Source organism: Falco cherrug (genome assembly GCF_023634085.1).
Source record: "Falco cherrug isolate bFalChe1 chromosome 11 unlocalized genomic scaffold, bFalChe1.pri SUPER_11_unloc_4, whole genome shotgun sequence".
NCBI classification, from domain to species: Eukaryota; Metazoa; Chordata; class Aves; order Falconiformes; family Falconidae; genus Falco; species Falco cherrug.
Genome location: NW_026599273.1, coordinates 242804 through 313615, shown reverse-complemented (window position 1 = coordinate 313615; position 70812 = coordinate 242804). Strand labels below are relative to the sequence as shown.

The 70812-nt window shown below is 50.8% G+C and overlaps 2 long non-coding RNA genes across 2 annotated transcripts; one reads left to right on the top strand and one right to left on the bottom strand.

Annotated features, from left to right (window-relative positions):
- Positions 1-33032: 33032 nt before the first annotated feature.
- Positions 33033-54372, top strand: LOC129734801 (uncharacterized). The gene is made up of 2 exons (XR_008730411.1): positions 33033-33079; positions 54059-54372. It is a non-coding gene; the product is annotated as an uncharacterized LOC129734801 (long non-coding RNA).
- On the bottom strand, positions 33122-54367 carry LOC129734800 (uncharacterized). The gene is made up of 2 exons (XR_008730410.1): positions 54281-54367; positions 33122-33234 (listed from the first exon to the last, which is right to left on the bottom strand). It is a non-coding gene; the product is annotated as an uncharacterized LOC129734800 (long non-coding RNA).
- Positions 54373-70812: the final 16440 nt, after the last annotated feature.

The following is a 70812-nucleotide window of genomic DNA, read 5'->3' as shown; positions in this document are numbered from 1 at the left end:
CCGGGACGTGCTGTTGTAGGCTGTGGTGGGCTGGGACGGGCTGTGGTGGGCTGGGACGGGCTGTGGTGGTCTGGGGTGGGCTGTGGTTGGCTGGGATGGGCTGTGGTGGGCTGGGACGGGCTCTGGTGGGCCGGGACGTGCTGTGGTAGGCTGTGGTGTGCTGGGATGGGTTGTGGAGGGCTGGGACGGGCTGTGGTGGGCTGGGAAGGGCTGTGGTGGGCTGGGACGGGCTGGGAAGGGCTGGGACGGGCTGTGGTGGGCTGGGACGGGCTGTGGTGGGCTGGGACATACTGTGGTGGGCTGTGGTGTGCTGTGGTGGGCTGGGACGGGCTGTGGTGGACTGTGGAGGGCTGGGACGGTCTGTGTTGAGCTGTGGTGGGCTGGGACGGGCTGTGGTGGGCTGAGGTGGGCCGTGGTGGGCCGGGACCACCCGTGGTGGGCCGTGGTGGGCCGTGTTAGGCGGGGACGGGCCCTGGTGGGCGGGGACGGGCTGTGGTGGGTTGTGGTGAGCTGGGAAGGGCTGTGTTGGGTGTGGTAAACTGGGACGGGCTTTGGTGGGCTGGGAAGGTCGGTGGTGGGCTGTGGTGGGCTGGGACGGGCTGTGGTGGTCTGGGACTGGCTGTGGTGGGCTGAGGTGGGCCGTGGTGGGTTGGGACCACCCGTGGTGGGCCGTGTTAGGTGGGGACGGGCCCTGGTGGGTGGGGATGGGCTGTGGTGGGTTGTGGTAAGCTGGGAAGGGCTGTGGTGGGGTGTGGTAAACTGGGACGGGCTTTGGTGGGCTGGGACGGTCGGTGGTGGGCTGTGGTGGGCCGGGACGGGCTGTGGTGGGCTGGGACAAGCTGTGGTGGTCTGGGACTGGCTGTGGTGGGCTGTGGTGGACTTGGACAGGCTGTGGTGGGCTGGGATGGGCTGTGGTGGGCTATGGTCGTGTGGAACGGGCTGGGACAGGCTGGGACATGCTGTGGTGGGCTGAGACGTACTGTGGTGGGCTGTGGTGTGCTGTGGTGGGCTGGGACGGGCTGTGGTGGACTGTGGAGGGCTGGGACGGGCTGTGGTAAGCTGGGACGGGCTCTGGCGGGCTGGGACGGTCTGTGTTGAGCTGTGGTGGGCTGGGACGGGCTGTGGTGGGCTGGGACAAGCTATGGTGGGCTCTGGTGGGATGGGACGGGTTGTGGTGGGCTGTGGTAGGCTGGGACGGGCTGTAGTGGGCCGTACTGGGCTGTGGTGGGCTGGTATTGGCTGGCACGGGCTGTGGTGGGCTGGTATTGGCTGGCACGGGCTGGGGTGGGCTGTGGTGGCCTGGGACGGGCCGTGTTTGGCTGGGACGGGCCGTGGTGGGCTGGGATGGGCCGTGGTGGGCTGGGACGGGCCGTGGTGTGCTGGGACGGGCCGTGGTGCGCTGGGACGAATTGTGGTGGGCTGGGACGGGATGTCGTGGTCCGGGTCGGGCTGTGGTGGGCTGGGACGGGCTGTGGTGGGATGTGGTGAGCTGGGACAGGCTGGGACGGGCTGTGGTGGGCTGGGACAGGCTGGGTCAGGCTGTGGTGGGCTGGGACGTGCTCTGTTGGGTTGGAACGTGCCGTGGTGGGCTGGGACGGGCTGTGGTGGGCTGGGATGGGCTATGGTGGGCCGGGACAAGCTGTGGTAGCTTGGGACGGGCTCTGGTGGACTGGGACGGGCTCTGGTGGGCTGGAACAGGCTGGGATGGGCTGTGGTGGGGTGTGGTGAGCTGAGACGGTCTGGGAGGGGCTGAAACGGGCTGGGTCGGCTCTGGGGGTCTGGGAGGGGCTGGGAAGGCTTGTGGTGGGCTGGGACGAGCTGGGACGGGCAGTGGTGGGCTGGGACGGGCAGTGGTGGGCTGGGACGGGCAGTGGTGGGCTGGGACGGGCTGTGGTGGGCTGGGATGGGCAGTGGTGGGCTGGGACGGGCTGTGGTGGGCTGAGGTGGGCCGCGGTGGGCCTGGATGGACCATGGTGGGCCGGGACGGGTGGTGATGGGCCTGGACGGGCCGTGGTGGACCGTAGTGGGCTGGGACGGGCTTTTGTGGGCCGGGACGTGCTGTTGTAGGCTGTGGTGGGCTGGGACGGGCTGTGGTGGGCTGGGACGGGCTGTGGTGGTCTGGGGTGGGCTGTGGTTGGCTGGGACGCGCTGTGGTGGGCTGGGACGCGCTGTGGTGGGCTGGGACGCGCTGTGGTGGGCTGGGAAGGGCTGTGGTTGGCTGGGATGGGCTGTGGTGGGCTGAAAAGGGCTGTGGAGGGCTGCGGTGGGCTGTGGTGGGCTGGGACGGGCTGTGGTGGGCTGGGACGGGCTGTGGTGGTCTGCGGTAGGCTGTGGTGTGCTGTAGTGGCCTGTGGTGGGCTAGGACAGGCTGTGGTGTGCTGGGACGGGCTGTGGTGGGCCGTGTTTGGCTGTGGTGGGTTGTGGGTTGCTGGGACAGGCTGTGGTGAGTTGAGACGGGCTGTGGTGGGCTGGGACAGGATGTGGTTGGCTGGCCGGGCTGTGGTGGGTTGGGACGGGCTCTGGTGCGCTGTGTTGGGTTGTGATGAGCTGAGACAGTCTGTGGTGGCTTGGGACGGGCTGTGGAGAGCTGTGGAGGGCTGTGGTGGGCTGGGACAGGCCGTGGTGTGCTGGGATGGGCCGTGGTGGGCTGGGATGGGCCGTGGTGGGCCGGGACGGGCCGTGGTGGGCCGGGACGGTCCGTGGTAATCTGGGACGGTCCGTGGTGTGCTGGGACGGGCTGTGGTGGGCTGCTACCGGCTGTGATGGGCTGGGACGGGCCGTGGTGGGCTGGGACGAGCTGGAACGGGCTGTGGTGGGCTGGGACGGGCTGTGGTGGGCTGGGACGGGATGCGGTGGGCTGGGACGGGCTGGGACGGGCCGTGGTGGGCTGTGGTGGGCCGTGGTGGGCTGGGACAGGCTGTGGTGGGCTATGACATGCCGTGGTGGGCCGTGGTGAACTGTGGTGGGCTGTGGTAAGCCGTGGTGGGTTGTGGTGGGCCGTGGTGGGCTGTGGTCGGACGTGGTGGGCTGGGACAAGCTGTGGTGGGCTGGGAGGGGCCGTGGTGGGCCAGGACCGGCCTTGGTTGGCCGTGACGTGCCGTGGTGGGCCGGGCCGGGCTGTAGTGGGCCGGGTCAAGTTGTGGTGGGCGGGGACAGGCTGTGGTGAGCAGGGAAGTGCTGTGGTGGCCTGGGACGGGCTGGGACGGGCTGTGGGGAGCGGGGACGGGCTTTGGTGGGCTCTGGTGGGCTGGGACGGGCTCTGCTGGGCTGGAACGGGCTGTGGTAAGCTGTAATGGGCTGTGGTGGGCTTGGACGGGCTGTGGTGGGTTGTGGTGAGCTGAGATGGGCTGGGACGGGCTGGGACGGGCTGTGGTGGGCTGTATTGGGCTATGGTGGGCTGTGGTGGGCTGGGACGGGCCGTGGCGGGCTGGGACGGGCCGTGGCGGGCTGGGACGGGCCGTGGCGGGCTGGGACGGGCTGTGGTGGGCTGGGACGGGCTGGGATGAGCTGTGGTGTGCTGGGACGGGCTGATGATGGGCCTGGAAGGGCTGTGGTGGGCTGGGACGGGCTGTGGTGGGCCGGTACGTGCTGTGGTAGGCTGTGGTGTGCTGGGATTGGCTGTCGTGGGCTGGGAAGGGCTGTGGTGGGCTGCGACGCGCTGTGGTGGGCTGGGACGGGCTGTGGTGGGCGTGGACGCGCTGTGGTGGGCTGCGACGCGCTGTGGTGGGCTGGGATGGGCTGTGGTGGGCTGGGACAGGCTCTGGTGGGCCGGTACGTGCTGTGGTAGGCTGAGGTGTGCTGGGATTGGCTGTCGTGGGCTGGGACGGGCTGTGGTGGGCTGTGGTGGGCTGTGACTGGCTGCGATGGGCTGTGATGGGCTGGGACGTGCTGTGGTGTGCTGGGACGGGCTGGGACGGGCTGTGGTGGGCTGTGGTGGGCTGGGACAGGCTGGGATAGGCTGAGACAGGCTGTGGTGGCCTGGGACATTCTGTGGTGGGCTGGGACGGGCTCTGGTGGTCTGGAACGGGCTGTGGTGGGCGGGGACGGGCTGTGGTGGGCGGGGATGAACTGCGGTGGGCGGAGACGGGTTGTGGTGGGCGGAGACGGGTTGTGGTGGGCTGTGACGGTCTGTGGTGGGCTGGGACGGGCTGTGGTGTGCTGGGACATTCTGTGGTGGGCTGGGACATTCTGTGACGGGCTGTGTTGGGCCGGGACGGGCTGTGGTGGGCCGGGACGGGCTGTGGTGGGCCGGGGCAGGCTGTGACATTCTGTGGTGGGCTGGGACGGGCTGGGACGGGCTGTGGTGGGGCTGGGACGAGCTGTGACGGGCTGGGACAGGCTGTGGTGGGCTGCGGTAGGCTGTGGTGTGCTGTAGTGGTCTGTGGTGGGCTGGGACGGGCTGTCGTGGGATGGGACGGGCTGTCGTGGGCTGGGACGGGCTGTCGTGGGCTGTGGGGGCCTGGGACATGCTGTGGTGGGCTGGGAAGGGCTGGGACGAGCTGTGACGGGCTGGGGCGAGCTGTGATGGGCTGTGGTCTGTTGTAGTGGCCTGTGGTGGGCTGGGGTAGGCTGTGGTGGGCTGGGACAAGCCGTAGTAGTCCGGGACGGGCCGTGGTGGGCCGGGACGGGCCATGGTGGGTTGTTATGGGCCATGGTGGGCTGGGACAGGCTGTGGTGGGCTGTGGTGGACCGTGGTGGGCTGTGATGGGCTGTGGTAAGCTGGGACGGGCTTTCACGGGCTGGGACGGGCTGGGACGGGCCGTGGTGAGCTGGGACGGGCCGTGGTGGGCTGGGACAGGCTGTGGTGGGCTGGGATGGGCTGTGGTGGGATGGGGACGGGCTGTGGTTGGTTGTGGTGGGCAGGGACGGGCTGTGGTGTGCTGGCACGGGCTGTGGTGGGCTGGCACGGGCTGCGCTGAACTGGGACGGGCTGTGGTGGTCTGGGACAAGCTGGGACTGGCTGTGGTGGGCTGTGACGGGCTGTGACGGGCTGTCGTGGGCTGGGACGGGCTGTGGTGGGCTTTGGTGGGCTGGGACGGGCTGTGGTGGGCTGGGACAGGCTGGGACGGGCTGTGGTGGGCTGGGACGAGCTGGGACGGGCTGTGGTGGGCTGGGACGAGCTGGGACGGGCTGTGGTGGGCTGGGACGAGCTGGGACGGGCTGTGGTGGGCTGGGACGGGCTGTGGTGGGCTGGGACGAGCTGGGACGGGCTGGCACGAGCTGTGGTGGGCTGGTACGGTCTGACACTGGCTGGGACGGGCTGTGGTGGGCTGGGACGGGCTGTGGTGGCCTGGGAAGAGCTGTTTTGAGTTGAGACGGGTTCTGGTGGGCTGGGACAGGCTGTGGTGAACTGTGGTGGGCTGGGACGGGCTGTGGTGGGCTGGGACGGGCAGTGGTGGGATGGGACGGGCAGTGGTGGGCTGGGACAGGCTGTGGTGGGCTGGGACGGGCCGTGGTGGGCTGGGACGGGCCGTGGTGGGCGGGGACGGGCCGTGGTGGGCTGGGACGGGCTGTGGTGGGCTGGGACGGGCCGTGGTGGGCTGGGACGGGCTGTGGTGCTCAGGGACTGGCTGTGGTGGGCTGGGATGGGCTGTGGTGGGCTGTGGTGGGTTGGGACGAGTTGTACTTGGCTGGGACCGACTGTGGTGGGCTGGGAAGGGCTGTGGTGGTTTGGGACGGGCTGTGGTGGTCTGTGGTGGGCTGGGACGGGCTGTGGTGGGCTGGGACGGGCCGTGGTGGGCTGGGACGGCCTGTGGTCAGTCGTCGTGGGCTGGGACGGGCTGTGGTGGCTTGGGACGGACTCTCGTGGGCCGGGACAAGCTCTGGTGGCCTCTGACGGGCTGTGACGGGCTGTGGTGTGCTGTATTGGGCTGTGGTGGGCTGTGGTGGCCTGTGGTGGGCTGGGACGGGCTGGGTGGGCTGTGGTGGCCTGTGGTGGGCTGGGACGAGTTGTAGTGGGCCGGGACGGGCTGTGGTGGGCTGAGACGGGCTGTGGTGGGCTGTGGTAAGCTGAGACGGGCTCTGGTGGGCTGGGATGGTCTGTGGTGTGCTGTGGTGGGCTGAGACGGGCTGTGGTGGGCTGAGACGGGCTGTGGTGGGCTGTGGTGGGCTGTGGTGGGCTATGGTGCGCTGTGGTGGGTTGTGGTGAGCTAGAACGGGTTGTGGTTTGGCTGGGACGGGCTATAGTGGGCTGGGACGGGATTGTGGTGGGCTGGGACGGGCTCTGATGGTCTGCGGCGGCCGTGGTGGAATGGGACGGGCTGGGACTGGCTGTGGTGGGCTGGGACAGGCTGTGGTGGGCTGGGACGGGCTGGGATGGGCTGTGGTGAGCTGGGACGGGCTGTGGTGGGCTGTGGTGTGCTGGGACGGGCTGTGGTGGGCGGGGACGGGCTGTGGTGTGCTGGGACGGGCTGTGCTGGTCTGTGGTGGGCTGGGACGGGCGGGGACGGGCTGTGGTGGGCTGGGACGGGCCGTGGTGGGCTGGGACGGGCTGTGGTGGTGAGCGGAGACGGCCTGTGTTGGGCTGGGACGGGCTGTGATAAGCTGTAACCGGCTGTGGTGGGCTGGGACGGGCCGTGGTGGGCTGGGACGCGCCGTGGCGGGCTGGGACGAACTGTGGTGGTCTGGGATGGGCTGGGACAGGCTGTGGTGGCCTGTGGTGGGCTGGGACGGGCTGTGGTGGTCTGGGATGGGCTGGGACAGGCTGTGGTGAGCCGTGGTAAGCCATGGGGGGCTGTGGTGGGCTGGGACGGGCTGTGGTGGGCTGTGGTGTGCCATGGTGGACTGGGACAGGCTGCGGTGGGCTGGAAAGGGCTGTGGTGGGCTGGGACAGGCTGTGGTGGGATGGGGACGGGCTGTGGTTGGTTGTGGTCGGCTGGGACGGGCTGTGGTGGGCTGGGACGGGCTGTGGTGGGCTGGGACGAGCTGTGATGAGCTGAGACGGGCTGTGATGGGCCGGGGTGGGCCGGGACAGGCTCTGGTGGGCTGTGGAGGGCTGGGCCGGGCTCTGGTGGGCTGGGACGGACTTGGACGCACTGTGGTGGGCTGGGACAGGCTGGGACGAGTTGTGGTGAGTGTGGTGGGCTGGGACGGGCTGGGACGGACTGTGTTTGGCTGGGACGGGCTGTGGTGGGCTGGCACGGGCTGTGGTGTGCTGGGACGGGCTGTGGTGGGCTGTGGTGGGTTCTGAAGGGCTGTGGTGGGCTGTGGTGGGTTGGGACGCGCTGTGGTGGGTAGGGACGGGCTGTGGTGGGCTGTGGTGTGTTGTGACGGGTTGGCACGGGCTGGGACGGGCCGTGGTGGGCTGGGATGGGCTGCGGTGGGCTGTGGTGGGCTGGGACAGGCTGTGGTGAGCTGAGACAGGCTCTGGAGGGCTGTGGTGGGCTGGGACGGGCTGTGGTGAACTGTGGTGGGCTGTGGTGGGCTTTCGTGGGCTGTGGTGGGCTGTGGTGGGTTGTGGAGAGCTGGGACGGGCTGTGACGGGCTGTGGTGGGCGAGGACGGACTGGGACGGGCTGTGGTGGGCTGGGACGGGCTGTGACGGGCTGTGGTGGGTGGTGGGCTGGGACGGGCTAGCGTGGGCTGGGACGGGATTGTGGTGGGCTGGGACGGGCTCTGATGGTCTGCGGCGGCCGTGGTGGGCTGTGACGGGCTGGGACGGGCTATGGTGGGCTGGGACGGGCTGGGAAGGGCTGTGGTGGGTTGTGGTGGGCTGGGACGGGCTGTGGTGGGCGGGGACGGGCGTTGGTGGGTTAGTGGTGGGCTGGGACGACCTCTGGTGGTCTGGGACGGGCTGTGGTGGGCTGTGGTGGGCTGGGACGGGCTGTGGTGGGCTGGGACGGGCTCTGGTGGTCTGGGACATACTGTGGTGGGCTGGGACGGGCTGTGGTGGTCTGTGGTGGGCTGGGACGTGCCGTGGTGGGCTGTGGTCGGCCGTGGTGGGCCGTGGTGGGCTGGGACGGGCCGTGGTGGGCTGGGCCGGGTTGTGGTGGGCTGGGACGGGCTGTGGTGGGCTGTGGTGTGATGGGACGGGCTGTGGTGGGCTGGGATCGGCTGGGATAGGCTGTGGTTGGTTATGGTGGGCTGGGAAGAGCTGTGGTGGTCTGGGACAAGCTGTGGTGGGCTGTGGTGGGCTGGGACGGGCTGTGGTGGGCTGGGACGGGCTGTAGTGGGCTGAGGCGGGCTGTGGTGGGCTGGCACGGGCCGGGTGGGCTGGGACGGGCTGTGGTGGGCTGTGGTGGGTTCTGAAGGGCTGTGGTGGGCTGTGGTGGGTTGGGACGCGCTGTGGTGGGTAGGGACGGGCTGTGGTGGGCTGTGGTTTGTTGTGACGGGTTGGCACGGGCTGGGACGGGCCGTGGTGGGCTGGGAATGGCTGCGGTGGGCTGTGGTGGGCTGGGACAGACTGTGGTGAGCTGAGACGGGCTCTGGAGGGCTGTGGTGGGCTGGGACGGGCTGTGGTGAGCTGGGACGACCTCTGGTGGGCTGGGACGGGCTGTGACGGGCTGTGGTGGGCTGTGGTAAGCTGGGACGGGCTCTGGTGGGTTGGGACGGGCTGTGGTGCGCTGTGGTTGGCTGGGACGGGCTGTGGTGGGCGGGGACGGGCGTTGGTGGGTTAGTGGTGGGCTGGGACGATTTCTGGTGGTCTGGGACGGGCTGTGGTGGGCTGTGGTGTGCTGGGACGGGCTGTGGTGGGCTGGGACGGGCTCTGGTGGTCTGGGACATACTGTGGTGGGCTGGGACGGGCTGTGGTGGGCTGTGGTGGACTGGGACGTGCCGTGGTGGGCTGTGGTCGGCCGTGGTGGGCTGTGGTGGGCCGTGGTGGGCCGTGGTGGCCTGGGACGGGTTGTGGTGGGCTGGGACGGGCTGTGGTGGGCAGTGGTGTGATGGGACGGGCTGTGGTCGGCTGGGATCGGCTGGGATAGGCTGTGGTTGGTTATGGTGGGCTGGGAAGAGCTGTGGTGGTCTGGGACAAGCTGTGGTGGGCTGTGGTGGGCTGGGACGGGCTGTGGTGGGCTGGGAAGGGCTGTAGTGGGCTGAGGCGGGCTGTGGTGGGCTGGCACGGGCTGTGGTGTGCTGGGACGGGCTGTGGTGGGCTGTGGTGGGTTCTGAAGGGCTGTGGTGGGCTGTGGTGGGTTGGGACGCGCTGTGGTGGGTAGGGACGGGCTGTGGTGGGCTGTGGTGTGTTGTGACGGGTTGGCACGGGCTGGGACGGGCCGTGGTGGGCTGGGATGGGCTGCGGTGGGCTGTGGTGGGCTGGGACAGGCTGTGGTGAGCTGAGACAGGCTCTGGAGGGCTGTGGTGGGCTGGGACGGGCTGTGGTGAACTGTGGTGGGCTGTGGTGGGCTTTCGTGGGCTGTGGTGGGCTGGGACGGGCTGGGACGGGCTGTGGTGGGCGAGGACGGACTGGGATGGGCTGTGGTGGGCGAGGACGGGCTGGGACGGGCTGTGGTGGGTTGTGGAGAGCTGGGACGGGCTGTGACGGGCTGTGGTGGGCTGCGACGGGCTCTGGTGGTCTGGGACGGGCTGGGACAGGCTGGGACGGGCTGTGGTGGGCTGAGGCGGGCTGGGACGGGCTGTGGTGGTCTGGGACGGGCTGTGTTGGGCGGGGACGGGCTGTGGTGGGCGGGAACGGGCTGTGGTGGTCCGGGACGGGCTCTGGTGGGCTGTGGTGGGCTGGGACGGGCTGTGGTGAGCTGGGACGGGCTGTGGGTGGCTGGGACGGGCTGTGGTGGGCTGGGACTTGCTGTGGTGGGTTGTGGTTTGTCCATCAAACAGCTTCTCTGTTTTTCTGTCTCTCAGGCCAACAGTTTTACCGTCTCCTCGGTCTCTGCCCCCTCTTGGCTTCGTCGTTTCATTATTGGAAAGAAAGGACAGAACCTGGCCAAAATAACTCAGCAGATGCCAAAGGTATGGGTGAGCTGGTTAGCTTAGCACCCCCGGCGTAGAAAAAGGTTTAGTCCAGATCACTTGTCACGAAAGAGAGAGGTGTATTCTAGCGTGGGTAAAACCAGGGGGAAATGACACAGATCTTTGCCGTTCAAGGGAACCCTCTCTTTTACTGCTGCAAACACTGCTCCTCCTATGTTATTGTCATGGGTTGAGCCCTTCCAAGGAAGCTTTATGTGGTGCTGTTTTGAGAACTGATATAGTAGGATACCTGGAAATGGCGAGTGCAGCAAGGCTTCTCCCTGGGGAGTTAGACGGTATCTAGATAAAGGCTAAATGAGTAAACTTCTCCAAAGCCCTTGCAGAAACCGGGACGGCACCAGAGCCTTGGGCTCTAGGCACTGCCATATGGCCGAAATTGTTAAGTTTCTGACTTGTAAAATTGTGGGGATTTGGTCTGGGCTTTTTGGGAAGGAGCACATCTCTCAGTGGCAGGGATCGATGGTGTAGGCCTGACCAAAAGCATTGGCCTGGCTTGGATCTTGGCAAATTCTGAAGAGATTCATTGTCCTTCACCTCAAGGTTCACATCAAATTCACTGGAGGAGAGGATAACATCACTTTGGAAGGACCTACAGAAGATGTGCATGTGGCTCAGGAACAGATTGAAGCCATGCTCAAGGAACTGGTGAGCTGGAGTTACTAGTTCCAGTAAGAAACTGGGGGAAGAAGGGGCAACAGAGCAGAGGTGATGAGGTGTTTGTCACATCCATAGGATGTCTTGGCATGCTTAATCGAACTTGCAGGAGACAAATTGTGTGGCAGGTGGATGACACCCCTTGGTCATCCATAGCATCCTTGAAAAGTCATCATTAATTTTTTTGGTGCGGAGAAGGAAAGATTCTCTTGGTTATAGCTGGAGAGGCATAGAAGTAAGTCTTTTCAATGTTTCATGAGCACAATGCTCTCTTCTCAAAGCAGAGGAATGCTTGTGCTCTGCTGAAGAGCAGAAGTGCTTGTAGCTGACCGCTGGTGAGTCAGTGCCAATAGTGGCAGTAGGCAGTTACTTAGGGCACGAGACAGAAGCGGTGGCCTGTCCTACCTGGCCCTATATATTATAATATAAAATAATGTACATACATATATATATAGATATAGATATAAAAATATAATTCTTTTTAGATCCACGGGACGGATTACGCAATAATCAAGGCTGACCACCAATTCCACCGACACCTCATTGGCAAGAAAGCAGCTAAACGGTAAGTGGAGTGCCTTTCTAGTCCTTCCCATGCTCACACTCTTCGTGTTTAGTAGATGGTATCAGGGGCTCTGTAGCTCACCCAGTGTGCTGTCTCCATCACGTTTCCTCTGCTTTCCTGGAGTGGTGGTGGTACAAGGAGAGAAATGGGCCGTGAGGCCTTGCGATGGCTTTAACGTGTGAAAGTACCTTGGGAGCCTGAACAGTAGTGGAATTACTTCTCTGTGCGAATGACATTTTAGCAGCCAATTGTGGGTGGTGGAAATGTGCTTGGTGAGCTTCTCCCTGTAGAGGAATGAAGGCGGTGGGTTGATTAGCATTGATAACACGCAGCTGTGGCCTTGCCTCAGAGGCAGTGGGTTGATTGACATGGGCGATGTGCAGGTGTAGCTGGTTCCCGCTAAGGGGTTAAATAGCCCTGTGGCTTGTGGGAGAGGGTGTCAGCTGGAGGAGGAGCAGTGTGGTCTGGCCTCTGGAGGAAGGTGCTACAGCACCGGCAGTAGAATATGGCCAACGCTAAAGCCTTGTTGCGGTCTGCTAGTTTGATAGCACTGCAACGTGTCCCCAGCCAAGAGTTTGGGGTAGAAAGGAACGATTATCCTCTGCTCTAAATGTGATACTGTTTGGGGAAGAAACACGCCTGGCTCTGACAAGGGAACAATGGGCTCTGTAGATGCCACGGTATTTACTTGGACAGGCTCTCGTGTGGCACAGGTCTGCTCTCGCTGAACTCCAGGGGGAAGAGGCAATTTCCCCTGGCTCAACCCTACCCCACCGAGCCCTTCCCAGAGGCGGCTTTACTTCTTCATCAGCCTCTGAGCAGTGATAATCCAGGTGCCTTGCTTCCAGGTCTTTGCCTAGCAGACGGCGTCACCACAGTCCTTGCCTCGAAGTGAACAGGATAAAGGATCTGTACAAGGTGTCTGTGCGCATTCCCCCGGACAACGAGAAGAGCAACCCGATCAGAATGGAAGGAGACCCACAGGGGGTCCCACAGGCCAAGAGCGAGCTGCTGGAACTCGCTTCCCGTATGGTGAGTGGGTAGGATGTGATGTTTGGGAGACTGCAGGGTTTGGGCTCTCGTGTTCCCTTGTAACCTTCTGGTGCGAGTGTGTGCCCCTTGCCCATGGAGCACTTGGATCTCATGACAAGTGCAAGTTCCTCTTCACAAATGTCTTCCCCTGTTCCCTCGGGTAGCCCTTCTCTGTCAACGCAGAGTGAATTTGGTCTGGAGAAAAGAGGGACAGTGCTGGCAAGTAAACCGTCGGGCAGCAAACCGCTAAGTCAAAGTAGATGGCTCTCCGGCTGAACACTCAGTGTGCCCTCTGTTCCCGTCAGGAAAATGAACACGCTGCGGACCTAATCGTTGAGCAGAAATTCCACCGGACCATCACTGGGCAGAAGGCTGAGCGGGTCTGGGAAATCCGGGAGCAATTCCCAGAGGTAAGGCTTTGTAGGAGAGGAGGAATCCAGAGGGGTTCTTTCCTACATGGGTAGTAGGCCTGTCGTCACAGAAGTCGTAACTTTAGTGGCTCTGTAGCGCAAGTGTCTGAGAAGATAGTTCTTTTAGCCAGAGGCCGCTAACACGGTTCCCCTTTTCTGAATGGGAAAAGGGCATGGGTAGGATCCCCCCAACCTTTGCATGTGTCTGACACAAGGGTTCTTGCTTTTGCTTGAGCTAACTCTAAATGACCGCTCCTGCAGGTTATCATCAACTTCCCAGACCCTGCACACAAGAGTGACATCGTCCAACTCCGAGGTCCCAAAAACGAGGTGGAGAAGTGCACCGAGTACATGCAAAAGACGGTGGCAGACCTGGTAAGGAGGTCTTCTGCCTGCACTTCCCTCCTCCGTGCCTGGATAACCCTGGGGCAAAGCAGAGCTCTACTGGCTTGGGTAGAGCTAAAACACCTCAAGAGGAGGGAGCTGTCGACGCTGTTTTGGCTGAATGGAGGCAGGGGGTAGTACCTGTTTTGGGAAGGCTATAGGGGAACGTCCTTGCCTTTGTTTAGTCTTACAAGTCCCTCGTATAGAGAACTTTCTTGGGTCTAAGCCTCTTTTCAAAAGCTCGTTTATCAGAGTTCCTGAAGTCGGGCCTCCCTTGCCACGACAGTGTAATCTTCAGTTCTCCCTTCCTTTCTCCCTTAGGTTGAAAACAGCTTTTCTATTTCTGTCCCCATCTGCAAACAGTTCCACAAGAACATCGTAGGGAAAGGAGGTGCCAACATCAAGAAGGTGAGATATTGCTCCTAACTCAAGTGCTCGTGATGATCACTGCCTGCAGCAAAATCCCACTGGATGCTCTCTCCTGCCCATTGGTGGTGTCCAATATAGCCTGCGAGGGTTTTTCTTCTGACGTGGGACACTTCTGAGATGATTTTTTTTTTTTTTTCTTTATGGCAGATCCGTAAAGAAAGCAACACCATAATTGATCTCCCAGCAAAGAACAGCAACTCGGAGACAATTGTTAGCACAGGCAAGAGGGCAAACTGTGAGGCTGCTCGCCACAGGATAACATCACTTTGGAAGGACCTACAGAAGATGTGCATGTGGCTCAGGAACCGATTGAAGCCATGCTCAAGGAACTGGTGAGCTGGAGTTACTAGTTCCAGTAAGAAACTGGGGGAAGAAGGGGCAACAGAGCAGAGGTGATGAGGTGTTTGTCACATCCATAGGATGTCTTGGCATGCTTAATCGAACTTGCAGGAGACAAATTGTGTGGCCAGGTGGATGACACCCCTTGGTTATGAACCTCATCCACAGCATCCTTGAAAAGTCAGCATTAATTTTTTTGGTGCGGAGAAGGAAGGATTCTCTTGGTTATAGCTGGAGAGGCATAGAAGTAAGTCTTTTCAATGTTTCATGAGCACAATGCTCTCTTCTCAAAGCAGAGGAATGCTTGTGCTCTGCTGAAGAGCAGAAGTGCTTGTAGCTGACCGCTGGCGAGTCAGTGCCAATAGTGGCAGTAGGCAGTTACTTAGGGCACGAGACAGAAGCGGTGGCCTGTCCTACCTGGCCCTATATAATATATATATATGTATGTGCGTACAATATTATATATATATAAAATTCTTTTTAGATCCACGGGACGGATTACGCAGTAATCAAGGCTGACCACCAATTCCACCGACACCTCATTGGCAAGTGTGAAGAGGAAGATGAAGCCCAAGGCTCACAGTATCGGTGGATCTCATTTGATGGTGCCTCCGTGTGGTGTGGCTAGTCAGCTGAATACCTGAATGCCGGTTGGGATGGCGATGATTATAGTGGCGGAGATGAAGTATGCTCGGCTGTCTACGTCTATTCCGACAGTGAATATGTGGTGGGCTCATACGACAAAGCCCAGGAATCCAATCGATAGTATAGCTCAGACTATTCCTATGTAGCCGAATGGTTCTTTTTTGCCTGCGTAATACGTTACAACATGTGAGATGATTCCAAAGCCGTGAAGGATTAAGATGTAAACTTCCTGGTGGCCAAAGAATCAGAACAGGTGCTGGTAGAGAATGGGGTCTCCCCCTCCAGCGGGGTCAAAGAATGTAGTGTTTAGGTTTCGGTCGGTCAGTAGTATGGTGATGCCGGCGGCCAGGACTGGAAGTGAGGGCAATAGGAGTACGGATCATACGAATAGGGGAGTTGGATATTGCGATAAGGCAGGGGGGGTTATGTTAATGGCTGTTGTGTTAAAGTTGATGGCCCCTAAGATGGAAGACACACCTGCGAGGTGTAGGGAGAAGATGGCTAGGTCTACTGAGGCGCCAGCATGGGCTAGGTTGCCTGCTAGGGGCGGGTATATGGTTCATCCTGTTCCGACTCCAGCTTCTACTGTGGAGGACGCTAGGAGCAGTAGGAAGGACGGAGGAAGTAGTTCAGAAACCGATGTTGTTTATGCGGGGGAATGCTATGTCTGGGGCTCCAGTTATAAGGGGGACTAGTCAGTTTCCAAACCCTTCGATTATAATGGCTATAACTGTGAAGAAGATTCTTACGAAGGCATGGGCGGTGATGATGACATTGTAGATTTGGTCGTCTCCTAGGAGAGTTCCTGGTTGGCCAAGTTCTGCTCGAATAAGGAGGCTGAGGGCGGTACTCGGCTATGCCTGCCCATGCTCCGAAGAGTAGGTATAGGGTGCCGATGTCATTGTGGTTTGTTGAAACTAGTCATCGGTTGATGAAGGTCACGGGTCAGGTGGCTGAGTGTTTAGGCGTTAGGCTGTAGTCCTTTTTACAGAGGTTGAATTCCTCTTCTTATCGACTCTGTGGTGAAGTTCATGTTGAGTTGCAAACTCATTGATGTACGCTGAGAGTGTGCCGGAGTCTGGTAGACAGAAGCTCGTTGGTTTGAGCGTCTAGCTGTTAATTAGAAGTTTATGGGATCGAGGCCCGTCTGTCTAGGCTTATCGTGGAGGCCCTAGCTGAATTAGAGTATCTGCGTTGCATTTAGATGGTGCAGGTTTAGTGTCCTGCGGGCCTTAGTGGTGTGGGCAGAAACTAAGAGGATTTAACTCTTAGTTAAGGCTTTGAAGGCCTTCGGTTTGGTAGGCAGGGGATCCTAAGTTTCTTAGGTAACGGTCAGGATTGCGGGAGAAGGGGGGAGAAGGAGGACTGACAGAGAAATTAAGGTAGCAATTGGTGTGCCTGTGGATTTGTTATTGTATCATTGTTTTATGAAGCTTGTAGTGTTTGGTGGGAGTGTGGAGCAATATGCAAGGCGTAGGTAGAAAAATAAACCTTGTAGGGAGAGTATTGAAATAATTATGGCTGCGGTTGATATCTCTTGCTTAGTTAGTTCCTGGATAATGAGTCATTTTGGTAAAAAGCCAGGGAGTGGGGGCAGGCCGGCTAGGGATAGTAGTGCTAGCGTCAAGGATGCGTTTAGTGATGGTATTTTTGTTCAGGAGGTTATTATTGTGGATAGTTTTGAGGAGTTGGTTGTGTTGAGGGCTAAGAAAATGGAGGCGGTTCTTAAGGAGTATGGGTAGAAGGTTATTAATGTTAGCTTGGGGTTGTATATGAGGATGATGGTTATTCAGCCTAGGTGGGCGATCGATGAGAAAGCTAGGACTTTTCGGATTTGTGTTTGGTTAAGTCCTGTTCGCCCTCCGATGGCTGCGGATGCAATGGCCACGGTTGTCAGTAGGAGTGGGTTCAGTGAGGGGGCAGTTAAGAAAAGAAGAGTGAGTGGGGGGAGTTTTATTCATGTAGAGACGAGTAGGGCAGTGGTTATAGGTGAGCCTTGTATGACCTCTGGACATCAGAAGTGAAAGGGTACTAGGCCTAGTTTTATTGCGACTGCTGTAGTTAGTAGTAGGGAGGCTGTTGGGTGGCTTAGTCGCGGAATGTCTCATTGTCCGGTGAACTGTGCGTTGATTGTGCTTGAGAAGAGGATTAATGCGGAGGCGGTTGCTTGGACGAGAAAGTATTTGATTGCAGCTTCCATAGCTCGAGGGTGGTGTGATTTTGAAAGGAAGGGGATAATGGCAAGGGTGTTGATTTCTAGTCCAGGCCAGGCTAGCAGTCAGTGGTTGCTTGAAATTGTGATGGTTGTTCCTAGTAGAAGGCTTAAGGAGAACGTTAGTTTTGTGACGGGGCTCATTTAGTAGAGGAAGAGGTTAAACCATCATTTTCGGGGTATGGGCCCGATAGCTTTTGTTTAGCTGACCCTACTGGGAAGTAATATAAGGGGAGTATGGAGCGCTTTGATCTCTTCTGTGCAGGTTCAATTCCTGTCTTCCTAAGGTTTTCAACGGAGACAATGGGATTCGGACATAGAGACGGTCTCCGGTTCACCTCAAACAGGAGAACTGAATGCAGTTGTTCGTGTTTTCCGAGAATGGAATGTACCACTCCACCTTGTTACTGATTCTGCTTATGTTGCAGGTATTGTTCCACGAGCTGAAGCTTCTGTGCTGCGGAGTGTTTCGCATTCACAACCCTTTACCCTGTTACAGGAACTTATTTTCCTTTTGGACTCTCGATCTGCGCCTTATTTTGTTATGCATATTAGGTCTCATACCTCGCTACCTGGTTTTCTTGCAGAAGGCAATCGACGAGCTGACCTATTGCCGTGACCAGTTCAAGTACTGCCAGACCGTATTGCACAAGCTAAGCGAAGGCACTCTTTTTTTCCATCGAAACGCTGGAGCTCTTAAGCGACAGTTTGGCCTTGCTGCTCAACAAGCATCAAGTATTATTGCTGTCTGTCCCGATTGTCAAAAACATTCTTTCCCATCAGTTGCTGCAGGAGTTAATCCTAGAGGATTACAAAGCCTACCGTTATGGCAAACAGATGTCACGCATGATTCTGAATTTGGTAGCCTTAAATATATCCACTCTTCCATTGATACATTTTCAGGTGCCTTGGTTGCCTCGTGTCACACAGGAGAAAAGGCACGAGCTGTTCGTAGACATTTAATGCGTGCTTTTGCTGCTTTAGGTATTCCCTTAAGCTGGACCGTTGTCGGTCTTTATCTTTACGTTTCAACAACTGTAAAAACCTCTTTTGCCCTATGGGGTAGAACTCATATTACCGGCATTGCTCATTCCCCCACCGGTCGATCTCTCCTTGAAGGGTCTCATCGGTCTCTGAAACGTTTATGACAACAACAAAAAGGGGGAATGGGCATGGCTATTCCCGAGGAACGGTTACAGAAAGCGTTGTATGTTTTTAATTTTTTGAATTGTTCTTGAATAGATAACGGCCCACCGATAGGTCGACGTTTCACTGCAGCTACCTCCGTCGAGGCACGGGTTAAAGGCCCGGTATCGGTCCGAGATGCAGAAACAGGTAAAATTATGGGACCATATCCTCTTGTTACACGGGGAAAAGGTTATGCTTGTGTCTCTACAGAAAAAGGACCTCGATGGATCCCAGCGAAGAATGTAAGACCTTTCCGTGAACCTTTACCGCAGGCAGCCGATACCGACACCGACGCTACAGAATGAAATAAAAACTGTGTGAGGATTACTGTTTTGCATTAATGTTAGATACCCAAAATCAGGACATAGGATATAGATTTCGCTTTTTACAGCGCCTAGAACGAGCACTATCACCCTGGATCAAGCCACTGAACAGAGGTAATACTCTCGGACCAAGCGGGGGAACGGGACGACTCATTGTCCATGGAACGATGATTCCATTGACACTGATAAGGGGAAGGGAGGATTCATAATGAGAGAACAACTAGGTATTATGAAGGAGAACAGGAACTCGGGGAAGAAGGGGCAACAGAGCAGAGGTGATGAGGTGTTTGTCACATCCATAGGATGTCTTGGCATGCTTAATCGAACTTGCAGGAGACAAATTGTGTGGCCAGGTGGATGACACCCCTTGGTTATGAACCTCATCCATAGCATCCTTGAAAAGTCAGCATTAATTTTTTTGGTGCGGAGAAGGAAGGATTCTCTTGGTTATAGCTGGAGAGGCATAGAAGTCAGTCTTTTCAATGTTTCATGAGCACAATGCTCTCTTCTCAAAGCAGAGGAATGCTTGTGCTCTGCTGAAGAGCAGAAGTGCTTGTAGCTGACCGCTGGCGAGTCAGTGCCAATACTGGCAGTAGGCAGTTACTTAGGGCACGAGACAGAAGCGGTGGCCTGTCCTACCTGGCCCTATATAATATATATATGTATGTATGTGCGTACAATATTATATATATATATAAAATTCTTTTTAGATCCACGGGATGGATTACGCAGTAATCAAGGCTGAGCACCAATTCCACCGACACCTTATTGGCAAGTGTGAAGAGGAAGATGAAGCCCAAGGCTCACAGTATCGGTGGATCTCATTTGATGGTGCCTCCGTGTGGTGTGGCTAGTCAGCTGAATACCTGAATGCCGGTTGGGATGGCGATGATTATAGTGGCGGAGATGAAGTATGCTCGGCTGTCTACGTCTATTCCGACAGTGAATATGTGGTGGGCTCATACGACAAAGCCCAGGAATCCAATCGATAGTATAGCTCAGACTATTCCTATGTAGCCGAATGGTTCTTTTTTGCCTGCGTAATACGTTACAACATGTGAGATGATTCCAAAGCCGTGAAGGATTAAGATGTAAACTTCCTGGTGGCCAAAGAATCAGAACAGGTGCTGGTAGAGAATGGGGTCTCCCCCTCCAGCGGGGTCAAAGAATGTAGTGTTTAGGTTTCGGTCGGTCAGTAGTATGGTGATGCCGGCGGCCAGGACTGGAAGTGAGGGCACTAGGAGTATGGATCATACGAATAGGGGAGTTGGATGTTGCGATAAGGCAGGGGGGGTTATGTTAATGGCTGTTGTGTTAAAGTTGATGGCCCCTAAGATGGAAGACACACCTGCGAGGTGTAGGGAGAAGATGGCTAGGTCTACTGAGGCGCCAGCATGGGCTAGGTTGCCTGCTAGGGGCGGGTATATGGTTCATCCTGTTCCGACTCCAGCTTCTACTGTGGAGGACGCTAGGAGCAGTAGGAAGGACGGAGGAAGTAGTTCAGAAACCGATGTTGTTTATGCGGGGGAATGCTATGTCTGGGGCTCCAATTATAAGGGGGACTAGTCAGTTTCCAAACCCTTCGATTATAATAGCTATAACTGTGAAGAAGATTCTTACGAAGGCATGGGCGGTGATGATGACATTGTAGATTTGGTCGTCTCCTAGGAGAGTTCCTGGTTGGCCAAGTTCTGCTCGAATAAGGAGGCTGAGGGCGGTACTCGGCTATGCCTGCCCATGCTCCGAAGAGTAGGTATAGGGTGCCGATGTCATTGTGGTTTGTTGAAACTAGTCATCGGTTGATGAAGGTCACGGGTCAGGTGGCTGAGTGTTTAGGCGTTAGGCTGTAGTCCTTTTTACAGAGGTTGAATTCCTCTTCTTATCGACTCTGTGGTGAAGTTCATGTTGAGTTGCAAACTCATTGATGTACGCTGAGAGTGTGCCGGAGTCTGGTAGACAGAAGCTCGTTGGTTTGAGCGTCTAGCTGTTAATTAGAAGTTTATGGGATCGAGGCCCGTCTGTCTAGGCTTATCGTGGAGGCCCTAGCTGAATTAGAGTATCTGCGTTGCATTTAGATGGTGCAGGTTTAGTGTCCTGCGGGCCTTAGTGGTGTGGGCAGAAACTAAGAGGATTTAACTCTTAGTTAAGGCTTTGAAGGCCTTCGGTTTGGTAGGCAGGGGATCCTAAGTTTCTTAGGTAACGGTCAGGATTGCGGGAGAAGGGGGGAGAAGGAGGACTGACAGAGAAATTAAGGTAGCAATTGGTGTGCCTGTGGATTTGTTATTGTATCATTGTTTTATGAAGCTTGTAGTGTTTGGTGGGAGTGTGGAGCAATATGCAAGGCGTAGGTAGAAAAATAAACCTTGTAGGGAGAGTATTGAAATAATTATGGCTGCGGTTGATATCTCTTGCTTAGTTAGTTCCTGGATAATGAGTCATTTTGGTAAAAAGCCAGGGAGTGGGGGCAGGCCGGCTAGGGATAGTAGTGCTAGCGTCAAGGATGCGTTTAGTGATGGTATTTTTGTTCAGGAGGTTATTATTGTGGATAGTTTTGAGGAGTTGGTTGTGTTGAGGGCTAAGAAAATGGAGGCGGTTCTTAAGGAGTATAGGTAGAAGGTTATTAATGTTAGCTTGGGGTTGTATATGAGGATGATGGTTATTCAGCCTAGGTGGGCGATCGATGAGAAAGCTAGGACTTTTCGGATTTGTGTTTGGTTAAGTCCTGTTCGCCCTCCGATGGCTGCGGATGCAATGGCCACGGTTGTCAGTAGGAGTGGGTTCAGTGAGGGGGCAGTTAAGAAAAGAAGAGTGAGTGGGGGGAGTTTTATTCATGTAGAGACGAGTAGGGCAGTGGTTATAGGTGAGCCTTGTATGACCTCTGGACATCAGAAGTGAAAGGGTACTAGGCCTAGTTTTATTGCGACTGCTGTAGTTAGTAGTAGGGAGGCTGTTGGGTGGCTTAGTCGCGGAATGTCTCATTGTCCGGTGAACTGTGCGTTGATTGTGCTTGAGAAGAGGATTAATGCGGAGGCGGTTGCTTGGACGAGAAAGTATTTGATTGCAGCTTCCATAGCTCGAGGGTGGTGTGATTTTGAAAGGAAGGGGATAATGGCAAGGGTGTTGATTTCTAGTCCAGGCCAGGCTAGCAGTCAGTGGTTGCTTGAAATTGTGATGGTTGTTCCTAGTAGAAGGCTTAAGGAGAACGTTAGTTTTGTGACGGGGCTCATTTAGTAGAGGAAGAGGTTAAACCATCATTTTCGGGGTATGGGCCCGATAGCTTTTGTTTAGCTGACCCTACTGGGAAGTAATATAAGGGGAGTATGGAGCGCTTTGATCTCTTCTGTGCAGGTTCAATTCCTGTCTTCCTAAGGTTTTCAACGGAGACAATGGGATTCGGACATAGAGACGGTCTCCGGTTCACCTCAAACAGGAGAACTGAATGCAGTTGTTCGTGTTTTCCGAGAATGGAATGTACCACTCCACCTTGTTACTGATTCTGCTTATGTTGCAGGTATTGTTCCACGAGCTGAAGCTTCTGTGCTGCGGAGTGTTTCGCATTCACAACCCTTTACCCTGTTACAGGAACTTATTTTCCTTTTGGACTCTCGATCTGCGCCTTATTTTGTTATGCATATTAGGTCTCATACCTCGCTACCTGGTTTTCTTGCAGAAGGCAATCGACGAGCTGACCTATTGCCGTGACCAGTTCAAGTACTGCCAGACCGTATTGCACAAGCTAAGCGAAGGCACTCTTTTTTTCCATCGAAACGCTGGAGCTCTTAAGCGACAGTTTGGCCTTGCTGCTCAACAAGCATCAAGTATTATTGCTGTCTGTCCCGATTGTCAAAAACATTCTTTCCCATCAGTTGCTGCAGGAGTTAATCCTAGAGGATTACAAAGCCTACCGTTATGGCAAACAGATGTCACGCATGATTCTGAATTTGGTAGCCTTAAATATATCCACTCTTCCATTGATACATTTTCAGGTGCCTTGGTTGCCTCGTGTCACACAGGAGAAAAGGCACGAGCTGTTCGTAGACATTTAATGCGTGCTTTTGCTGCTTTAGGTATTCCCTTAAGCTGGACCGTTGTCGGTCTTTATCTTTACGTTTCAACAACTGTAAAAACCTCTTTTGCCCTATGGGGTAGAGCTCACATTACCGGCATTGCTCATTCCCCCACCGGTCGATCTCTCATTGAAGGGTCTCATCGGTCTCTGAAACGTTTATGACAACAACAAAAAGGGGGAATGGGCATGGCTATTCCCGAGGAACGGTTACAGAAAGCGTTGTATGTTTTTAATTTTTTGAATTGTTCTTGAATAGATAACGGCCCACCGATAGGTCGACGTTTCACTGCAGCTACCTCCGTCGAGGCACGGGTTAAAGGCCCGGTATCGGTCCGAGATGCAGAAACAGGTAAAATTATGGGACCATATCCTCTTGTTACACGGGGAAAAGGTTATGCTTGTGTCTCTACAGAAAAAGGACCTCGATGGATCCCAGCGAAGAATGTAAGACCTTTCCGTGAACCTTTACCGCAGGCAGCCGATACCGACACCGACGCTACAGAATGAAATAAAAACTGTGTGAGGATTACTGTTTTGCATTAATGTTAGATACCCAAAATCAGGACATAGGATATAGATTTCGCTTTTTACAGCGCCTAGAACGAGCACTATCACCCTGGATCAAGCCACTGAACAGAGGTAATACTCTCGGACCAAGCGGGGGAACGGGACGACTCATTGTCCATGGAACGATGATTCCATTGACACTGATAAGGGGAAGGGAGGATTCATAATGAGAGAACAACTAGGTATTATGAAGGAGAACAGGAACTGGGGGAAGAAGGGGCAACAGAGCAGAGGTGATGAGGTGTTTGTCACATCCATAGGATGTCTTGGCATGCTTAATCGAACTTGCAGGAGACAAATTGTGTGGCCAGGTGGATGACACGCCTTGGTTATGAACCTCATCCATAGCATCCTTGAAAAGTCAGCATTAATTTTTTTGGTGCGGAGAAGGAAGGATTCTCTTGGTTATAGCTGGAGAGGCGTAGAAGTAAGTCTTTTCAATGTTTCATGAGCACAATGCTCTCTTCTCAAAGCAGAGGAATGCTTGTGCTCTGCTGAAGAGCAGAAGTGCTTGTAGCTGACCGCTGGTGAGTCAGTGCCAATAGTGGCAGTAGGCAGTTACTTAGGGCACGAGACAGAAGCGGTGGCCTGTCCTACCTGGCCCTATATATTATAATATAAAATAATGTACATCCATACATATATAGATAGATATAAAAGATATAATTCTTGTTAGATCCACGGGACGGATTACGCAATAATCAAGGCTGACCACCAATTCCACCGACACCTCATTGGCAAGAAAGCAGCTAAACGGTAAGTGGAGTGCCTTTCTAGTCCTTCCCATGCTCACACTCTTCGTGTTTAGTAGATGGTATCAGGGGCTCTGTAGCTCACCCAGTGTGCTGTCTCCATCACATTTCCTCTGCTTTTCTGGAGTGGTGGTGGTACAAGGAGAGAAATGGGCCGTCAGGCCTTGCGATGGCTTGAACGGGTGAAAGTACCTTGGGAGCCTGAACAGTAGTGGAATTACTTTGATGTGTCCTGGAGGAATTTTTTTTTTTTTTTTTTCCACACGTTGCTCTGTGCGAATGACATTTTAGCAGCCAGTTGTGGGTGGTGGAAATGTGCTTGGTGAGCTTGTCCCTGTAGAGGAATGAAGGCGGTGGGTTGATTAGCATTGATAACACGCAGCTGTGGCCTTGCCTCAGAGGCAGTGGGTTGATTGACATGGGCGATGTGCAGGTGTAGCTGGTTCCCGCTAAGGGGTTAAATAGCCCTGTGGCTTGTGGGAGAGGGTGTCAGCTGGAGGAGGAGCAGTGTGGTCTGGCCTCTGGAGGAAGGTGCTACAGCACCGGCAGTAGAATATGGCCAACGCTAAAGCCTTGTTGCGGTCTGCTAGTTTGATAGCACTGCAAGGTGTCCCCAGCCAAGAGTTTGGGGTAGAAAGGAACGATTATCCTCTGCTCTAAATGTGATACTGTTTGGGGAATGTGAGAAACTATGGACTAGGGTATTGTTTATTAAGATTTATGTTAAGCCCAATGTAAAGGTCAGACAGTGTGAGAAACTATGGACTAGGGTATTGTTTATAAAGATTTATGTTAGGCCCAATGTAAAGGTCAGACAGCAAAAGATATAAACAGCCACAAGATACCGCTTGTGCAAGATAAGATAACCACCAGATGTCCAGGAACCGACAGAAACAGGACAAACTACCCCATATAAGGACATATGAGTGAGGGGTCAACTATGGGACAAAGGAGGAAGACTTCTTACTTCGGCCTCAACGACCACCAGAAGGCAGAAAACGACCCCCTAACAACAACTGAAGCATGCGCAGAGTACCTCCACTACCTCATGAACACGGGAGTAAAGATGTATAAAAAGGGACTGTTTGAAGTGCTCAGGACGGCAGTGGGCGGAGCGCAGACTCCCCTGTCGTCCAGCGCTGTTTTTGCTCATATTCTACTTGCTATAATTAATAAAATTTTAATTGGATTATGATCCGTTGTGGTCTCAATTTATAACAATTTCTGGTGCCGTGACTCGGATAAGGAACGGTGGGCTTTGGTCCTCCGGGGAGGCGCCCCGCGACATTTCGCGGCCCCGCGACCAACAGCTTACTCCAACCTTACCGACGAACCTAAATTCTAGAATAATGAGCAAAGGAGAAACCGGTAAAATCCCATAAAAATTCTGTGCACGGGAGTCCGGACGAAGACGCAGGACGCGTAAGTATATTGCGAATTTGTTTGCGGGTTTGCCGTTCGGGCGGGATTGGGTTTCCTGGGATATAACGAGTGAGAGGTTCGATATACTGAACCAAGCGAGTGCGGACTCTTAAGTACTGCGTTTCCCATCTCCCGCGAGGGACTGGGCCAGGAACAAGGGGAGCGAGTGAGTGTATGTTTGTGGATATTCCAGAAGATGGGGGCGAAGGGCAGCAAGCCTTCGACTCCCATGGGAAGGGTACCCACTGTACCTAAGAATACCCCTCTGGCATATATCTTAGACAATTGGAGATATTTCCTTGGAACCCTAGGGAAAGATAAGCAGAAGATGATAGAATATTGTACTAAGGTATGGGGAGGGAAGAAGATTTCTAAAAATGTCTTTTGGCCAGTCTATGGGTCAGAAGAAGATTGGGTAAGACAGCAATTAAACCTCTGGGTTAATAATAAAAAACCCCTTAACCCGGAGGAGAGTCGATATGCGGAAGTGTGGCTAGAAAGACCGGGAGCTAGACTTTACCCACTGAATGAAATGAAAACTAAACAAAAGAAAAAGCAGGAAGAGTTGGACGAAACCCTTCTAACCCCCCCTCCTTACATTCCTCCTCCTGCTCCCGCAGAGGTCCCCAGAGCGCCCACTCCCCCACCAGAGTCGGAACACGGGTCTCCCCCTCTTCCTAGACGCATAACTAGAAGTCAGAAAGGGGCAGCTCAAATGTACCCCCTAAGGGAAATACCCATGGGGGGACCTCAACCTGTGATCGGATATATTTCCGTACCCCTAAACTCGGCTGACCTACGAGATTTTAAAAGAACCGAGATGGGAAACTTAATTGAAGACCCACTCGGAGTGGCAGAAAGATTAAATCCATTTTTGGGACCAAACCTTTATACTTGGGATGAGATGCAATCTATCCTTGGTCAATTATTTACTACCGAGGAAAGAGATATGATTAGACGAGCAGGAATGAGACTGTGGGATGCTCAGCATGCCCAGGGACCCCAAGCAGATATTAAATGGCCACTCCAAAGACCTCATTGGGATAATCAGGATCCAGTGCATAGAACTCATATGCAGGACCTGAGAACTATAGTAATCCAGGGGATTAGGGAAGCAGTACCCCGTGGCCAGAATATCAATAAAGCATTTAATGAAATGCAAAAGAAAGATGAAAGCCCTACTGAGTGGCTGGAACGACTGAGGAAAGCCCTTCAGCTGTACTCTGGGGTAAATCCAGACGACCCTTTAGGGCAAGCGCTCCTCAAAACTCAGTTTGTGGCAAAATCATGGGAAGATATCAGAAAGAAGATTGAAAAGTTAGAAGACTGGCAGAATAGAGGCTTGGATGAATTATTGAGGGAAGCTCAGAAAGTCTACGTAAGGCGGGAAGAAGAGAGCAGCAAGCGACAAGTAAAAATGATGGTAGCAGCAGTCAGAGAGGATCGCAAAGGGCAAACTGGTGAACACAGATCTGCTGGAACGAAACAAGGGAACGTAGTAGTGAAGAAGGAACAGAGATGTTGTTTTTACTGTGGAAAAAGGGGACATATAAAACAGAATTGCAGAGAAAGGATCAGGGATGAGGAAATATTGAAAACGGATTAGGAGAGTCAGGGGCTCTATATCTTAGGGGACCGGAGTCATCATGAGCCCTTGATAAAATTAAAAATAGGTCCCCATAAACAAGAGTTCACCTTTTTAGTAGACACTGGGGCTGAGAAATCAACTATTAAGCAAATACCTGAGGGATGTAAAGTTTCCCCTGAAAAAGTACAAGTAATTGGGGCAAAAGGAGAACCCTTTAAAGTAAGCAAAATCAAAAATGTGGTATTCGAAACTGAAAATAAATTTGGAATGGGTGAACTCTTGCTCGTCCCTGAAGCAGAATTTAATCTGTTAGGACGAGATTTAATTGTTGAATTGCAATTAGAAATTAAAGTGAAAAATCAAGAGCTAACAGTGTCTGCTTATCCTTTGACCGTGGATGATCAAAAACAAATTAACCCGGTGTCTGGTACTCTCCGGACACAATTAGTAGACTGGAAATCCCACCGATTAAAATCCAAATTTCCGAACCCCACATACCTGTGAGGGTAAGGCAATATCCCATATCCCTAGAAGGACGGAGGGGATTAAAACCAGAAATCGATCGATTGTTAGCACAAGGAATTCTTAGAGCCTTGTATGTCACCCTTTAACACCCCCATTCTGCCTGTGAAGAAACCAAATGGGAAATATCGGCTCGTACATGATCTAAGGGAAATAAACAAAAGAACTATCGCCCGGTTCCCTGTAGTAGCAAATCCATACACACTGCTAAGCAAGCTAGGACCCCATAACTCCTGGTATAGTGTGGCTGATTTAAAGGATGCCTTTTGGGCCTGTCCACTGGCAGAAGAATGCCGTGATTATTTTGCCTTTGAATGGGAAGACATAGAGACAGGCCGTAAACAGCAATTGAGATGGACCGTGCTCCCCCAAGGGTTCACTGAGTCCCCTAATCTGTTTGGACAGGCCCTGGAAGAGCTCTTAAAAGAATACCAGGTACAAACGGGAAACGTGCTGTTACAGTATGTAGATGATCTGCTCATAGCAGGGAATAATAAGGAGGATGTAAGAAAAGAAAGCATTCGGCTCCTAAACTTTCTTGCACAAAAGGGACTACGGGTATCACAAGAAAAGTTACAATTTGTGGAGGAAAAAGTGAAATATTTGGGGCATTATTTGTTTAACGGCAAGAAGATATTGGATCCAGAGCGCATTAAAGGAATTCTGGAATTACCTATGCCTGTCACTAAGAGGCAAATTCGGCAGGCATTAGGGCTATTTGGGTATTGTAGGCAACGGATAGAGAACTACAGCTTTAAAGTTAAATTCTTATATGAACAACTGTCTAAAGACAAAATGCCCAAGTGGACCCCTCAGGATCAAGAGCAGTTTGCCAGTCTCAAAAGGGAGCTAAGCCAAGCACCGGTTTTAAGCCTCCCAGATTTAAAGCGGCCATTCCATTTATTTGTTAACATATATGAAGGAACGGCATTCGGAGTATTAACTCAGGAATGGGCCGGACAAAAGAAACCGGTGGCATACTTATCAAAGCTGTTGGACCCTGTGAGCAGGGGTTGGCCGAGTTGTTTACAAATCATTGTTGCTGCTGCCTTATTACTTGAGGAAACGAATCGCATTACCTTTAATGGAGAAGTTGTCTTATATGCGCCTCATAATATCAGGGGAGTGTTACAACAAAAAGCAGAAAAATGGCTTACAGATAGCCGATTATTAAAGTATGAGGGAATACTTATAGAATCCCCTAAACTATCTTTGAAAACTATTGGAGCAGTTAACCCCGCTGAATTTTTGTACCCAGGAGAAGGTAATGAACTATTGCACAATTGTTTTCAAACAATTGAACAGCAGACACGCATTAGGCCAGACTTAGAAGAAGAAGAACTACAATGTGGAGAAGTATTATTTACAGATGGGTCATCACGAATAGTGGAAGGTAAACGATTGTCCGGATATGCCATCGTTAAGTTGGAAAAAAGAGAATTTAAGACAATAGAATCAGGCCCCCTGAGTGCCAGCTGGTCGGCTCAAGCCTGTGAGCTGTATGCATTGTGGAAAGCATTAGTGTCACTGAAGGGAAAGGATGGAACTATATATACAGACTCACGCTATGCGTTCGGAGTAGTGCACACTTTTGGGAAAATATGGGAAGACAGAGGATTCGTTAACTCACAGGGAAAAGAACTGATACACCCGGAATTAATTCGGCGAGTTCTGGAGGCATTAAAAATGCCGAATAAAATAGCAGTTGTACATATAAAGGGACACCAGCGAGGTACGAGTTACCAAGTTAGGGGAAATAATGCAGCTGATACAGAAGCAAAACGAGTGGCAGGCAATTATAGTACGATTTTAACTATACAACAAATACCTGTTAGTAAAAATTTGAGGTTTGAGTCTGCAGAAAAGGAAAAACGAGAACAAATGGGAGCTAAGGAACAGGATGGTAAGTACATATTGCCAGATGGGAGAGAAGTTTTGCCGAAGGGCATAGCACTTGAAATATTTTCAAAAATACATAGTAAAACACACTGGGGAACCCAGGCGTTAGTTGATCATTTCAATCAACAGTTTGCCTGTATAGGCGTATATAACATAGCAAAGACAGTCACGGCAGCCTGCGAGACCTGTCAAAAGGTTAATCGAAACAACATGAGACAAAAGCCTCTTGGAGGACGTTCCCCAGCATACAGACCTTTCTCACACATACAAGTGGATTTTACTGAACTACCCAGGGTAGGGCGTTACAAATCTTTATTAGTAATGGTAGATCATTTAACACATTATGTTGAGGCTTTTCCTACCTCCAAGGCAACTGCTAACCAAGTTACTAAAGTGTTACTTGAACACATTATACCTCGATATGGAGTACCTGAAGTAATCGACTCGGACAGAGGAACACACTTTGTGTCAAAAATTGTTAGAGATCTAACAGAAAGCTTGGGTATTAAGTGGGAATACCATACGCCATGGCATCCACAAAGTTCGGGAAAAGTTGAAAGGATGAATGGAGAAATCAAAACTATTTTGACTAAATTAAGGATAGAAACCAAATTATCATGGATTAAGTGCCTACCCATGGCGCTATTCATTCTCAGAACCAGACCCCGAGCAGATGTAGGAATATCAGCGTTTGAAATGGTGTATGGAATGTCCTATAGAATTGAAAGTCCACAAACAAATGTTTTAATTCGAGACCGTGTGATTAATGAATACGTTTCACGATTAGCAGAACATCGTAACAAGCTTTGGGAACATGGACTGATTGTACAACGACCACCGTTGGACTTAAACATTCATACTCTTAAACCTGGGGACTGGGTATTGGTTAAAACGTGGAAAGAAGAAACCCTAAAACCCAATTGGGAGGGACCTTATCTTGTTCTGCTTACAACAGAAACGGCTGTCCGGACTGCTGAGCGTGGATGGACTCATGCTAGTCGCATTAAAGGCCCAGTGACGAGACCCCACTGGAAAGTAATCAGTACTCCAGGTGACACCAAGATAACCCTGAAAAGATAACGTAATGATAGAGACTTTATTTGATTATTTTGCCGCATTACCTTTTGGTATAAAGTGTGTATTGTTGTTTATATTTGCTATAATTATTTCTTTTTTTATCTATTATATATGGAAGCGTACAAAGTGTGTTGAAGGAAATTGCTAAACTTATGCAACCACACAATATCAAGTATAAGAAGATATGCTGATGCAAATAATGTATGCACTCTAGATATATGAATTAGATGTAATAATTTGAACTGCAATTGTTATCCATTTGCTTGTTTCAGGTGTAAGGTATGCCAGAATAAATGGTGGACACACTGTGAATATGGATACCCTCCAATAGGAGTTTGCACACAGTGTTGGAAAATTCAAAGAACTCTTACGGAGTGGAAATTAAAACAATTAGAGTCTAAACAAGAAATTATTCGAGAATCCCATGAGTGGTGGGAAATTTTTGCCAAAGGAATAAACCCTCAATATTATTGTTACCACTCCACCGAACCAGTCCCCTTTGTAGCTGAAATCTTGGCTATAAAGTGCAGGAGGGAAGTACTAACCGTGTCTTGCTCGGCCCCATTAATTAAAGCTGCGAAGTAGGAAGCCTATGTAAACAGGCAAAAAGCCCGCAACAGCTATTCTCCTGAAGAATTCCCTTGCTGCCGAGAAGATGGTACACCCCGTGGCTCGAAGCAACCGAGTCGACGGGCGAGGCAGAGGAGAAACAAACCGTGGAGAAAAGAGCCAGAAAAATGGGATGCAAAAGCAGCCATGGCCGAACTTCCCCAGGACTGGTAAGAATATACTTAAATTAACAAAATTAACAAACACCCTTTTTCCTGGTATACCATTAATTGTGCTATTGATAATAACCCAAGCAAAAGGGGGAAACCCACATGAACCATTTAAGTGGGAACTAATATCTTGGGAAGGAACGAAAACAATAGCCACTTTTAGCAACCCAGGGCCACCTGAATGTGTAGCGAAACTTTGTAATTTAGTACCAATACCTTGTGAAAAAGGACCTCCATTTTATTTATGCCCGGCCTCTGGACAGCCTTACTGTAATTATCCCGGACACTATTATTGTGGTTATTGGGGATGTGAGACAATAGCCTCGGGCTGGACAGTAAAGGCTCCTGATAAATATATAAAAGCAACCTGGACTCCTAACGGATGTGTACCTGAACAAACGGGTGTAGATCTTACAGGTCTGCGCGACGTGGATTATGTAGCTCCACGTAACAAAAAAGTCTGTACCCACATCAAATTTCAAGTATTGCATCCCCTAGAAGACGAACATGTTAGTAGGACGAACATGGGGAATACGTGTCTATGCAGGAATTCCTAAGGATTGGGGAGGGCACTTTCTCATAAGAAAAATTAAAATACCATATGATTCACTCCCTGTTGGGCCGAATAAAGTATTGAATTCACCCACTTTCCCTAAGAAAAAGATTGTCCCCACAAGTGTTACAACCACTCGTCCAAACTCCCTATCAGTAACAGATAAAACAACTAATGACACGGTGACTGAGTTCTCTTTAGTTAGGGATTCAGGAGTGTCAGAGTCTAAAGACCCCTTATGGGATTTAATGCAAGCCTCTTATCATACCCTTAATGAAAGCAAACCAAATTTAACTAAGGAGTGCTGGTTATGTTACAATGTTAGACCCCCATATTTTGAGGCAATCGGAATACCAGATAGGATTCAATGGTCTAGTGGTTCAAACCCACAAGAATGCCCATGGGATGACCAGAGGAACCATACGCAAGGAATTACTATTCAATTGCTAACAGGTCAAGGAAAATGTATAGGTACAGTGCCCGAACAATATCAGCCCTTGTGTAATCAAACAATCACTAAAGCTAACATAAAGAAACACAAGAATCAAAATGACAAATGGGCTATCCCGACACCAGGAGCTAAATGGGTTTGTTCAGACTTCGGAGTAACGCCTTGCCTATCCCTAAACGTGTTTAATCAATCTCAGTTTTGCGTACAGGTGATTATTGTTCCTCGTCTGATCTATCACACCTCTGAGGAGGTGTTACGCCACTTTGAAGGAGACCTGAATAGGCAAAAACGAGAGCCAATTACAGTGGTAACCCTAGCTACACTGCTGATAGCGGGCGGAGTTGGAGCAGGTACAGGCATAGCCTCCCTAGTAAAAGGTCAGGAATTACAAAGTTTGCAGATGGCTGTAAATGAGGATTTAACAAGAATAGAACAATCTATTAAAAATTTAGCCACTTCAGTGAAGTCTTTATCAGAAGTAGTGCTGCAAAATAGAAGAGGATTAGATCTATTGTTCTTAAAAGAAGGAGGGTTATGTGTAGCTCTCAAAGAGGAACGTTGTTCTTTTGCTGACCATACGGGAGTAGTCCTGGATGCCATGTCTGAACTCCGGAAAAGGTTGGAACAACGTAAAAAGAGTCTTGAGGTGGGCAGGTCATGGTATGAAAACTGGTTTAATATCTCACCTTGGCTAACCACTTTGTTGTCTGCTTTAGCAGGACCACTTATTATGTTGATTCTAGACTGATATTTGGGCCTTGTATATTACGCTATATTTTACATTTTATTAAAGAACGGTTTGACATAGCTCAATTGCTTATTTTAACTACGAGGGCTGGGGCAAAGTATAAGAGTGTATCGATTAATGAGGATGAAGATTGTTGCGAATGCATTATGCCACGTGAGAACTATGCCTATTGTAATTGTGAGGTATTACCTTGTGAGTGTTATGATAAATGTTGGGATTGTGGAAAAAGGTTTGTTCGCAGTGCCGAGAATGAAAGTAGCGTCTAATAAACAATAATAGGATAAAAAGAAAAAGGGGGGATTGTGAGAAACTATGGGCTAGGGTATTGTTTATTAAGATTTATGTTAAGCCCAATGTAAAGGTCAGACAGTGTGAGAAACTATGGACTAGGGTATTGTAGGGTATATGGTTCATCCTGTTCCGACTCCAGCTTCTACTGTGGAGGACGCTAGGAGCAGTAGGAAGGACGGAGGAAGTAGTTCAGAAACCGATGTTGTTTATGCGGGGGAATGCTATGTCTGGGGCTCCAGTTATAAGGGGGACTAGTCAGTTTCCAAACCCTTCGATTATAATGGCTATAACTGTGAAGAAGATTCTTACGAAGGCATGGGCGGTGATGATGACATTGTAGATTTGGTCGTCTCCTAGGAGAGTTCCTGGTTGGCCAAGTTCTGCTCGAATAAGGAGGCTGAGGGCGGTACTCGGCTATGCCTGCCCATGCTCCGAAGAGTAGGTATAGGGTGCCGATGTCATTGTGGTTTGTTGAAACTAGTCATCGGTTGATGAAGGTCACGGGTCAGGTGGCTGAGTGTTTAGGCGTTAGGCTGTAGTCCTTTTTACAGAGGTTGAATTCCTCTTCTTATCGACTCTGTGGTGAAGTTCATGTTGAGTTGCAAACTCATTGATGTACGCTGAGAGTGTGCCGGAGTCTGGTAGACAGAAGCTCGTTGGTTTGAGCGTCTAGCTGTTAATTAGAAGTTTATGGGATCGAGGCCCGTCTGTCTAGGCTTATCGTGGAGGCCCTAGCTGAATTAGAGTATCTGCGTTGCATTTAGATGGTGCAGGTTTAGTGTCCTGCGGGCCTTAGTGGTGTGGGCAGAAACTAAGAGGATTTAACTCTTAGTTAAGGCTTTGAAGGCCTTCGGTTTGGTAGGCAGGGGATCCTAAGTTTCTTAGGTAACGGTCAGGATTGCGGGAGAAGGGGGGAGAAGGAGGACTGACAGAGAAATTAAGGTAGCAATTGGTGTGCCTGTGGATTTGTTATTGTATCATTGTTTTATGAAGCTTGTAGTGTTTGGTGGGAGTGTGGAGCAATATGCAAGGCGTAGGTAGAAAAATAAACCTTGTAGGGAGAGTATTGAAATAATTATGGCTGCGGTTGATATCTCTTGCTTAGTTAGTTCCTGGATAATGAGTCATTTTGGTAAAAAGCCAGGGAGTGGGGGCAGGCCGGCTAGGGATAGTAGTGCTAGCGTCAAGGATGCGTTTAGTGATGGTATTTTTGTTCAGGAGGTTATTATTGTGGATAGTTTTGAGGAGTTGGTTGTGTTGAGGGCTAAGAAAATGGAGGCGGTTCTTAAGGAGTATAGGTAGAAGGTTATTAATGTTAGCTTGGGGTTGTATATGAGGATGATGGTTATTCAGCCTAGGTGGGCGATCGATGAGAAAGCTAGGACTTTTCGGATTTGTGTTTGGTTAAGTCCTGTTCGCCCTCCGATGGCTGCGGATGCAATGGCCACGGTTGTCAGTAGGAGTGGGTTCAGTGAGGGGGCAGTTAAGAAAAGAAGAGTGAGTGGGGGGAGTTTTATTCATGTAGAGACGAGTAGGGCAGTGGTTATAGGTGAGCCTTGTATGACCTCTGGACATCAGGAGTGAAAGGGTACTAGGCCTAGTTTTATTGCGACTGCTGTAGTTAGTAGTAGGGAGGCTGTTGGGTGGCTTAGTCGCGGAATGTCTCATTGTCCGGTGAACTGTGCGTTGATTGTGCTTGAGAAGAGGATTAATGCGGAGGCGGTTGCTTGGACGAGAAAGTATTTGATTGCAGCTTCCATAGCTCGAGGGTGGTGTGATTTTGAAAGGAAGGGGATAATGGCAAGGGTGTTGATTTCTAGTCCAGGCCAGGCTAGCAGTCAGTGGTTGCTTGAAATTGTGATGGTTGTTCCTAGTAGAAGGCTTAAGGAGAACGTTAGTTTTGTGACGGGGCTCATTTAGTAGAGGAAGAGGTTAAACCATCATTTTCGGGGTATGGGCCCGATAGCTTTTGTTTAGCTGACCCTACTGGGAAGTAATATAAGGGGAGTATGGAGCGCTTTGATCTCTTCTGTGCAGGTTCAATTCCTGTCTTCCTAAGGTTTTCAACGGAGACAATGGGATTCGGACATAGAGACGGTCTCCGGTTCACCTCAAACAGGAGAACTGAATGCAGTTGTTCGTGTTTTCCGAGAATGGAATGTACCACTCCACCTTGTTACTGATTCTGCTTATGTTGCAGGTATTGTTCCACGAGCTGAAGCTTCTGTGCTGCGGAGTGTTTCGCATTCACAACCCTTTACCCTGTTACAGGAACTTATTTTCCTTTTGGACTCTCGATCTGCGCCTTATTTTGTTATGCATATTAGGTCTCATACCTCGCTACCTGGTTTTCTTGCAGAAGGCAATCGACGAGCTGACCTATTGCCGTGACCAGTTCAAGTACTGCCAGACCGTATTGCACGAGCTAAGCGAAGGCACTCTTTTTTTCCATCGAAACGCTGGAGCTCTTAAGCGACAGTTTGGCCTTGCTGCTCAACAAGCATCAAGTATTATTGCTGTCTGTCCCGATTGTCAAAAACATTCTTTCCCATCAGTTGCTGCAGGAGTTAATCCTAGAGGATTACAAAGCCTACCGTTATGGCAAACAGATGTCACGCATGATTCTGAATTTGGTAGCCTTAAATATATCCACTCTTCCATTGATACATTTTCAGGTGCCTTGGTTGCCTCGTGTCACACAGGAGAAAAGGCACGAGCTGTTCGTAGACATTTAATGCGTGCTTTTGCTGCTTTAGGTATTCCCTTAAGCTGGACCGTTGTCGGTCTTTATCTTTACGTTTCAACAACTGTAAAAACCTCTTTTGCCCTATGGGGTAGAGCTCACATTACCGGCATTGCTCATTCCCCCACCGGTCGATCTCTCATTGAAGGGTCTCATCGGTCTCTGAAACGTTTATGACAACAACAAAAAGGGGGAATGGGCATGGCTATTCCCGAGGAACGGTTACAGAAAGCGTTGTATGTTTTTAATTTTTTGAATTGTTCTTGAATAGATAACGACCCACCGATAGGTCGACGTTTCACTGCAGCTACCTCCGTCGAGGCACGGGTTAAAGGCCCGGTATCGGTCCGAGATGCAGAAACAGGTAAAATTATGGGACCATATCCTCTTGTTACACGGGGAAAAGGTTATGCTTGTGTCTCTACAGAAAAAGGACCTAGATGGATCCCAGCGAAGAATGTAAGACCTTTCCGTGAACCTTTACCGCAGGCAGCCGATACCGACACCGACGCTACAGAATGAAATAAAAACTGTGTGAGGATTACTGTTTTGCATTAATGTTAGATACCCAAAATCAGGACATAGGATATAGATTTCGCTTTTTACAGCGCCTAGAACGAGCACTATCACCCTGGATCAAGCCACTGAACAGAGGTAATACTCTCGGACCAAGCGGGGGAACGGGACGACTCATTGTCCATGGAACGATGATTCCATTGACACTGATAAGGGGAAGGGAGGATTCATAATGAGAGAACAACTAGGTATTACGAAGGAGAACAGGAACGATAAACATGGTTATTTAGTGTTTAATAGGTGTCTGCACGCTTGTCGAGATATCTAGTTAGGTAACTACAGGAGTGGTTTCTGCCCTGAGCCTGGTGGCGCGCACAGCTGCGGCTTGTGTCCTGGCTCAGAGATGTAAACAGGGGCTTCTCTGTTAGGGTAAAGTGTCTCTCTTTGCATCAAAAGGAGGGAATGAAGGGGATGACCCCAGAGGTATGTTCAGAGAAGGCATGCTATGTTTCGAACTTTTTGACGGAAACGGTTCTTGTTTGGTGTGCCCTTCCGCCTGCGTATAACGTTAATCCAAAAGAAGGTGATGTTGTTTACACTTTGCATGTCGAGCATTGTCTTTCTGTAGATGCTAATGTAGTAGGAGGCTAGGATGGGAACGTGTCGCAGCGCTTCTTCTCTTATGCAGAGTAACAGCAGGGAAAGCATTAAAGAGTTCAATCACCTTGTTTGGTAGGCAGTTAAGCACGTGAGTCAAAATTGCCGCTGCTTTTTGTTGTTGGTTCAAGGACGTGGCTGTGAGGATTTTGATGGTATGTGCTGCGTGGATTTTAGGCGCCCCACTGCAGCAACATGTTATCAAAATCTGAGAAAATTTCAGCCTTTTCTGGCATCCATTCACTCGATTGGCAGTGTTGTTTGTTTGCTATTACCTTGGTTGCTTTCATGTTTGCAAGGGCCCTGCGGAACATGGCAAACCTGGTACTAGCTGTTCAAAAACAAAAAGGGGAAATTGTAGAATTGTACGGAACAAAGGCAGTGGGTTATTTTGACAGTGATAATATGTCTTAGTTGGTTTTTTATTTGTTCTGTTGCTTAGGCCTTGTTTTTCCTCGTTCGCTTTCAAAGGTTCTTTTGTGCAACAGGAAGGGGGAGGTGCAGGAGCGGGCTGGAAACTAGGACCACGCGTGGCAATCGGTCAGCTGAGGGGAGTGTGCTCGAGCTTGTCTAGACAACAATTAACAACATGATGGGGCATGGTTACAGAGCACAGGGGAGTGGGAGACGGATGGCGCCAAGGAAAGGTAACACCTTGCTGTTAAGTGCCGGTAGTTAACCACCAATCAGGGATTGCCTAGTATGCAAGGCTTAGCCTCAAGAAGCAATTGGTTTAAAACGCGCAGCTTCTGCAAGCGTATAAAACCTCGTGCTTCTGCACAACGCATTGACATTTGCTTGCATCAAGCTGCGTCCCGTCTCTTCATTGGCCGCAGTCAGGTTTACTAGGATCATCTTTAGGTTGGCCTTAGGGGTATCTCGGGCTTACGACAGCTTAGCTGTGTTTCGGTTTCCTAGTTATTCTGACAGGCTCTGGTCCGCTCTCTACGCCGTGTGACTGTTGGCTTGGGTTTCTGGTGTGACCGCGGCGGCTGGCACGAGATTTACCAACCCTGAAGGTTGCCGTGACTAAGTCAAGCTTGCGCTTCTTGCTTACTGTTAATTACTGCTGAGTGCCCGTGGGGGTGTGGCTGAGCAAGGCGTCTTGGGCTACAGTTGGTAGCGTGTGCCTGATGCCTGCTCCTTCGGTCTTAGCAGGAGGCCTAGGGCATTTACACTGGGCCGCAGATACTTGCACGTCTAGGTCTAGCAGGAGCCAACCGTAAGGTTAGGGCTAAGTCTTTTGTCCTCGGCTTTCATATTGGACGCCATCTTGGCATCTTCAGTGCCACGCTTTGGATTGTAAGCTACGGGGACGTGGTTTCGTTGGTTTCGTTGGCTTCGTTGGCTGTTTGGGCGCCTATAGTCTTAGGGGCGTGTGTGTATGGGGGGTTTGGGTTAATATGATTTTAGTGCTGAGGTTTTGGGTAGGTGGTGTTTATGGGATATATAAGTTGTTAAGGAGAAGGCTAGGTTTGAGCGGTAAAGGTGTTAGAGGTTCTCGTGGTTGAATTGTACAGCAATAGTTTGTCAAGCTGTAGGTCCCGGGGAGGTGCCGGGCGAGAACATACAGGTCGAATAACTTCCCATCCACCTTCACACAAACTGTTTAACGTTGATTTTCGTCTGATGTTAAAACCCAGAAGAAGCGAACAACCCTTACCGGCGCTTACTGTGTTTACAGATGGATCGGGCCAATCGCATAAATCTGTTCTTCTGTGGTGGGATGATCAACGGAGGCAATGGGATTCGGACATAGAGACGGTCTCCGGTTCACCTCAAACAGGAGAACTGAATGCAGTTGTTCGTGTTTTCCGAGAATGGAATGTACCACTCCACCTTGTTACTGATTCTGCTTATGTTGCAGGTATTGTTCCACGAGCTGAAGCTTCTGTGCTGCGGAGTGTTTCGCATTCACAACCCTTTACCCTGTTACAGGAACTTATTTTCCTTTTGGACTCTCGATCTGCGCCTTATTTTGTTATGCATATTAGGTCTCATACCTCGCTACCTGGTTTTCTTGCAGAAGGCAATCGACGAGCTGACCTATTGCCGTGACCAGTTCAAGTACTGCCAGACCGTATTGCACAAGCTAAGCGAAGGCACTCTTTTTTTCCATTGAAACGCTGGAGCTCTTAAGCGACAGTTTGGCCTTGCTGCTCAACAAGCATCAAGTATTATTGCTGTCTGTCCCGACTGTCAAAAACATTCTTTCCCATCAGTTGCTGCAGGAGCTAATCCTAGAGGATTACAAAGCCTACCGTTATGGCAAACAGATGTCACGCATGATTCTGAATTTGGTAGCCTTAAATATATCCACTCTTCCATTGATACATTTTCAGGTGCCTTGGTTGCCTCGTGTCACACAGGAGAAAAGGCACGAGCTGTTCGTAGACATTTAATGCGTGCTTTTGCTGCTTTAGGTATTCCCTTAAGCTGGACCGTTATCGGTCTTTATCTTTACGTTTCAACAACTGTAAAAACCTCTTTTGCCCTATGGGGTAGAACTCACATTACCGGCATTGCTCATTCCCCCACCGGTCGATCTCTCATTGAAGGGTCTCATCGGTCTCTGAAACGTTTATGACAACAACAAAAAGGGGGAATGGGCATGGCTATTCCCGAGGAACGGTTACAGAAAGCGTTGTATGTTTTTAATTTTTTGAATTGTTCTTGAATAGATAACGGCCCACCGATAGGTCGACGTTTCACTGCAGCTACCTCCGTCGAGGCACGGGTTAAAGGCCCGGTATCGGTCCGAGATGCAGAAACAGGTAAAATTATGGGACCATATCCTCTTGTTACACGGGGAAAAGGTTATGCTTGTGTCTCTACAGAAAAAGGACCTCGATGGATCCCAGCGAAGAATGTAAGACCTTTCCGTGAACCTTTACCGCAGGCAGCTGATACCGACACCGACGCTACAGAATGAAATAAAAACTGTGTGAGGATTACTGTTTTGCATTAATGTTAGATACCCAAAATCAGGACATAGGATATAGATTTCGCTTTTTACAGCGCCTAGAACGAGCACTATCACCCTGGATCAAGCCACTGAACAGAGGTAATACTCTCGGACCAAGCGGGGGAAAGGGACGACTCATTGTCCATGGAACGATGATTCCATTGACACTGATAAGGGGAAGGGAGGATTCATAATGAGAGAACAACTAGGTATTATGAAGGAGAACAGGAACTCGGGGAAGAAGGGGCAACAGAGCAGAGGTGATGAGGTGTTTGTCACATCCATAGGATGTCTTGGCATGCTTAATCGTACTTGCAGGAGACAAATTGTGTGGCCAGGTGGATGGCACCCCTTGGTTATGAACCTCATCCATAGCATCCTTGAAAAGTCAGCATTATTTTTTTTGGTGCGGAGAAGGAAGGATTCTCTTGGTTATAGCTGGAGAGGCATAGAAGTCAGTCTTTTCAATGTTTCATGAGCACAATGCTCTCTTCTCAAAGCAGAGGAATGCTTGTGCTCTGCTGAAGAGCAGAAGTGCTTGTAGCTGACCGCTGGTGAGTCAGTGCCAATAGTGGCAGTAGGCAGTTACTTAGGGCACGAGACAGAAGCGGTGGCCTGTCCTACCTGGCCCTATATATTATAATATAAAATAATGTACATCCATACATATAGAGATAGATATAAAAAATATAATTCTTTTTAGATCCACGGGACGGATTACGCAATAATCAAGGCTGACCACCAATTCCACCGACACCTCATTGGCAAGAAAGCAGCTAAACGGTAAGTGGAGTGCCTTTCTAGTCCTTCCCATGCTCACACTCTTCGTGTTTAGTAGATGGTATCAGGGGCTCTGTAGCTCACCCAGTGTGCTGTCTCCATCACATTTCCTCTGCTTTTCTGGAGTGGTGGTGGTACAAGGAGAGAAATGGGCCGTCAGGCCTTGCGATGGCTTGAACGGGTGAAAGTACCTTGGGAGCCTGAACAGTAGTGGAATTACTTTGATGTGTCCTGGAGGAATTTTTTTTTTTTTTTTTTTCCACACGTTGCTCTGTGCGAATGACATTTTAGCAGCCAGTTGTGGGTGGTGGAAATGTGCTTGGTGAGCTTCTCCCTGTAGAGGAATGAAGGCGGTGGGTTGATTAGCATTGATAACACGCAGCTGTGGCCTTGCCTCAGAGGCAGTGGGTTGATTGACATGGGCGATGTGCAGGTGTAGCTGGTTCCCGCTAAGGGGTTAAATAGCCCTGTGGCTTGTGGGAGAGGGTGTCAGCTGGAGGAGGAGCAGTGTGGTCTGGCCTCTGGAGGAAGGTGCTACAGCACCGGCAGTAGAATATGGCCAACGCTAAAGCCTTGTTGCGGTCTGCTAGTTTGATAGCACTGCAACGTGTCCCCAGCCAAGAGTTTGGGGTAGAAAGGAACGATTATCCTCTGCTCTAAATGTGATACTGTTTGGGGAAGAAACACGCCTGGCTCTGACAAGGGAACAATGGGCTCTGTAGATGCCACGGTATTTACTTGGACAGGCTCTCGTGTGGCACAGGTCTGCTCTCGCTGAACTCCAGGGGGAAGAGGCAATTTCCCCTGGCTCAACCCTACCCCACCGAGCCCTTCCCAGAGGCGGCTTTACTTCTTCATCAGCCTCTGAGCAGTGATAATCCAGGTGCCTTGCTTCCAGGTCTTTGCCTAGCAGACGGCATCACCACAGTCCTTGCCTCGAAGTGAACAGGATGAAGGATCTGTACAAGGTGTCTGTGCGCATTCCCCCGGACAACGAGAAGAGCAACCCGATCAGAATGGAAGGAGACCCACAGGGGGTCCCACAGGCCAAGAGCGAGCTGCTGGAACTCGCTTCCCGTATGGTGAGTGGGTAGGACGTGATGTTTGGGAGACTGCAGGGTTTGGGCTCTCGTGTTCCCTTGTAACCTTCTGGTGCGAGTGTGTGCCCCTTGCCCACGGAGCACTTGGATCTCATGACAAGTGCAAGTTCCTCTTCACAAATGTCTTCCCCTGTTCCCTCGGGTAGCCCTTCTCTGTCAACGCAGAGTGAATTTGGTCTGGAGAAAAGAGGGACAGTGCTGGCAAGTAAACCGTCGGGCAGCAAACCGCTAAGTCAAAGTAGATGGCTCTCCGGCTGAACACTCAGTGTGCCCTCTGTTCCCGTCAGGAAAATGAACACGCTGCGGACCTAATCGTTGAGCAGAAATTCCACCGGACCATCACTGGGCAGAAGGCTGAGCGGATCTGGGAAATCCGGGAGCAATTCCCAGAGGTAAGGCTTTGTAGGAGAGGAGGAATCCAGAGGGGTTCTTTCCTACATGGGTAGTAGGCCTGTCGTCACAGAAGTCGTAACTTTAGTGGCTCTGTAGCGCAAGTGTCTGAGAAGATAGTTCTTTTAGCCAGAGGCCGCTAACACGGTTCCCCTTTTCTGAATGGGAAAAGGGCATGTGTAGGATCCCCCCAACCTTTGCATGTGTCTGACACAAGGGTTCTTGCTTTTGCTTGAGCTAACTCTAAATGACCGCTCCTGCAGGTTATCATCAACTTCCCAGACCCTGCACACAAGAGTGACATCGTCCAACTCCGAGGTCCCAAAAACGAGGTGGAGAAGTGCACCGAGTACATGCAAAAGACGGTGGCAGACCTGGTAAGGAGGTCTTCTGCCTGCACTTCCCTCCTCCGTGCCTGGATAACCCTGGGGCAAAGCAGAGCTCTACTGGCTTGGGTAGAGCTAAAACACCTCAAGAGGAGGGAGCTGTCGACGCTGTTTTGGCTGAATGGAGGCAGGGGGTAGTACCTGTTATGGGAAGGCTATAGGGGAATGTCCTTGCCTTTGTTTAGTCTTACAAGTCCCTCGTATAGAGAACTTCCTTGGGTCTAAGCCTCTTTTCAAAAGCTCGTTTATCAGAGTTCCTGAAGTCGGGCCTCCCTTGCCACGACAGTGTAATCTTCAGTTCTCCCTTCCTTTCTCCCTTAGGTTGAAAACAGCTTTTCTATTTCTGTCCCCATCTGCAAACAGTTCCACAAGAACATCGTAGGGAAAGGAGGTGCCAACATCAAGAAGGTGAGATATTGCTCCTAACTCAAGTGCTCGTGATGATCACTGCCTGCAGCAAAATCCCACTGGATGCTCTCTCCTGCCCATTGGTGATGTCCAATATAGCCTGCGAGGGTTTTTCTTCTGACATGGGACACTTCTGAGATGATTTTTTTTTTTTTTTTTCTTTATGGCAGATCCGTAAAGAAAGCAACACCATAATTGATCTCCCAGCAAAGAACAGCAACTCGGAGACAATTGTTATCACAGGCAAGAGGGCAAACTGTGAGGCTGCTCGCCACAGGATAACATCACTTTGGAAGGACCTACAGAAGATGTGCATGTGGCTCAGGAACCGATTGAAGCCATGCTCAAGGAACTGGTGAGCTGGAGTTACTAGTTCCAGTAAGAAACTGGGGGAAGAAGGGGCAACAGAGCAGAGGTGATGAGGTGTTTGTCACATCCATAGGATGTCTTGGCATGCTTAATCGTACTTGCAGGAGACAAATTGTGTGGCCAGGTGGATGACACCCCTTGGTTATGAACCTCATCCATAGCATCCTTGAAAAGTCAGCATTATTTTTTTTGGTGCGGAGAAGGAAGGATTCTCTTGGTTATAGCTGGAGAGGCGTAGAAGTAAGTCTTTTCAATGTTTCATGAGCACAATGCTCTCTTCTCAAAGCAGAGGAATGCTTGTGCTCTGCTGAAGAGCAGAAGTGCTTGTAGCTGACCGCTGGTGAGTCAGTGCCAATAGTGGCAGTAGGCAGTTACTTAGGGCACGAGACAGAAGCGGTGGCCTGTCCTACCTGGCCCTATATATTATAATATAAAATAATGTACATCCATACATATAGAGATAGATATAAAAAATATAATTCTTTTTAGATCCACGGGACGGATTACGCAATAATCAAGGCTGACCACCAATTCCACCGACACCTCATTGGCAAGAAAGCAGCTAAACGGTAAGTGGAGTGCCTTTCTAGTCCTTCCCATGCTCACACTCTTCGTGTTTAGTAGATGGTATCAGGGGCTCTGTAGCTCACCCAGTGTGCTGTCTCCATCACATTTCCTCTGCTTTTCTGGAGTGGTGGTGGTACAAGGAGAGAAATGGGCCGTCAGGCCTTGCGATGGCTTGAACGGGTGAAAGTACCTTGGGAGCCTGAACAGTAGTGGAATTACTTTGATGTGTCCTGGAGGAATTTTTTTTTTTTTTTTTTTTCCACACGTTGCTCTGTGCGAATGACATTTTAGCAGCCAGTTGTGGGTGGTGGAAATGTGCTTGGTGAGCTTCTCCCTGTAGAGGAATGAAGGCGGTGGGTTGATTAGCATTGATAACACGCAGCTGTGGCCTTGCCTCAGAGGCAGTGGGTTGATTGACATGGGCGATGTGCAGGTGTAGCTGGTTCCCGCTAAGGGGTTAAATAGCCCTGTGGCTTGTGGGAGAGGGTGTCAGCTGGAGGAGGAGCAGTGTGGTCTGGCCTCTGGAGGAAGGTGCTACAGCACCGGCAGTAGAATATGGCCAACGCTAAAGCCTTGTTGCGGTCTGCTAGTTTGATAGCACTGCAACGTGTCCCCAGCCAAGAGTTTGGGGTAGAAAGGAACGATTATCCTCTGCTCTAAATGTGATACTGTTTGGGGAAGAAACACGCCTGGCTCTGACAAGGGAACAATGGGCTCTGTAGATGCCACGGTATTTACTTGGACAGGCTCTCGTGTGGCACAGGTCTGCTCTCGCTGAACTCCAGGGGGAAGAGGCAATTTCCCCTGGCTCAACCCTACCCCACCGAGCCCTTCCCAGAGGCGGCTTTACTTCTTCATCAGCCTCTGAGCAGTGATAATCCAGGTGCCTTGCTTCCAGGTCTTTGCCTAGCAGACGGCGTCACCACAGTCCTTGCCTCGAAGTGAACAGGATGAAGGATCTGTACAAGGTGTCTGTGCGCATTCCCCCGGACAACGAGAAGAGCAACCCGATCAGAATGGAAGGAGACCCACAGGGGGTCCCACAGGCCAAGAGCGAGCTGCTGGAACTCGCTTCCCGTATGGTGAGTGGGTAGGACGTGATGTTTGGGAGACTGCAGGGTTTGGGCTCTCGTGTTCCCTTGTAACCTTCTGGTGCGAGTGTGTGCCCCTTGCCCACGGAGCACTTGGATCTCATGACAAGTGCAAGTTCCTCTTCACAAATGTCTTCCCCTGTTCCCTCGGGTAGCCCTTCTCTGTCAACGCAGAGTGAATTTGGTCTGGAGAAAAGAGGGACAGTGCTGGCAAGTAAACCGTCGGGCAGCAAACCGCTAAGTCAAAGTAGATGGCTCTCCGGCTGAACACTCAGTGTGCCCTCTGTTCCCGTCAGGAAAATGAACACGCTGCGGACCTAATCGTTGAGCAGAAATTCCACCGGACCATCACTGGGCAGAAGGCTGAGCGGGTCTGGGAAATCCGGGAGCAATTCCCAGAGGTAAGGCTTTGTAGGAGAGGAGGAATCCAGAGGGGTTCTTTCCTACATGGGTAGTAGGCCTGTCGTCACAGAAGTCGTAACTTTAGTGGCTCTGTAGCGCAAGTGTCTGAGAAGATAGTTCTTTTAGCCAGAGGCCGCTAACACGGTTCCCCTTTTCTGAATGGGAAAAGGGCATGGGTAGGATCCCCCCAACCTTTGCATGTGTCTGACACAAGGGTTCTTGCTTTTGCTTGAGCTAACTCTAAATGACCGCTCCTGCAGGTTATCATCAACTTCCCAGACCCTGCACACAAGAGTGACATCGTCCAACTCCGAGGTCCCAAAAACGAGGTGGAGAAGTGCACCGAGTACATGCAAAAGACGGTGGCAGACCTGGTAAGGAGGTCTTCTGCCTGCACTTCCCTCCTCCGTGCCTGGATAACCCTGGGGCAAAGCAGAGCTCTACTGGCTTGGGTAGAGCTAAAACACCTCAAGAGGAGGGAGCTGTCGACGCTGTTTTGGCTGAATGGAGGCAGGGGGTAGTACCTGTTATGGGAAGGCTATAGGGGAACGTCCTTGCCTTTGTTTAGTCTTACAAGTCCCTCGTATAGAGAACTTCCTTGGGTCTAAGCCTCTTTTCAAAAGCTCGTTTATCAGAGTTCCTGAAGTCGGGCCTCCCTTGCCACGACAGTGTAATCTTCAGTTCTCCCTTCCTTTCTCCCTTAGGTTGAAAACAGCTTTTCTATTTCTGTCCCCATCTGCAAACAGTTCCACAAGAACATCGTAGGGAAAGGAGGTGCCAACATCAAGAAGGTGAGATATTGCTCCTAACTCAAGTGCTCGTGATGATCACTGCCTGCAGCAAAATCCCACTGGATGCTCTCTCCTGCCCATTGGTGATGTCCAATATAGCCTGCGAGGGTTTTTCTTCTGACATGGGACGCTTCTGAGATGATTTTTTTTTTTTTTCTTTATGGCAGATCCGTAAAGAAAGCAACACCATAATTGATCTCCCAGCAAAGAACAGCAACTCGGAGACAATTGTTATCACAGGCAAGAGGGCAAACTGTGAGGCTGCTCGCCACAGGATAACATCACTTTGGAAGGACCTACAGAAGATGTGCATGTGGCTCAGGAACCGATTGAAGCCATGCTCAAGGAACTGGTGAGCTGGAGTTACTAGTTCCAGTAAGAAACTGGGGGAAGAAGGGGCAACAGAGCAGAGGTGATGAGGTGTTTGTCACATCCATAGGATGTCTTGGCATGCTTAATCGTACTTGCAGGAGACAAATTGTGTGGCCAGGTGGATGACACCCCTTGGTTATGAACCTCATCCATAGCATCCTTGAAAAGTCAGCATTATTTTTTTTGGTGCGGAGAAGGAAGGATTCTCTTGGTTATAGCTGGAGAGGCGTAGAAGTAAGTCTTTTCAATGTTTCATGAGCACAATGCTCTCTTCTCAAAGCAGAGGAATGCTTGTGCTCTGCTGAAGAGCAGAAGTGCTTGTAGCTGACCGCTGGTGAGTCAGTGCCAATAGTGGCAGTAGGCAGTTACTTAGGGCACGAGACAGAAGCGGTGGCCTGTCCTACCTGGCCCTATATATTATAATATAAAATAATGTACATCCATACATATAGAGATAGATATAAAAAATATAATTCTTTTTAGATCCACGGGACGGATTACGCAATAATCAAGGCTGACCACCAATTCCACCGACACCTCATTGGCAAGAAAGCAGCTAAACGGTAAGTGGAGTGCCTTTCTAGTCCTTCCCATGCTCACACTCTTCGTGTTTAGTAGATGGTATCAGGGGCTCTGTAGCTCACCCAGTGTGCTGTCTCCATCACATTTCCTCTGCTTTTCTGGAGTGGTGGTGGTACAAGGAGAGAAATGGGCCGTCAGGCCTTGCGATGGCTTGAACGGGTGAAAGTACCTTGGGAGCCTGAACAGTAGTGGAATTACTTTGATGTGTCCTGGAGGAATTTTTTTTTTTTTTTTTTTCCACACGTTGCTCTGTGCGAATGACAGTTTAGCAGCCAGTTGTGGGTGGTGGAAATGTGCTTGGTGAGCTTCTCCCTGTAGAGGAATGAAGGCGGTGGGTTGATTAGCATTGATAACACGCAGCTGTGGCCTTGCCTCAGAGGCAGTGGGTTGATTGACATGGGCGATGTGCAGGTGTAGCTGGTTCCCGCTAAGGGGTTAAATAGCCCTGTGGCTTGTGGGAGAGGGTGTCAGCTGGAGGAGGAGCAGTGTGGTCTGGCCTCTGGAGGAAGGTGCTACAGCACCGGCAGTAGAATATGGCCAACGCTAAAGCCTTGTTGCGGTCTGCTAGTTTGATAGCACTGCAACGTGTCCCCAGCCAAGAGTTTGGGGTAGAAAGGAACGATTATCCTCTGCTCTAAATGTGATACTGTTTGGGGAAGAAACACGCCTGGCTCTGACAAGGGAACAATGGGCTCTGTAGATGCCACGGTATTTACTTGGACAGGCTCTCGTGTGGCACAGGTCTGCTCTCGCTGAACTCCAGGGGGAAGAGGCAATTTCCCCTGGCTCAACCCTACCCCACCGAGCCCTTCCCAGAGGCGGCTTTACTTCTTCATCAGCCTCTGAGCAGTGATAATCCAGGTGCCTTGCTTCCAGGTCTTTGCCTAGCAGACGGCGTCACCACAGTCCTTGCCTCGAAGTGAACAGGATGAAGGATCTGTACAAGGTGTCTGTGCGCATTCCCCCGGACAACGAGAAGAGCAACCCGATCAGAATGGAAGGAGACCCACAGGGGGTCCCACAGGCCAAGAGCGAGCTGCTGGAACTCGCTTCCCGTATGGTGAGTGGGTAGGACGTGATGTTTGGGAGACTGCAGGGTTTGGGCTCTCGTGTTCCCTTGTAACCTTCTGGTGCGAGTGTGTGCCCCTTGCCCACGGAGCACTTGGATCTCATGACAAGTGCAAGTTCCTCTTCACAAATGTCTTCCCCTGTTCCCTCGGGTAGCCCTTCTCTGTCAACGCAGAGTGAATTTGGTCTGGAGAAAAGAGGGACAGTGCTGGCAAGTAAACCGTCGGGCAGCAAACCGCTAAGTCAAAGTAGATGGCTCTCCGGCTGAACACTCAGTGTGCCCTCTGTTCCCGTCAGGAAAATGAACACGCTGCGGACCTAATCGTTGAGCAGAAATTCCACCGGACCATCACTGGGCAGAAGGCTGAGCGGGTCTGGGAAATCCGGGAGCAATTCCCTGAGGTAAGGCTTTGTAGGAGAGGAGGAATCCAGAGGGGTTCTTTCCTACATGGGTAGTAGGCCTGTCGTCACAGAAGTCGTAACTTTAGTGGCTCTGTAGCGCAAGTGTCTGAGAAGATAGTTCTTTTAGCCAGAGGCCGCTAACACGGTTCCCCTTTTCTGAATGGGAAAAGGGCATGTGTAGGATCCCCCCAACCTTTGCATGTGTCTGACACAAGGGTTCTTGCTTTTGCTTGAGCTAACTCTAAATGACCGCTCCTGCAGGTTATCATCAACTTCCCAGACCCTGCACACAAGAGTGACATCGTCCAACTCCGAGGTCCCAAAAACGAGGTGGAGAAGTGCACCGAGTACATGCAAAAGACGGTGGCAGACCTGGTAAGGAGGTCTTCTGCCTGCACTTCCCTCCTCCGTGCCTGGATAACCCTGGGGCAAAGCAGAGCTCTACTGGCTTGGGTAGAGCTAAAACACCTCAAGAGGAGGGAGCTGTCGACGCTGTTTTGGCTGAATGGAGGCAGGGGGTAGTACCTGTTATGGGAAGGCTATAGGGGAACGTCCTTGCCTTTGTTTAGTCTTACAAGTCCCTCGTATAGAGAACTTCCTTGGGTCTAAGCCTCTTTTCAAAAGCTCGTTTATCAGAGTTCCTGAAGTCGGGCCTCCCTTGCCACGACAGTGTAATCTTCAGTTCTCCCTTCCTTTCTCCCTTAGGTTGAAAACAGCTTTTCTATTTCTGTCCCCATCTGCAAACAGTTCCACAAGAACATCGTAGGGAAAGGAGGTGCCAACATCAAGAAGGTGAGATATTGCTCCTAACTCAAGTGCTCGTGATGATCACTGCCTGCAGCAAAATCCCACTGGATGCTCTCTCCTGCCCATTGGTGATGTCCAATATAGCCTGCGAGGGTTTTTCTTCTGACATGGGACACTTCTGAGATGATTTTTTTTTTTTTTCTTTATGGCAGATCCGTAAAGAAAGCAACACCATAATTGATCTCCCAGCAAAGAACAGCAACTCGGAGACAATTGTTAGCACAGGCAAGAGGGCAAACTGTGAGGCTGCTCGCCACAGGATAACATCACTTTGGAAGGACCTACAGAAGATGTGCATGTGGCTCAGGAACCGATTGAAGCCATGCTCAAGGAACTGGTGAGCTGGAGTTACTAGTTCCAGTAAGAAACTGGGGGAAGAAGGGGCAACAGAGCAGAGGTGATGAGGTGTTTGTCACATCCATAGGATGTCTTGGCATGCTTAATCGAACTTGCAGGAGACAAATTGTGTGGCCAGGTGGATGACACCCCTTGGTTATGAACCTCATCCATAGCATCCTTGAAAAGTCAGCATTAATTTTTTTGGTGCGGAGAAGGAAGGATTCTCTTGGTTATAGCTGGAGAGGCGTAGAAGTCAGTCTTTTCAATGTTTCATGAGCACAATGCTCTCTTCTCAAAGCAGAGGAATGCTTGTGCTCTGCTGAAGAGCAGAAGTGCTTGTAGCTGACCGCTGGTGAGTCAGTGCCAATAGTGGCAGTAGGCAGTTACTTAGGGCACGAGACAGAAGCGGTGGCCTGTCCTACCTGGCCCTATATATTATAATATAAAATAATGTACATCCATACATATATAGATAGATATAAAAAATATAATTCTTTTTAGATCCACGGGACGGATTACACAATAATCAAGGCTGACCACCAATTCCACCGACACCTCATTGGCAAGAAAGCAGCTAAACGGTAAGTGGAGTGCCTTTCTAGTCCTTCCCATGCTCACACTCTTCGTGTTTAGTAGATGGTATCAGGGGCTCTGTAGCTCACCCAGTGTGCTGTCTCCATCACATTTCCTCTGCTTTTCTGGAGTGGTGGTGGTACAAGGAGAGAAATGGGCCGTCAGGCCTTGCGATGGCTTGAACGGGTGAAAGTACCTTGGGAGCCTGAACAGTAGTGGAATTACTTTGATGTGTCCTGGAGGAATTTTTTTTTTTTTTTTTTTTCCACACGCTGCTCTGTGCGAATGACATTTTAGCAGCCAGTTGTGGGTGGTGGAAATGTGCTTGGTGAGCTTCTCCCTGTAGAGGAATGAAGGCGGTGGGTTGATTAGCATTGATAACACGCAGCTGTGGCCTTGCCTCAGAGGCAGTGGGTTGATTGACATGGGCGATGTGCAGGTGTAGCTGGTTCCCGCTAAGGGGTTAAATAGCCCTGTGGCTTGTGGGAGAGGGTGTCAGCTGGAGGAGGAGCAGTGTGGTCTGGCCTCTGGAGGAAGGTGCTACAGCACCGGCAGTAGAATATGGCCAACGCTAAAGCCTTGTTGCGGTCTGCTAGTTTGATAGCACTGCAACGTGTCCCCAGCCAAGAGTTTGGGGTAGAAAGGAACGATTATCCTCTGCTCTAAATGTGATACTGTTTGGGGAAGAAACACGCCTGGCTCTGACAAGGGAACAATGGGCTCTGTAGATGCCACGGTATTTACTTGGACAGGCTCTCGTGTGGCACAGGTCTGCTCTCGCTGAACTCCAGGGGGAAGAGGCAATTTCCCCTGGCTCAACCCTACCCCACCGAGCCCTTCCCAGAGGCGGCTTTACTTCTTCATCAGCCTCTGAGCAGTGATAATCCAGGTGCCTTGCTTCCAGGTCTTTGCCTAGCAGACGGCGTCACCACAGTCCTTGCCTCGAAGTGAACAGGATGAAGGATCTGTACAAGGTGTCTGTGCGCATTCCCCCGGACAACGAGAAGAGCAACCCGATCAGAATGGAAGGAGACCCACAGGGGGTCCCACAGGCCAAGAGCGAGCTGCTGGAACTCGCTTCCCGTATGGTGAGTGGGTAGGACGTGATGTTTGGGAGAGTGCAGGGTTTGGGCTCTCGTGTTCCCTTGTAACCTTCTGGTGCGAGTGTGTGCCCCTTGCCCACGGAGCACTTGGATCTCATGACAAGTGCAAGTTCCTCTTCACAAATGTCTTCCCCTGTTCCCTCGGGTAGCCCTTCTCTGTCAACGCAGAGTGAATTTGGTCTGGAGAAAAGAGGGACAGTGCTGGCAAGTAAACCGTCGGGCAGCAAACCGCTAAGTCAAAGTAGATGGCTCTCCGGCTGAACACTCAGTGTGCCCTCTGTTCCCGTCAGGAAAATGAACACGCTGCGGACCTAATCGTTGAGCAGAAATTCCACCGGACCATCACTGGGCAGAAGGCTGAGCGGGTCTGGGAAATCCGGGAGCAATTCCCAGAGGTAAGGCTTTGTAGGAGAGGAGGAATCCAGAGGGGTTCTTTCCTACATGGGTAGTAGGCCTGTCGTCACAGAAGTCGTAACTTTAGTGGCTCTGTAGCGCAAGTGTCTGAGAAGATAGTTCTTTTAGCCAGAGGCCGCTAACACGGTTCCCCTTTTCTGAATGGGAAAAGGGCATGTGTAGGATCCCCCCAACCTTTGCATGTGTCTGACACAAGGGTTCTTGCTTTTGCTTGAGCTAACTCTAAATGACCGCTCCTGCAGGTTATCATCAACTTCCCAGACCCTGCACACAAGAGTGACATCGTCCAACTCCGAGGTCCCAAAAACGAGGTGGAGAAGTGCACCGAGTACATGCAAAAGACGGTGGCAGACCTGGTAAGGAGGTCTTCTGCCTGCACTTCCCTCCTCCGTGCCTGGATAACCCTGGGGCAAAGCAGAGCTCTACTGGCTTGGGTAGAGCTAAAACACCTCAAGAGGAGGGAGCTGTCGACGCTGTTTTGGCTGAATGGAGGCAGGGGGTAGTACCTGTTATGGGAAGGCTATAGGGGAACGTCCTTGCCTTTGTTTAGTCTTACAAGTCCCTCGTATAGAGAACTTCCTTGGGTCTAAGCCTCTTTTCAAAAGCTCGTTTATCAGAGTTCCTGAAGTCGGGCCTCCCTTGCCACGACAGTGTAATCTTCAGTTCTCCCTTCCTTTCTCCCTTAGGTTGAAAACAGCTTTTCTATTTCTGTCCCCATCTGCAAACAGTTCCACAAGAACATCGTAGGGAAAGGAGGTGCCAACATCAAGAAGGTGAGATACTGCTCCTAACTCAAGTGCTCGTGATGATCACTGCCTGCAGCAAAATCCCACTGGATGCTCTCTCCTGCCCATTGATGATGTCCAATATAGCCTGCGAGGGTTTTTCTTCTGACATGGGACACTTCTGAGATGATTTTTTTTTTTTTTTCCCTTTGTGGCAGATCCGTAAAGAAAGCAACACCAAAATTGATCTCCCAGCAAAGAACAGCAACTCGGAGACAATTGTTATCACAGGCAAGAGGGCAAAATGTGAGGCTGCTCGCCACAGGATAACATCACTTTGGAAGGACCTACAGAAGATGTGCATGTGGCTCAGGAACAGATTGAAGCCATGCTCAAGGAACTGGTGAGCTGGACTTACTAGTTCCAGTAAGAAACTGGGGGAAGAAGGGGCAACAGAGCAGAGGTGATGAGGTGTTTGTCACATCCATAGGATGTCTTGGCATGCTTAATCGAACTTGCAGGAGACAAATTGTGTGGCCAGGTGGATGACACCCCTTGGTTATGAACCTCATCCATAGCATCCTTGAAAAGTCAGCATTAATTTTTTTGGTGCGGAGAAGGAAGGATTCTCTTGGTTATAGCTGGAGAGGCATAGAAGTCAGTCTTTTCAATGTTTCATGAGCACAATGCTCTCTTCTCAAAGCAGAGGAATGCTTGTGCTCTGCTGAAGAGCAGAAGTGCTTGTAGCTGACCGCTGGTGAGTCAGTGCCAATAGTGGCAGTAGGCAGTTACTTAGGGCACGAGACAGAAGCAGTGGCCTGTCCTACCTGGCCCTATATAATATATATATGTATGTATGTGCGTACAATATTATATATATATAAAATTCTTTTTAGATCCACGGGATGGATTACGCAGTAATCAAGGCTGAGCACCAATTCCACCGACACCTTATTGGCAAGTGTGAAGAGGAAGATGAAGCCCAAGGCTCACAGTATCGGTGGATCTCATTTGATGGTGCCTCCGTGTGGTGTGGCTAGTCAGCTGAATACCTGAATGCCGGTTGGGATGGCGATGATTATAGTGGCGGAGATGAAGTATGATCGGCTGTCTGCGTCTATTCCGACAGTGAATATGTGGTGGGCTCATATGACAAAGCCCAGGAATCCAATCGATAGTATAGCTCAGACTATTCCTATGTAGCCGAATGGTTCTTTTTTGCCTGCGTAATACGTTACAACATGTGAGATGATTCCAAAGCCGTGAAGGATTAAGATGTAAACTTCCTGGTGGCCAAAGAATCAGAACAGGTGCTGGTAGAGAATGGGGTCTCCCCCTCCAGCGGGGTCAATGAAAAGTGTTTAGGTTTCGGTCGGTCAGTAGTATGGTGATGCCGGCGGCCAGGACTGGAAGTGAGGGCACTAGGAGTACGGATCATACGAATAGGGGAGTTGGATATTGCGATAAGGCAGGGGGGGTTATGTTAATGGCTGTTGTGTTAAAGTTGATGGCCCCTAAGATGGAAGACACACCTGCGAGGTGTAGGGAGAAGATGGCTAGGTCTACTGAGGCGCCAGCATGGGCTAGGTTGCCTGCTAGGGGCGGGTATATGGTTCATCCTGTTCCGACTCCAGCTTCTACTGTGGAGGACGCTAGGAGCAGTAGGAAGGACGGAGGAAGTAGTTCAGAAACTGATGTTGTTTATGCGGGGGAATGCTATGTCTGGGGCTCCAATTATAAGGGGGACTAGTCAGTTTCCAAACCCTTCGATTATAATAGCTATAACTGTGAAGAAGATTCTTACGAAGGCATGGGCGGTGATGATGACATTGTAGATTTGGTTGTCTCCTAGGAGAGTTCCTGGTTGGCCAAGTTCTGCTCGAATAAGGAGGCTGAGGGCGGTACTCGGCTATGCCTGCCCATGCTCCGAAGAGTAGGTATAGGGTGCCGATGTCATTGTGGTTTGTTGAAAATAGTCATCGGTTGATGAAGGTCACGGGTCAGGTGGCTGAGTGTTTAGGCGTTAGGCTGTAGTCCTTTTTACAGAGGTTGAATTCCTCTTCTTATCGACTCTGTGGTGAAGTTCATGTTGAGTTGCAAACTCATTGATGTACGCTGAGAGTGTGCCGGAGTCTGGTAGACAGAAGCTCGTTGGTTTGAGCGTCTAGCTGTTAATTAGAAGTTTATGGGATCGAGGCCCGTCTGTCTAGGCTTATCGTGGAGGCCCTAGCTGAATTAGAGTATCTGCGTTGCATTTAGATGGTGCAGGTTTAGTGTCCTGCGGGCCTTAGTGGTGTGGGCAGAAACTAAGAGGATTTAACTCTTAGTTAAGGCTTTGAAGGCCTTCGGTTTGGTAGGCAGGGGATCCTAAGTTTCTTAGGTAACGGTCAGGATTGCGGGAGAAGGAGGACTGACAGAGAAATTAAGGTAGCAATTGGTGTGCCTGTGGATTTGTTATTGTATCATTGTTTTATGAAGCTTGTAGTGTTTGGTGGGAGTGTGGAGCAATATGCAAGGCGTAGGTAGAAAAATAAACCTTGTAGGGAGAGTATTGAAATAATTATGGCTGCGGTTGATATCTCTTGCTTAGTTAGTTCCTGGATAATGAGTCATTTTGGTAAAAAGCCAGGGAGTGGGGGCAGGCCGGCTAGGGATAGTAGTGCTAGCGTCAAGGATGCGTTTAGTGATGGTATTTTTGTTCAGGAGGTTATTATTGTGGATAGTTTTGAGGAGTTGGTTGTGTTGAGGGCTAAGAAAATGGAGGCGGTTCTTAAGGAGTATAGGTAGAAGGTTATTAATGTTAGCTTGGGGTTGTATATGAGGATGATGGTTATTCAGCCTAGGTGGGCGATCGATGAGAAAGCTAGGACTTTTCGGATTTGTGTTTGGTTAAGTCCTGTTCGCCCTCCGATGGCTGCGGATGCAATGGCCACGGTTGTCAGTAGGAGTGGGTTCAGTGAGGGGGCAGTTAAGAAAAGAAGAGTGAGTGGGGGGAGTTTTATTCATGTAGAGACGAGTAGGGCAGTGGTTATAGGTGAGCCTTGTATGACCTCTGGACATCAGGAGTGAAAGGGTACTAGGCCTAGTTTTATTGCGACTGCTGTAGTTAGTAGTAGGGAGGCTGTTGGGTGGCTTAGTCGCGGAATGTCTCATTGTCCGGTGAACTGTGCGTTGATTGTGCTTGAGAAGAGGATTAATGCGGAGGCGGTTGCTTGGACGAGAAAGTATTTGATTGCAGCTTCCATAGCTCGAGGGTGGTGTGATTTTGAAAGGAAGGGGATAATGGCAAGGGTGTTGATTTCTAGTCCAGGCCAGGCTAGCAGTCAGTGGTTGCTTGAAATTGTGATGGTTGTTCCTAGTAGAAGGCTTAAGGAGAACGTTAGTTTTGTGACGGGGCTCATTTAGTAGAGGAAGAGGTTAAACCATCATTTTCGGGGTATGGGCCCGATAGCTTTTGTTTAGCTGACCCTACTGGGAAGTAATATAAGGGGAGTATGGAGCGCTTTGATCTCTTCTGTGCAGGTTCAATTCCTGTCTTCCTAAGGTTTTCAACGGAGACAATGGGATTCGGACATAGAGACGGTCTCCGGTTCACCTCAAACAGGAGAACTGAATGCAGTTGTTCGTGTTTTCCGAGAATGGAATGTACCACTCCACCTTGTTACTGATTCTGCTTATGTTGCAGGTATTGTTCCACGAGCTGAAGCTTCTGTGCTGCGGAGTGTTTCGCATTCACAACCCTTTACCCTGTTACAGGAACTTATTTTCCTTTTGGACTCTCGATCTGCGCCTTATTTTGTTATGCATATTAGGTCTCATACCTCGCTACCTGGTTTTCTTGCAGAAGGCAATCGACGAGCTGACCTATTGCCGTGACCAGTTCAAGTACTGCCAGACCGTATTGCACAAGCTAAGCGAAGGCACTCTTTTTTTCCATCGAAACGCTGGAGCTCTTAAGCGACAGTTTGGCCTTGCTGCTCAACAAGCATCAAGTATTATTGCTGTCTGTCCCGATTGTCAAAAACATTCTTTCCCATCAGTTGCTGCAGGAGTTAATCCTAGAGGATTACAAAGCCTACCGTTATGGCAAACAGATGTCACGCATGATTCTGAATTTGGTAGCCTTAAATATATCCACTCTTCCATTGATACATTTTCAGGTGCCTTGGTTGCCTCGTGTCACACAGGAGAAAAGGCACGAGCTGTTCGTAGACATTTAATGCGTGCTTTTGCTGCTTTAGGTATTCCCTTAAGCTGGGCCGTTGTCGGTCTTTATCTTTACGTTTCAACAACTGTAAAAACCTCTTTTGCCCTATGGGGTAGAACTCACATTACCGGCATTGCTCATTCCCCCACCGGTCGATCTCTCCTTGAAGGGTCTCATCGGTCTCTGAAACGTTTATGACAACAACAAAAAGGGGGAATGGGCATGGCTGTTCCCGAGGAACGGTTACAGAAAGCGTTGTATGTTTTTAATTTTTTGAATTGTTCTTGAATAGATAACGACCCACCGATAGGTCGACGTTTCACTGCAGCTACCTCCGTCGAGGCACGGGTTAAAGGCCCGGTATCGGTCCGAGATGCAGAAACAGGTAAAATTATGGGACCATATCCTCTTGTTACACGGGGAAAAGGTTATGCTTGTGTCTCTACAGAAAAAGGACCTAGATGGATCCCAGCGAAGAATGTAAGACCTTCCCGTGAACCTTTACCGCAGGCAGCTGATACCGACACCGACGCTACAGAATGAAATAAAAACTGTGTGAGGATTACTGTTTTGCATTAATGTTAGATACCCAAAATCAGGACATAGGATATAGATTTCGCTTTTTACAGCGCCTAGAACGAGCACTATCACCCTGGATCAAGCCACTGAACAGAGGTAATACTCTCGGACCAAGCGGGGGAAAGGGACGACTCATTGTCCATGGAACGATGATTCCATTGACACTGATAAGGGGAAGGGAGGATTCATAATGAGAGAACAACTAGGTATTATGAAGGAGAACAGGAACTGGGGGAAGAAGGGGCAACAGAGCAGAGGTGATGAGGTGTTTGTCACATCCATAGGATGTCTTGGCATGCTTAATCGAACTTGCAGGAGACAAATTGTGTGGCCAGGTGGATGACACCCCTTGGTTATGAAACTCATCCATAGCATCCTTGAAAAGTCAGCATTAATTTTTTTGGTGCGGAGAAGGAAGGATTCTCTTGGTTATAGCTGGAGAGGCATAGAAGTCAGTCTTTTCAATGTTTCATGAGCACAATGCTCTCTTCTCAAAGCAGAGGAATGCTTGTGCTCTGCTGAAGAGCAGAAGTGCTTGTAGCTGACCGCTGGTGAGTCAGTGCCAATACTGGCAGTAGGCAGTTACTTAGGGCATGAGACAGAAGCGGTGGCCTGTCCTACCTGGCCCTATATATTATAATATAAAATAATGTACATCCATACATATATAGATAGATATAAAAGATATAATTCTTTTTAGATCCACGGGACGGATTACGCAATAATCAAGGCTGACCACCAATTCCACCGACACCTCATTGGCAAGAAAGCAGCTAAACGGTAAGTGGAGTGCCTTTCTAGTCCTTCCCATGCTCACACTCTTCGTGTTTAGTAGATGGTATCAGGGGCTCTGTAGCTCACCCAGTGTGCTGTCTCCATCACATTTCCTCTGCTTTTCTGGAGTGGTGGTGGTACAAGGAGAGAAATGGGCCGTCAGGCCTTGCGATGGCTTGAACGGGTGAAAGTACCTTGGGAGCCTGAACAGTAGTGGAATTACTTTGATGTGTCCTGGAGGAATTTTTTTTTTTTTTTTTTCCACACGTTGCTCTGTGCGAATGACAGTTTAGCAGCCAGTTGTGGGTGGTGGAAATGTGCTTGGTGAGCTTCTCCCTGTAGAGGAATGAAGGCGGTGGGTTGATTAGCATTGATAACACGCAGCTGTGGCCTTGCCTCAGAGGCAGTGGGTTGATTGACATGGGCGATGTGCAGGTGTAGCTGGTTCCCGCTAAGGGGTTAAATAGCCCTGTGGCTTGTGGGAGAGGGTGTCAGCTGGAGGAGGAGCAGTGTGGTCTGGCCTCTGGAGGAAGGTGCTACAGCACCGGCAGTAGAATATGGCCAACGCTAAAGCCTTGTTGCGGTCTGCTAGTTTGATAGCACTGCAACGTGTCCCCAGCCAAGAGTTTGGGGTAGAAAGGAACGATTATCCTCTGCTCTAAATGTGATACTGTTTGGGGAAGAAACACGCCTGGCTCTGACAAGGGAACAATGGGCTCTGTAGATGCCACGGTATTTACTTGGACAGGCTCTCGTGTGGCACAGGTCTGCTCTCGCTGAACTCCAGGGGGAAGAGGCAATTTCCCCTGGCTCAACCCTACCCCACCGAGCCCTTCCCAGAGGCGGCTTTACTTCTTCATCAGCCTCTGAGCAGTGATAATCCAGGTGCCTTGCTTCCAGGTCTTTGCCTAGCAGACGGCGTCACCACAGTCCTTGCCTCGAAGTGAACAGGATGAAGGATCTGTACAAGGTGTCTGTGCGCATTCCCCCGGACAACGAGAAGAGCAACCCGATCAGAATGGAAGGAGACCCACAGGGGGTCCCACAGGCCAAGAGCGAGCTGCTGGAACTCGCTTCCCGTATGGTGAGTGGGTAGGACGTGATGTTTGGGAGACTGCAGGGTTTGGGCTCTCGTGTTCCCTTGTAACCTTCTGGTGCGAGTGTGTGCCCCTTGCCCACGGAGCACTTGGATCTCATGACAAGTGCAAGTTCCTCTTCACAAATGTCTTCCCCTGTTCCCTCGGGTAGCCCTTCTCTGTCAACGCAGAGTGAATTTGGTCTGGAGAAAAGAGGGACAGTGCTGGCAAGTAAACCGTCGGGCAGCAAACCGCTAAGTCAAAGTAGACGGCTCTCCGGCTGAACACTCAGTGTGCCCTCTGTTCCCGTCAGGAAAATGAACACGCTGCGGACCTAATCGTTGAGCAGAAATTCCACCGGACCATCACTGGGCAGAAGGCTGAGCGGGTCTGGGAAATCCGGGAGCAATTCCCAGAGGTAAGGCTTTGTAGGAGAGGAGGAATCCAGAGGGGTTCTTTCCTACATGGGTAGTAGGCCTGTCGTCACAGAAGTCGTAACTTTAGTGGCTCTGTAGCGCAAGTGTCTGAGAAGATAGTTCTTTTAGCCAGAGGCCGCTAACACGTTCCCCTTTTCTGAATGGGAAAAGGGCATGTGTAGGATCCCCCCAACCTTTGCATGTGTCTGACACAAGGGTTCTTGCTTTTGCTTGAGCTAACTCTAAATGACCGCTCCTGCAGGTTATCATCAACTTCCCAGACCCTGCACACAAGAGTGACATCGTCCAACTCCGAGGTCCCAAAAACGAGGTGGAGAAGTGCACCGAGTACATGCAAAAGACGGTGGCAGACCTGGTAAGGAGGTCTTCTGCCTGCACTTCCCTCCTCCGTGCCTGGATAACCCTGGGGCAAAGCAGAGCTCTACTGGCTTGGGTAGAGCTAAAACACCTCAAGAGGAGGGAGCTGTCGACGCTGTTTTGGCTGAATGGAGGCAGGGGGTAGTACCTGTTATGGGAAGGCTATAGGGGAACGTCCTTGCCTTTGTTTAGTCTTACAAGTCCCTCGTATAGAGAACTTCCTTGGGTCTAAGCCTCTTTTCAAAAGCTCGTTTATCAGAGTTCCTGAAGTCGGGCCTCCCTTGCCACGACAGTGTAATCTTCAGTTCTCCCTTCCTTTCTCCCTTAGGTTGAAAACAGCTTTTCTATTTCTGTCCCCATCTGCAAACAGTTCCACAAGAACATCGTAGGGAAAGGAGGTGCCAACATCAAGAAGGTGAGATATTGCTCCTAACTCAAGTGCTCGTGATGATCACTGCCTGCAGCAAAATCCCACTGGATGCTCTCTCCTGCCCATTGGTGATGTCCAATATAGCCTGCGAGGCTTTTTCTTCTGACATGGGACACTTCTGAGATGATTTTTTTTTTTTTCCCTTTGTGGCAGATCCGTAAAGAAAGCAACACCAAAATTGATCTCCCAGCAAAGAACAGCAACTCGGAGACAATTGTTATCACAGGCAAGAGGGCAAACTGTGAGGCTGCTCGCCACAGGATAACATCACTTTGGAAGGACCTACAGAAGATGTGCATGTGGCTCAGGAACCGATTGAAGCCATGCTCAAGGAACTGGTGAGCTGGAGTTACTAGTTCCAGTAAGAAACTGGGGGAAGAAGGGGCAACAGAGCAGAGGTGATGAGGTGTTTGTCACATCCATAGGATGTCTTGGCATGCTTAATCGTACTTGCAGGAGACAAATTGTGTGGCCAGGTGGATGACACCCCTTGGTTATGAACCTCATCCATAGCATCCTTGAAAAGTCAGCATTATTTTTTTTGGTGCAGAGAAGGAAGGATTCTCTTGGTTATAGCTGGAGAGGCGTAGAAGTCAGTCTTTTCAATGTTTCATGAGCACAATGCTCTCTTCTCAAAGCAGAGGAATGCTTGTGCTCTGCTGAAGAGCAGAAGTGCTTGTAGCTGACCGCTGGTGAGTCAGTGCCAATAGTGGCAGTAGGCAGTTACTTAGGGCACGAGACAGAAGCGGTGGCCTGTCCTACCTGGCCCTATATATTATAATATAAAATAATGTACATCCATACATATATAGATAGATATAAAAGATATAATTCTTTTTAGATCCACGGGACGGATTACGCAATAATCAAGGCTGACCACCAATTCCACCGACTCCTCATTGGCAAGAAAGCAGCTAAACGGTAAGTGGAGTGCCTTTCTAGTCCTTCCCATGCTCACACTCTTCGTGTTTAGTAGATGGTATCAGGGGCTCTGTAGCTCACCCAGTGTGCTGTCTCCATCACATTTCCTCTGCTTTTCTGGAGTGGTGGTGGTACAAGGAGAGAAATGGGCCGTCAGGCCTTGCGATGGCTTGAACGGGTGAAAGTACCTTGGGAGCCTGAACAGTAGTGGAATTACTTTGATGTGTCCTGGAGGAATTTTTTTTTTTTTTTTTTTTCCACACGTTGCTCTGTGCGAATGACAGTTTAGCAGCCAGTTGTGGGTGGTGGAAATGTGCTTGGTGAGCTTCTCCCTGTAGAGGAATGAAGGCGGTGGGTTGATTAGCATTGATAACACGCAGCTGTGGCCTTGCCTCAGAGGCAGTGGGTTGATTGACATGGGCGATGTGCAGGTGTAGCTGGTTCCCGCTAAGGGGTTAAATAGCCCTGTGGCTTGTGGGAGAGGGTGTCAGCTGGAGGAGGAGCAGTGTGGTCTGGCCTCTGGAGGAAGGTGCTACAGCACCGGCAGTAGAATATGGCCAACGCTAAAGCCTTGTTGCGGTCTGCTAGTTTGATAGCACTGCAACGTGTCCCCAGCCAAGAGTTTGGGGTAGAAAGGAACGATTATCCTCTGCTCTAAATGTGATACTGTTTGGGGAAGAAACACGCCTGGCTCTGACAAGGGAACAATGGGCTCTGTAGATGCCACGGTATTTACTTGGACAGGCTCTCGTGTGGCACAGGTCTGCTCTCGCTGAACTCCAGGGGGAAGAGGCAATTTCCCCTGGCTCAACCCTACCCCACCGAGCCCTTCCCAGAGGCGGCTTTACTTCTTCATCAGCCTCTGAGCAGTGATAATCCAGGTGCCTTGCTTCCAGGTCTTTGCCTAGCAGACGGCGTCACCACAGTCCTTGCCTCGAAGTGAACAGGATGAAGGATCTGTACAAGGTGTCTGTGCGCATTCCCCCGGACAACGAGAAGAGCAACCCGATCAGAATGGAAGGAGACCCACAGGGGGTCCCACAGGCCAAGAGCGAGCTGCTGGAACTCGCTTCCCGTATGGTGAGTGGGTAGGACGTGATGTTTGGGAGACTGCAGGGTTTGGGCTCTCGTGTTCCCTTGTAACCTTCTGGTGCGAGTGTGTGCCCCTTGCCCACGGAGCACTTGGATCTCATGACAAGTGCAAGTTCCTCTTCACAAATGTCTTCCCCTGTTCCCTCGGGTAGCCCTTCTCTGTCAACGCAGAGTGAATTTGGTCTGGAGAAAAGAGGGACAGTGCTGGCAAGTAAACCGTCGGGCAGCAAACCGCTAAGTCAAAGTAGATGGCTCTCCGGCTGAACACTCAGTGTGCCCTCTGTTCCCGTCAGGAAAATGAACACGCTGCGGACCTAATCGTTGAGCAGAAATTCCACCGGACCATCACTGGGCAGAAGGCTGAGCGGATCTGGGAAATCCGGGAGCAATTCCCAGAGGTAAGGCTTTGTAGGAGAGGAGGAATCCAGAGGGGTTCTTTCCTACATGGGTAGTAGGCCTGTCGTCACAGAAGTCGTAACTTTAGTGGCTCTGTAGCGCAAGTGTCTGAGAAGATAGTTCTTTTAGCCAGAGGCCGCTAACACGGTTCCCCTTTTCTGAATGGGAAAAGGGCATGTGTAGGATCCCCCCAACCTTTGCATGTGTCTGACACAAGGGTTCTTGCTTTTGCTTGAGCTAACTCTAAATGACCGCTCCTGCAGGTTATCATCAACTTCCCAGACCCTGCACACAAGAGTGACATCGTCCAACTCCGAGGTCCCAAAAACGAGGTGGAGAAGTGCACCGAGTACATGCAAAAGACGGTGGCAGACCTGGTAAGGAGGTCTTCTGCCTGCACTTCCCTCCTCCGTGCCTGGATAACCCTGGGGCAAAGCAGAGCTCTACTGGCTTGGGTAGAGCTAAAACACCTCAAGAGGAGGGAGCTGTCGACGCTGTTTTGGCTGAATGGAGGCAGGGGGTAGTACCTGTTATGGGAAGGCTATAGGGGAACGTCCTTGCCTTTGTTTAGTCTTACAAGTCCCTCGTATAGAGAACTTCCTTGGGTCTAAGCCTCTTTTCAAAAGCTCGTTTATCAGAGTTCCTGAAGTCGGGCCTCCCTTGCCACGACAGTGTAATCTTCTGTTCTCCCTTCCTTTCTCCCTTAGGTTGAAAACAGCTTTTCTATTTCTGTCCCCATCTGCAAACAGTTCCACAAGAACATCGTAGGGAAAGGAGGTGCCAACATCAAGAAGGTGAGATATTGCTCCTAACTCAAGTGCTCGTGATGATCACTGCCTGCAGCAAAATCCCACTGGATGCTCTCTCCTGCCCATTGGTGATGTCCAATATAGCCTGCGAGGGTTTTTCTTCTGACATGGGACGCTTCTGAGATGATTTTTTTTTTTTTTTTCTTTATGGCAGATCCGTAAAGAAAGCAACACCATAATTGATCTCCCAGCAAAGAACAGCAACTCGGAGACAATTGTTATCACAGGCAAGAGGGCAAACTGTGAGGCTGCTCGCCACAGGATAACATCACTTTGGAAGGACCTACAGAAGATGTGCATGTGGCTCAGGAACCGATTGAAGCCATGCTCAAGGAACTGGTGAGCTGGAGTTACTAGTTCCAGTAAGAAACTGGGGGAAGAAGGGGCAACAGAGCAGAGGTGATGAGGTGTTTGTCACATCCATAGGATGTCTTGGCATGCTTAATCGTACTTGCAGGAGACAAATTGTGTGGCCAGGTGGATGACACCCCTTGGTTATGAACCTCATCCATAGCATCCTTGAAAAGTCAGCATTATTTTTTTTGGTGCGGAGAAGGAAGGATTCTCTTGGTTATAGCTGGAGAGGCATAGAAGTCAGTCTTTTCAATGTTTCATGAGCACAATGCTCTCTTCTCAAAGCAGAGGAATGCTTGTGCTCTGCTGAAGAGCAGAAGTGCTTGTAGCTGACCGCTGGTGAGTCAGTGCCAATAGTGGCAGTAGGCAGTTACTTAGGGCACGAGACAGAAGCGGTGGCCTGTCCTACCTGGCCCTATATATTATAATATAAAATAATGTACATCCATACATATATAGATAGATATAAAAGATATAATTCTTTTTAGATCCACGGGACGGATTACGCAATAATCAAGGCTGACCACCAATTCCACCGACTCCTCATTGGCAAGAAAGCAGCTAAACGGTAAGTGGAGTGCCTTTCTAGTCCTTCCCATGCTCACACTCTTCGTGTTTAGTAGATGGTATCAGGGGCTCTGTAGCTCACCCAGTGTGCTGTCTCCATCACATTTCCTCTGCTTTTCTGGAGTGGTGGTGGTACAAGGAGAGAAATGGGCCGTCAGGCCTTGCGATGGCTTGAACGGGTGAAAGTACCTTGGGAGCCTGAACAGTAGTGGAATTACTTTGATGTGTCCTGGAGGAATTTTTTTTTTTTTTTTTTTCCACACGTTGCTCTGTGCGAATGACAGTTTAGCAGCCAGTTGTGGGTGGTGGAAATGTGCTTGGTGAGCTTCTCCCTGTAGAGGAATGAAGGCGGTGGGTTGATTAGCATTGATAACACGCAGCTGTGGCCTTGCCTCAGAGGCAGTGGGTTGATTGACATGGGCGATGTGCAGGTGTAGCTGGTTCCCGCTAAGGGGTTAAATAGCCCTGTGGCTTGTGGGAGAGGGTGTCAGCTGGAGGAGGAGCAGTGTGGTCTGGCCTCTGGAGGAAGGTGCTACAGCACCGGCAGTAGAATATGGCCAACGCTAAAGCCTTGTTGCGGTCTGCTAGTTTGATAGCACTGCAACGTGTCCCCAGCCAAGAGTTTGGGGTAGAAAGGAACGATTATCCTCTGCTCTAAATGTGATACTGTTTGGGGAAGAAACACGCCTGGCTCTGACAAGGGAACAATGGGCTCTGTAGATGCCACGGTATTTACTTGGACAGGCTCTCGTGTGGCACAGGTCTGCTCTCGCTGAACTCCAGGGGGAAGAGGCAATTTCCCCTGGCTCAACCCTACCCCACCGAGCCCTTCCCAGAGGCGGCTTTACTTCTTCATCAGCCTCTGAGCAGTGATAATCCAGGTGCCTTGCTTCCAGGTCTTTGCCTAGCAGACGGCGTCACCACAGTCCTTGCCTCGAAGTGAACAGGATGAAGGATCTGTACAAGGTGTCTGTGCGCATTCCCCCGGACAACGAGAAGAGCAACCCGATCAGAATGGAAGGAGACCCACAGGGGGTCCCACAGGCCAAGAGCGAGCTGCTGGAACTCGCTTCCCGTATGGTGAGTGGGTAGGACGTGATGTTTGGGAGACTGCAGGGTTTGGGCTCTCGTGTTCCCTTGTAACCTTCTGGTGCGAGTGTGTGCCCCTTGCCCACGGAGCACTTGGATCTCATGACAAGTGCAAGTTCCTCTTCACAAATGTCTTCCCCTGTTCCCTCGGGTAGCCCTTCTCTGTCAACGCAGAGTGAATTTGGTCTGGAGAAAAGAGGGACAGTGCTGGCAAGTAAACCGTCGGGCAGCAAACCGCTAAGTCAAAGTAGACGGCTCTCCGGCTGAACACTCAGTGTGCCCTCTGTTCCCGTCAGGAAAATGAACACGCTGCGGACCTAATCGTTGAGCAGAAATTCCACCGGACCATCACTGGGCAGAAGGCTGAGCGGGTCTGGGAAATCCGGGAGCAATTCCCAGAGGTAAGGCTTTGTAGGAGAGGAGGAATCCAGAGGGGTTCTTTCCTACATGGGTAGTAGGCCTGTCGTCACAGAAGTCGTAACTTTAGTGGCTCTGTAGCGCAAGTGTCTGAGAAGATAGTTCTTTTAGCCAGAGGCCGCTAACACGTTCCCCTTTTCTGAATGGGAAAAGGGCATGTGTAGGATCCCCCCAACCTTTGCATGTGTCTGACACAAGGGTTCTTGCTTTTGCTTGAGCTAACTCTAAATGACCGCTCCTGCAGGTTATCATCAACTTCCCAGACCCTGCACACAAGAGTGACATCGTCCAACTCCGAGGTCCCAAAAACGAGGTGGAGAAGTGCACCGAGTACATGCAAAAGACGGTGGCAGACCTGGTAAGGAGGTCTTCTGCCTGCACTTCCCTCCTCCGTGCCTGGATAACCCTGGGGCAAAGCAGAGCTCTACTGGCTTGGGTAGAGCTAAAACACCTCAAGAGGAGGGAGCTGTCGACGCTGTTTTGGCTGAATGGAGGCAGGGGGTAGTACCTGTTATGGGAAGGCTATAGGGGAACGTCCTTGCCTTTGTTTAGTCTTACAAGTCCCTCGTATAGAGAACTTCCTTGGGTCTAAGCCTCTTTTCAAAAGCTCGTTTATCAGAGTTCCTGAAGTCGGGCCTCCCTTGCCACGACAGTGTAATCTTCAGTTCTCCCTTCCTTTCTCCCTTAGGTTGAAAACAGCTTTTCTATTTCTGTCCCCATCTGCAAACAGTTCCACAAGAACATCGTAGGGAAAGGAGGTGCCAACATCAAGAAGGTGAGATATTGCTCCTAACTCAAGTGCTCGTGATGATCACTGCCTGCAGCAAAATCCCACTGGATGCTCTCTCCTGCCCATTGGTGATGTCCAATATAGCCTGCGAGGCTTTTTCTTCTGACATGGGACACTTCTGAGATGATTTTTTTTTTTTTCCCTTTGTGGCAGATCCGTAAAGAAAGCAACACCAAAATTGATCTCCCAGCAAAGAACAGCAACTCGGAGACAATTGTTATCACAGGCAAGAGGGCAAACTGTGAGGCTGCTCGCCACAGGATAACATCACTTTGGAAGGACCTACAGAAGATGTGCATGTGGCTCAGGAACCGATTGAAGCCATGCTCAAGGAACTGGTGAGCTGGAGTTACTAGTTCCAGTAAGAAACTGGGGGAAGAAGGGGCAACAGAGCAGAGGTGATGAGGTGTTTGTCACATCCATAGGATGTCTTGGCATGCTTAATCGTACTTGCAGGAGACAAATTGTGTGGCCAGGTGGATGACACCCCTTGGTTATGAACCTCATCCATAGCATCCTTGAAAAGTCAGCATTATTTTTTTTGGTGCGGAGAAGGAAGGATTCTCTTGGTTATAGCTGGAGAGGCGTAGAAGTAAGTCTTTTCAATGTTTCATGAGCACAATGCTCTCTTCTCAAAGCAGAGGAATGCTTGTGCTCTGCTGAAGAGCAGAAGTGCTTGTAGCTGACCGCTGGTGAGTCAGTGCCAATAGTGGCAGTAGGCAGTTACTTAGGGCACGAGACAGAAGCGGTGGCCTGTCCTACCTGGCCCTATATATTATAATATAAAATAATGTACATCCATACATATATAGATAGATATAAAAGATATAATTCTTTTTAGATCCACGGGACGGATTACGCAATAATCAAGGCTGACCACCAATTCCACCGACTCCTCATTGGCAAGAAAGCAGCTAAACGGTAAGTGGAGTGCCTTTCTAGTCCTTCCCATGCTCACACTCTTCGTGTTTAGTAGATGGTATCAGGGGCTCTGTAGCTCACCCAGTGTGCTGTCTCCATCACATTTCCTCTGCTTTTCTGGAGTGGTGGTGGTACAAGGAGAGAAATGGGCCGTCAGGCCTTGCGATGGCTTGAACGGGTGAAAGTACCTTGGGAGCCTGAACAGTAGTGGAATTACTTTGATGTGTCCTGGAGGAATTTTTTTTTTTTTTTTTTTCCACACGTTGCTCTGTGCGAATGACAGTTTAGCAGCCAGTTGTGGGTGGTGGAAATGTGCTTGGTGAGCTTCTCCCTGTAGAGGAATGAAGGCGGTGGGTTGATTAGCATTGATAACACGCAGCTGTGGCCTTGCCTCAGAGGCAGTGGGTTGATTGACATGGGCGATGTGCAGGTGTAGCTGGTTCCCGCTAAGGGGTTAAATAGCCCTGTGGCTTGTGGGAGAGGGTGTCAGCTGGAGGAGGAGCAGTGTGGTCTGGCCTCTGGAGGAAGGTGCTACAGCACCGGCAGTAGAATATGGCCAACGCTAAAGCCTTGTTGCGGTCTGCTAGTTTGATAGCACTGCAACGTGTCCCCAGCCAAGAGTTTGGGGTAGAAAGGAACGATTATCCTCTGCTCTAAATGTGATACTGTTTGGGGAAGAAACACGCCTGGCTCTGACAAGGGAACAATGGGCTCTGTAGATGCCACGGTATTTACTTGGACAGGCTCTCGTGTGGCACAGGTCTGCTCTCGCTGAACTCCAGGGGGAAGAGGCAATTTCCCCTGGCTCAACCCTACCCCACCGAGCCCTTCCCAGAGGCGGCTTTACTTCTTCATCAGCCTCTGAGCAGTGATAATCCAGGTGCCTTGCTTCCAGGTCTTTGCCTAGCAGACGGCGTCACCACAGTCCTTGCCTCGAAGTGAACAGGATGAAGGATCTGTACAAGGTGTCTGTGCGCATTCCCCCGGACAACGAGAAGAGCAACCCGATCAGAATGGAAGGAGACCCACAGGGGGTCCCACAGGCCAAGAGCGAGCTGCTGGAACTCGCTTCCCGTATGGTGAGTGGGTAGGACGTGATGTTTGGGAGACTGCAGGGTTTGGGCTCTCGTGTTCCCTTGTAACCTTCTGGTGCGAGTGTGTGCCCCTTGCCCACGGAGCACTTGGATCTCATGACAAGTGCAAGTTCCTCTTCACAAATGTCTTCCCCTGTTCCCTCGGGTAGCCCTTCTCTGTCAACGCAGAGTGAATTTGGTCTGGAGAAAAGAGGGACAGTGCTGGCAAGTAAACCGTCGGGCAGCAAACCGCTAAGTCAAAGTAGATGGCTCTCCGGCTGAACACTCAGTGTGCCCTCTGTTCCCGTCAGGAAAATGAACACGCTGCGGACCTAATCGTTGAGCAGAAATTCCACCGGACCATCACTGGGCAGAAGGCTGAGCGGATCTGGGAAATCCGGGAGCAATTCCCAGAGGTAAGGCTTTGTAGGAGAGGAGGAATCCAGAGGGGTTCTTTCCTACATGGGTAGTAGGCCTGTCGTCACAGAAGTCGTAACTTTAGTGGCTCTGTAGCGCAAGTGTCTGAGAAGATAGTTCTTTTAGCCAGAGGCCGCTAACACGGTTCCCCTTTTCTGAATGGGAAAAGGGCATGTGTAGGATCCCCCCAACCTTTGCATGTGTCTGACACAAGGGTTCTTGCTTTTGCTTGAGCTAACTCTAAATGACCGCTCCTGCAGGTTATCATCAACTTCCCAGACCCTGCACACAAGAGTGACATCGTCCAACTCCGAGGTCCCAAAAACGAGGTGGAGAAGTGCACCGAGTACATGCAAAAGACGGTGGCAGACCTGGTAAGGAGGTCTTCTGCCTGCACTTCCCTCCTCCGTGCCTGGATAACCCTGGGGCAAAGCAGAGCTCTACTGGCTTGGGTAGAGCTAAAACACCTCAAGAGGAGGGAGCTGTCGACGCTGTTTTGGCTGAATGGAGGCAGGGGGTAGTACCTGTTATGGGAAGGCTATAGGGGAACGTCCTTGCCTTTGTTTAGTCTTACAAGTCCCTCGTATAGAGAACTTCCTTGGGTCTAAGCCTCTTTTCAAAAGCTCGTTTATCAGAGTTCCTGAAGTCGGGCCTCCCTTGCCACGACAGTGTAATCTTCTGTTCTCCCTTCCTTTCTCCCTTAGGTTGAAAACAGCTTTTCTATTTCTGTCCCCATCTGCAAACAGTTCCACAAGAACATCGTAGGGAAAGGAGGTGCCAACATCAAGAAGGTGAGATATTGCTCCTAACTCAAGTGCTCGTGATGATCACTGCCTGCAGCAAAATCCCACTGGATGCTCTCTCCTGCCCATTGGTGATGTCCAATATAGCCTGCGAGGGTTTTTCTTCTGACATGGGACGCTTCTGAGATGATTTTTTTTTTTTTTTTTCTTTATGGCAGATCCGTAAAGAAAGCAACACCATAATTGATCTCCCAGCAAAGAACAGCAACTCGGAGACAATTGTTATCACAGGCAAGAGGGCAAACTGTGAGGCTGCTCGCCACAGGATAACATCACTTTGGAAGGACCTACAGAAGATGTGCATGTGGCTCAGGAACCGATTGAAGCCATGCTCAAGGAACTGGTGAGCTGGAGTTACTAGTTCCAGTAAGAAACTGGGGGAAGAAGGGGCAACAGAGCAGAGGTGATGAGGTGTTTGTCACATCCATAGGATGTCTTGGCATGCTTAATCGTACTTGCAGGAGACAAATTGTGTGGCCAGGTGGATGACACCCCTTGGTTATGAACCTCATCCATAGCATCCTTGAAAAGTCAGCATTATTTTTTTTGGTGCGGAGAAGGAAGGATTCTCTTGGTTATAGCTGGAGAGGCATAGAAGTCAGTCTTTTCAATGTTTCATGAGCACAATGCTCTCTTCTCAAAGCAGAGGAATGCTTGTGCTCTGCTGAAGAGCAGAAGTGCTTGTAGCTGACCGCTGGTGAGTCAGTGCCAATAGTGGCAGTAGGCAGTTACTTAGGGCACGAGACAGAAGCGGTGGCCTGTCCTACCTGGCCCTATATATTATAATATAAAATAATGTACATCCATACATATATAGATAGATATAAAAGATATAATTCTTTTTAGATCCACGGGACGGATTACGCAATAATCAAGGCTGACCACCAATTCCACCGACTCCTCATTGGCAAGAAAGCAGCTAAACGGT